Raw genomic sequence first — 72,089 nt, 5'->3', positions numbered from 1 at the left:
TTTCCCTAGGTATTCACACTTCAAAGGGGATGACTTTGGAGATGACCGCAGGCTATAAAATTTGGAGACATAAGGCCCTGTTTACATTACAAAAACTTTGGGTAAGAAAAAGGATCCTGCCAATCCCATTTCTTTCTTTCTTCTTTTTTTTTTTTTTTTTTTTTAGAGAGAGAGAGAATTTTTTTTTAATATTTATTTTTTAGTTCTCGGCGGACACAATATCTTTGTTTGTATGTGGTGTTGAGGATCGAACCTGGGCCACACACATGCCAGGCGGGCGCGCTACCGCTTGAGCTACATCCCCAGCCCCGAGAGAGAATTTTTTAATATTTATTTTTTAGTTCTCGGCGGACACAACATCTTTGTTTGTATGTGGTGCTGAGGATCGAACCCGGGCCGCATACATGCCAGGCGAGCGCACTACTGCTTGAGCCACATCCCCAGCCCCCAATCCCATTTCTGAGGCGTTTCTCTCTCCTTTTCCAAAGGGGCAGGGTCTCTCTCCTGTATGGAATGGAAAAAAAATCAATTTTTCTCCATCCCTCATCTATGGGGTGAAAATTGTCACTCATAGAAAGTTCCATCAGTTCTCAATGTGTCCCTTGTGGGTCTAAGTGTAGGAGACTGACACAGCAATATCACTTTGGCTGGATTAGTAAACAGAGCTGACATATGGAGGGCCTTGTACATGAAAGTAGATGATGCACAATCATCAACAGATATTAAGCAGGGTATTGACTTAATTCTGACTTGTATTTTAGATTTTCTAAGGTCAAGTACAGAACATTACAGTTAGCTAGGTCTAGAGCCCCAGATACTAGTTAGAGAGCTGTTGTAATTGCCTAAGCTACTCTGAGGGGAGTGGCATTGGCAATGGAGGTGGAGGATGAATTCCAGAGCTATTTTGATATCCCACATGTGTTCTTACAGCTCTGTGCTACACCCTTTCACCTATTTTCAGCATGCAATAGGAAGCCTGGTTGGTTTTTCCTTTCCATTTATGCTTTCTTACGGTCCAGCTCCCCATGGGAGTCCCTATCACTGATATCTCTACTCTGCTCACTACATAGGGCAGGGGATGAAATTATCAATGGCTTTTTAGTCTCAGTTAATTTACTTTTCTTGCTTTTGCTTTCCTCTTCCAAATCCTGCAGTTACTCTAAGGCAAGAACTTAATTACCTTAAACATTATGGTATCAGACTGTTTCACTCTTTTTCAATGCTCTATTGCCTGGAATTCTACAAATTGAAAGGGCTAATACTGTATGCAAAAGTTGAATTCAGTGTGTGAAACTGTCTGACAGCCTCCCCCAACCACTTAGCACTCTTCCTCATTGCCATTTGTGGGTAGGCAGAATTCTACAATGGCTCTCAATATCCCACCCACACTGGTGTACAAGTACTTTGTTCCAGTTACTTAGTCAAACTCTAATCTAGGCACTGCTGGGAAGGGATCATGCAGAACTAATTAAGGCCTCACATCAGGTGACTTGTAAAACTAAATAATAATAGAAATAAAGATTGTTGCGGTGGTCCATACCTGTAATCCCAGCTACTCAAGAGGCTGAAGAAAGAGGATTACAAATTTGAGGCTAGCTGTATCAATTTAGCAAGATCTTGTCTCAAAACGAAATATCTTTAAAAATGAACTGGGGATGTAGTTTAATGGCAAAGTGCCCCTGGGTTCAAGTATCAGTGCTAAAAAATAAGAAAAGTAAAGAAAGTAGAAAGAAAGAAGCTAGGTGTTGTGGCTTACTCCCGTAATCCCAGGAACTCAGAAAGCTGAAGCAGGAGATCACAAGCTCCAGACAAGTCTTAGCAACTTAGTATAGACCCTGTCTCAAAATAAAAAATAAAAAGGAGTGGGAATATAGCTCAGTTGTACAGCACCCCTGGGTTCAATCCCTAGCACTGAAAAAAAAAAATACTGAAATAATCCTGAGTGAATCTGACCTCATCAGCTGAGCTCTTAAAAGGGACTAGGCTTGTAAGTCACAAAATTATAAACACTGTATTATTCCACTCATATAGGGGTATCTAAAGTAGTCAAATTCAAGAAACAAAGTAGAAGGTGGTTACCGGGGTGGGGGAGATGGGGAGTCATTTTCTCTCTCTCTCTCTCTCTCTCTCACTCTCTCTCTCTCTCTCTCTCTCTCCCTCCCTCCCTCCCTCCCTCCCTCCCTCTTTGCAGTACTGGGAATTGAGTTCAGGGCCTTACACTTACTTGCTAGGCAAGTGTGTGACCACTGGCTATATTGGCTATATCCCCAGTCCACTTAAAATTTTTGTTTTGAGACAGGGTCTCTAGTCTAGGTACTTGTCCAGGCTGATTTTGAACTTCTTATTCTCCTGCCTCAGCTTCCCAAGTATCTTGGATTACAGGGATGCCCCATTGCAACTGGCTGGAATTATTTTTCAATGGGTATAGTTTCTGTATTGCAAGATGAAGATCTCTTGCACAACAAGTGAGATTACTTAACACTACTGAACTGTTCACTTAAAATGGCGAAGATGATGGATTTTATGTTATGTTTGTTTAATACATTTTTTGGGGGGTACTGGGGATTGAACCTAGGGATGCTTAACTACTGAGTTACATCCCCAGCCATCCCCCTTTTTTATTTTGAGACAAGGTCTCACTAAATTACTTAGGGTCTTGCTAAATTGCTGAGGCTGGTCTTTTTTTTTGGGGGGGGGGTACTGGGAATTGAACTCAAGGGCACTCGACCACTGAGCCACATCCTCAGCCCTATTTTGTATTTTATTTAGAGACAGGGTCTCACTGAGTTGCTTAGTGCCTCGCCATTGCTGAGGCTGGCTTTGAACTCACCATCCTCCTGTCTCAGCCTCCCAAGCTGCTGGGATTTATAGGTGTATGCCAGTGCTTCCAGTTTGAGGCTGGTCTTGAACTTGTAATTCTCCTGTCTCAAACTCTCGAGCTGCTGGGATTACAGACGTGCACCACTGCACCTGACTATATACTATATTTAGAAGTAGATACATAAAACCTTATAAAATTAATTTCTGGAAATATACAAGAAATTATATAGTTTTACAAACCAAAACACACATTCAAATCTATGTACTCGGATAATTCATTCATTTTAAGTACAGTGGTACACATATCATTTGAAATATGCAGAAAAGTCACGTAAGTATTAACTTCATAACACACCAACATGACTATAAATTTTCTTTAATCCAATATGTATACATATTACAAAATTCTATAGCAGTGGGTTTTTTTTTCCTTTTTTTCTTTTTTGTAATGCTGGGGTGGAATCCAGGGCCTCAAGCATGGTATTAGGCAATATCTACCACTGAGCTATATCTCCATTCCATCTACAAGAATTTTTTATTATATCTAGACTTAGAGTTTGGAACACTTTTCAGATACAAACAACTACATATTTTCCCATGTTCTAACTGATTAATATAAAGGATCTTTAGAGCAGGGGATGTAGCTCAGTGGTAGAGCACTTGCTTAGCATGTACCAGGTTGAGTTTGATACCTAGAAGCACATACAAAAAAGGATATTTATAAAAAACTTCTCTGTGGAATTAAAATGACTATTAAAGAAGCTAAATTGTGTGCCATACTTTATTTTAGAAATTTAAAGTGATTTATGGAAGTGGCGATTGTTTCTTTAGAGTATCAACATAATGGTCTATTGCTGGTAGTATGATTTCATTTTCAAATTAAGAATGTATATTTGATGAAAAAGCACTAAAATTTAAATGAAAAAATACATTTTGAATTATTTGTAAAGCAGTATCTCTTATGTACAGTGTGAAATATACAATAATTGCAACTGACATTTCTGAGGGCAATATTTTAAAGAAAACATTTAGACTTGTACCATAAACAGAGACATTGCACATAAACTAAAATTTTAGTAATTTCATCCTGTTTCAATAGTACTGGCTCAGAAATTATATGTTTTTTCTTTTTTCTTTTTGGTACCTGGGATTGAACCCAGGGATGGGGACTTAACCACTGAGCCACATCCCCAGCCCTTTTTATATTTTATTTTGAGACACGTTCTCACCAAGTTGCTTAGGGCCTCACTTAGTTGCTGAGGCTGCTTTGAACTCATGATCCTCCGGCTTTAGCCTCCTGGGCCACTGGCATTACAGATGTGCTCCACCATGCCTGGTTCAATTATACTTTATATCTTATTTCCTATATGGTATATACTGTTCTTCAAGAACAATGATTGCCCTTGTAGCTTCCCTTTAAGACTTTTTAGTTCTATGATAATTTCCTGTTATATGTGTACAATTGCATAAATATATATGCAGTATATATACCCAAATCCCAAGTTTGAGTCTAGCCTCAGCAATTTAGTGAGACCATGTCTCAAAATAAAAAATAAAAAGAGCTGGGAATGTGGATCAATGGTAGAGTGCTTGCCTATTGTCTATGTACAAGGCCCTGAGTTAGATCCCAAGCATCACAAAAAAAAAAAAATTGAGAGGAAAGTGAGAACATAGATATGCAATATATATTTGCAGTACTGGGGATTAAACCTAAGGCCCACAGCACTGAGCTACATCACTAGCCCTTTTACATTTTTATTGTGAGACAGGATTACATTAAATTGTCCAGGCTGGCCTTGAATTGCAATCCTCCTGCCTCAGCCTCCTGAATAGCTAGAATTATAGGCGTAGGCCACCATGCTCGGCTTCTGTGATAAATATTTTGACCTAAATTTCAGGTTATTGTGCAGTTAGAATGAGAACAGGTTTCCTGAGAGCTTTTTAAAGTACTTTCAATAGCTTTTATTATTTGTAAAAATGCATAATAGTGTCCTAGCAAAGCTGACAATAGCTCTAGCCTCTATCATGTTTTATAATGAAACATTTGATATAAAACAATCCTGAACCACTTATTATAGCAAATGGATACAGCTTTCCTGTTTCATTTCACCTTTTGCCTTGAGCTTAGATTTTTAGAGGCACGTATTTAAAAATCAGGTACAGGTTGTGCCCATATGTCAGCTAAATTACCATTCAATAGAATCCAAAAATATAATCAAAAGATATTTAGACCAAACTACAGAATGAAGTTATAGCTCTTTTTTTCTTTTCATTCTTAACCAGAGTGTTTTAGTGTCTTTTTTTTTTTTGTACAGGGGATTGAACCCAGGGTGCTTAACCACTGAGCCATATCCCCAGCCCTTTTTGGGAACAGGGTGTTGCTGAGTTGCTAAGTACCTTGCTAATCTGCTGAGACTGGTTTTGAACTCATAATCCTTCTGCCTTAGCCTCCTGAGTTGCTGGGATAACAGGCGTGTACCACCACGCCTGGCTGTTTTAGTGTCTTATAGTAATATATCTTTCACATAATATGTGACTTATACCAAATAGTTCTCTTCACACAAAAACAAAAAACATTGCAATACCCCTTTCTTTCTGTATGTAAATTTAATTAATTTCTTGGCAAATATTTTTATTTGTATTGATACACTACCAGAACCTAACAACTACATAACTGTACCATTTTTCTTTAGAGTATTTTGTATTATGCATACACAAAAGTGCATCAAAAATTGGCTGTCTGAAATAGAAGGGTATTAATATTTGCTATCCAAAAAGTACAAATTTAAAACAGATGAAAAATCAGAATAATCACAACACTAAATAGCTAGATCTTAAACACATGGTAGCACCAAGAAAACACAGGGAACAAGCTATGTCCACATGACACAGTCCAAAGACCTGGGTGCATCATGGTCTCATAGGTAATATATGTAAGTGCTTCTAGAAACATGGAGAAGCCATTTTAACACTTTTTAACATACAGTGGCTCTCTTACAATACTGCCATCTAATATAGACGCACAGAGACTTTTTATTCATCCTAGATGTATATTTTAATTGTTTACAAATAGATAATTTGCCAAATAATAATAATTATTATTATTAGTTTTTGGTGTGGTACTGGGAATTGAACCCAGAGGTGTTCTACCACTGAGGTACAGCACCAGCCCTTATTTATTTTGAGATAGGGTCTTGCTAAATTGGTGATGCTGGCCTAGAATTGGGAAGCATCCTGCCTCAGCCTCCTTAGTCCCTGGGATTACAGGTGAGTATCAACACAACTGGCTCCGAATTCCATCTTATTAGGTGAAAATTTTGTAATGGTGCAATCAACATTTCACTAAAATCAAATATCTTTTCCCTTTAATTAAAAATACCATAATACCTTTTTCTTTTTGCAGTGCTGGGGATCAAACAAAGGCCCTCAAGGTCTATACCACTGACCTACATCTTTAGCATCTATACCTTCTCTTGGTAGTATTTTACTTCTGACCTTAAAAAAACACAGGGAAAGTGGCTACAGTAATGCACTCCTGTAATCCCAGGGGCCCAGAAAGCTGAGGCAGGAGGATTCCAACTTCAAGGCCAGCCTTAGCAACTTAGCAAGGCCCTACACAACTTAGTGAGACCCTGTCTCAAAATAAAAAATAAAAAAGGGCTGGAGACTTAGTACCACTGGGTTGAATTCCTAGTACACAAAACCAAAACCAAAACTGAAACCAAACAAACAAGGACTGGGCATGGTGGCACAAGCCAGTAATCCTAGGGACTCAGGAAGCTTAAGCAGAAGTATCTCAAAAGTTTGAGGCCAGCCTTGGCAATTTAGTGAGACCCTGTCTCAAAATAAAAAATAAAAAGGGGTGGTAATGTGGATCAGTGGGAGAGCACTTGACTACTATTTATGTGCAAGGCCCTAAGTTAGATCCCTAGCACCACACACATACACACACTCACACACACACACACACACACACACACACACACACGCACACACACACAAAATAGGGACTGGGATTGTGGCTCAGTGGTAGAGCTCTTGTCTAGCATGTGTGAGGCCCTGGGTTCCATCCTCAGCACCACATAAAAAATAAACAAAATAAAGGTATTGTGTCCAACCACTTCTAAATAAATAAATAAATAAGGGGGGGCATGTGGGGATACAGTTATGTTTGAATGATGAAGACATTAAGTTTGACTAAACCCTTTATTTCTGTGTTTAAATGTGGGGTAAGGATAGGATAGGAAAACTTATAAATGACAAAGTAGGAAGAAACATTTCGAGTTACATGTTCCATCTGAGAAGGACACATTTTTAAAGTTGTGTAACTGAAAACATTTCTGAACAAGGCCATTTCAAAACACTACATTACAGTCATGTGCAATGATGAATGCACTCTGCACCTAAAAATAACTAAAAAATTTTGGGGATAGTCGCTATACCCCCCATGACTACTGATTCAGAGAAAAAGTGATTAGTGATTTTAAATTACTTAAGACAGCTAAATTTAAAAGAAACAGACAAGACTCTTTTTAATGTAAATATATATGGTATGCAATAAAATATGGTTTTAATATTTTCCACATTTCCCACTATTTTTCAACTAGAGTCTTTCATTGGAGACAAGGGTGAAATCCAGCACATGTAATAATAACTACATTAAAATATATGAATTAAACTCCAAAACAATGTTTTTTCTTTTTAAACAATGTTTTATTTTTATCCAAATCTATTTAAACTCTGTATAAATTTTAATGTTGCAAGAGAATCCAATCTGTTTATGAATTTAGTTGTACAATCAAGTTCTACCTAATATAATGCTAAGCAAATGAGATTGATAAAAGTTTTCTAAAGTATACACCAAAAATACTATCATAGGAACCTAAGAACATCTAATACTTCAAATCATAGCTCTTGTTGTCTTTATGTTATACCAATTTGTATCAGAGTTTAATAAAAGAAATGGCAACAGTTTCCAAATTGGTAACATACTTTTTAAAAAAGATTTTTAAAATGTAAGGCCATTTAAAAAAATAAACAAACCAAGCCAGGCATGGTGGAACATGCCTGCAATCCCAGTGGCTCTGGAGGATGAGGCAGGAGGATCGCAAGTTCAAGGCCAGCCTCAGCAATTTATCAAGGTCCTAAGCAACTTAGTGAGACTGTGTATCAAAATTAAAAACAAAAAGGTCTGGAAGTGTTGCTCAGTGGTAAATTGCCCTGAGTTAAATCCCCAGTACAAAAAACAATTCAGCTTTTCACAACCAAAATATTAGCACAACCTTAAAATAATTTAGAAAAGGGTGTTCTAAGATATGTTGCAGATCTGTTTTATTACCCCAAATTATGTTAATTCATAATTCTAAATTTTTATAAAGTATAAGATTAAAATAATTTTTAGTATGTGTAAATTCTGTATTTTATTACATAGGTATGTTTCTTCAACACTATCTTTTAAAATGGATTGTTTAAAGAGACAACTTTTATTCTAAATTTTTCATTCATTCAACTTTATTTCTGGTTGAATCCACATGATATGTGCTTTCTTTTTTTTAACGTTTTTTTTATTGATTATTTAAAGCATTACATAGCTCATGATATATCATCTTTCATACATTTGACTCAAATTGATATGTGCTTTCAATGCATAAAATCATAGGGGATCTTCTACAAATACAACTGAAACAGTTTGGGCAGCAAAGATTTTTTTTTTTAAAGAGAGAGTGAGAGAGGCGAGAGAGAGAGAGAGAATTTTTTTTTTAATATTTATTTTTTAGTTCTCGGCGGACACAACATCTTTGTTAGTATGTGGTGCTGAGGATTGAACCTGGGCCGCACTCATGCCAGGCGAGCGCGCTACCGCTTGAGCCACATCCCCAGCCCCAGCAAAGATTTTTGTAACAATGAAAGGTTATAAATTGTATTTCAATCCCTTTTTCTTTATCTGAAAGTGCAAGATGTAGGGTTCTCATAATCCCTCAGCATTGCTACTCCTGTAAATAATCCTTTGTTTTGTTTGTCACAGAAAGTTTTTAAAATAAGTATATTCTGGTAAGCTGACATAAAACAAATGACACATGTACTGCAATGAATAAACTTACATGAATTGTGATATTGGATTGGTCTATCAGAGTAAATTGCAGATCCAGGAAACTGAGACTTTGAATAACAATAAAGCTCCATTTTCAGAGTCTCTGGTTGAATGTTTAATTAGATCAACTAATTGTCCTTTCACATCTGGTTGTTCATAAAAGCAAAACCTACAATTCGAGTGTTCAATTCTAGTGTGAAGTGTTTTACTATAGAAATGAAAACTTGAGCTTAAAAGATAATGGTCATCAGAACTATCCTGAACAAAAAACAACCACCTAGCACATTTGCTAGCTTCCACTCTGTCTTCTACCATGTGATTGGTCCTGAATACCAACCCCGTTTTGAAAGTTTTTCAGCTCTGTAAAGCTTATCAAAACCACATGACAACTATTGCATGGATTCATAAACTCTTGCAACCCTAGCAACAGAGTCAGGATCAAAATTTAAATGATAGTGCATAGTTTTAGACACACAGAGGTCTGTGGTGGTGAATCCATTTAAGTTCCTTTGGATTTGCTTAGTGTGCATTGGAGGTAGCAATGGAAAGAGTAAGGGATGTCATCATGACTCCCTTGGGCTCTGCAATGATACTCCTATGATGCAGTGAACAAGTCATTTATAGACAGGCCCACAAAGATTGCTGAGGCAACAATCATGTCCTGATCTATCTGATTCTCATATTTAGAGAAAACATTTCTTCCCACTTTAGAATAAATTTCAGAAACTTCCATGGGAAAACTGTCTAGACAATTGCCATAAATTCCTTTCAAATGAAACAGATCCTAGTCTAAAGGCACAGAAAACTGAAACTAGTCTTAAGGCCTAAGTCCAATAACTAAAGGCATGTTCACCAAGGCAAAGATGCAAGTCTCCATTCTGAAATTCTGTACTTTTTATGAATTATTTGCTCTTTTTTTTAAAAAAAAATTAGTTGTAGATAGACACAATACCTTTATTTATTTATTTTTATGTGGTGTTGAGGATAGAACGTAGTAAGGCAAGGGGTCCATCACTGAGCCACAACCCCAGCCCCTTAATGAATTATTTTGTTCTTTATACACAGTCTCAGGCTGAAGATTGTGAAAATCTTTTTGAATATCATTCCATGATAGACTTAGATTGGAAGAATAAACCAAGACTTTGCCTCTCGCCTCCACTGGATCTCACAATTTGTTGGTCAAGATACCAAGTGGAGAATGAGAGCATTAAGCTCAGTCAAGATGACAACCTCCCTAAAGCATGAAGACTTTGTGGCAGAGCCTATGGGGGAAAAGCCAGTGAGAAGCCTGCCTGGGATTGGTGAAGTCCCGGGCAAGAAGTTGGAGGAAAGGGGCTTTGATAAAGCGTATGTTGTCCTTGGTCAGTTTCTGGTGCTAAAGAAAGATGAAATCATCTTCCAGGAATGGCTGAAGGACACATGTGGTGCCAATGCCAAGTAGTCCCAGGACTGGTTTGGGTGCCTTTGAGAATGGTGTGATGTTCTCTGGGGAGCCCTCAATCCCCAGTCCTATTATCAAGTCTCCAGAGTTTGTATCCAAGTGGAGGCTCTTTGTCCTCTACAAAGGAAAAGATTGCTGTTGTTGCACTTGAGGGTCTTTGAGAATTCTCTCCCCTCACCATTGAATTTTTGCTCTTGCATGCAACTCCCTTTCTCTTTCCCCTGCCAGTTCCATCCATGGAAACCTTTAACTAGCTTTTCTGATTGGATTCCTGGCCCCTTCCCCACCTTTTCCTCTGGTCTGCTTGATGCCATTTGGCTCCTTTTTTTGGCAATAACAGCCAATAAAGTCAGTGGCCTTCCTAATAAAAGAGGAAAGAAACCAAGTATGAATTCAGAGGGAAGGAGACCTTATTAGTCTTTGACAACTTTTTCTTGTGTGTGTGGTGCTGGGATCAATGGGGATCTAACCGGGGGGCTTGTGCATGTGAGGCAAGCACACTACCAACTGAGCTATATACCCCCAGCCCATTTTGGCAGCTTTGTTTTTCTCACAAGGCATCCTCATTGTGGAGAGCTCAGGAAGGTGTACTCTTGGTTGCCTTTCTGCTTTTGTTTTGCAAAAAGCCACCATTTAAATTGTATCCATTAGCCTTTTCTTGTTTGACCTGTTTTTATTTTTCCTTCACCTTTTTCATCTTCACTGTTGATGATGCAGCTGGACATATCTTTAACATAGTGGCTACCAAATAAGGAATCATTTTTTCCAAATTGATTGGCTAGTGATGGTTATAGTACCAAGAAATCAGTTTTTTTTTCTTTTATTCAGGTTAAAAGATTTCTGGAAGTTTTATTTTTTTTTTCTTGTGAAGGTTTTAGTCTTAAAAAGGTCTTTCTGGAATTCTTACTATCACTACTTATCTGGAGAGTGTGGGAGGCTGCATCTGTGTATTTTTTCAGCTTCACTTAACCTTTAGGACCATTTTCCAGCTGCTTTGATGGAGAAGCATGTCTCTCCACTTCTTCCTCCAGTACTGGTGCTACTACTGCACAATGTGTTTTAAGCCCGTAAATTTGTGGCAATTTGTTAACACAGCAACAGAAAATAGGCCATTATTGGTGTTATTTGAGTGGCAAAGTTTGGGACTGAGTTGAAGAAGTAGTTGATTTATTTACAGATGGTTTTAAATTTAGAATTCCTGTATGTAAAAGGTAGCAAAGAAAACAAACAAATCAGTGTGAAAGAGAAAACACAAAAGCACCTCCTTCAATGCTCAGGTCAAGTGTTCTTCATCTACTCCCTCCAGTCTGAAGTGACTGTTCCCTCCCCAGATATTTAGAAACCAGTGTATTTAATTAGCATATTTAATTGCCTAAATAATAATCTTCTGTATTGTTCTCCAGTGGCTTTTTTTAATGGGGTGGGTACTAGGGATTGAACCCAGGGGTGCTTAAGCAGCGGGTCACATTCCCAGCCTCTTTTTATTTTTTTGAGACAGCATCTTGCTCAGTTGCCTAGGGCCTTGCTAAATTGCTAAGACTGGCTTTGAACTTGCTATCCTCCTGCTTCAGCCTCCCCAGCTGCTGGGATTATAGGCATGCACCAACACCCCAGCCCCAGTGGCTTTTTGTGTCTATCAAAGTAGGCTTCAAATATCTTGAGGGCTAGGAACTTGTTTTGTTCATTTTATGTTTCCCATAGTGCCTTGAACATAGAGATTCTAGCAAATGTTACTAGAGTGGCTGAAGAAGATATGCTTGTCTGATGAATAAGTACTTCAAACGCAACCTTCCAGGAGTTATTTCTGGAAGGCACCTGGTTGGAGTTCTTCAAGTGTTTTCTTACTGAGTCACCGAGAGCTCCACCACCCGCTTTCCATAGCGGAAAAATGTATCATAACATCCTGTGACTCTTCTCTCAGGATAAGAAACCGTAGACCCTGAGTATCTGTAAGCTAAATAGTCTGCCCGACTGAGAGCATGACCTGGCATTTAACAAGAAGAGTTCTGCCTAATTAACTAGTACCGGCTAATCACTAAGGCATAAACATCTGCCAGAGGAATCTGAGAAGTCTGTTTTAAAATTTGAAAAGCTGGGGCACTTGTGTGTGTGTGTGTGTGTGTGTGTGTGTGTTTACTAGTGAAATCAAATTACAAGACAAGGTTGGTGCCCAATTTCCAGGAGAGTTTGTGTAGTGAATTTTGTCTTTTTCACTGCATGATGTGATTTTTGATTATCGGATGGAAAAATTAACAACATTATGATTTTTTTCTGTGTTCATATCCATAACTAACAGTTTTGTCAACTATATCTAAGAAGTTGAGAATTCATTATGTGCCTGAATTGTTATTTTTTGATGTTGTCAAGGGACTAGGTAGTAGAAAGACTATCAAGAAATTCACTGACCTGGTTTCTTAAATTAAGGACTTTTTTGAAATCACAAGGTTCTGAGACATCCAGCTTGTAGCCTCCAGTGGCTTGTAATAATTTCTTGCTGAAGTGACAAGCTACCTTAAATCTTTTCTGGAACAAAAGATGAGGCATAAATTAATAACAATGTGACAAAATTGAACGCTGGACTTGAAACTGCAGGAGGATCATAAGGGCTGATTTGTTAAAGAAGGGCAATTCATGGGGCTAGGGATGTGGCTCAAGCGGTAGCGCGCTCGCCTGGCATGCGTATGGCCCAGGTTCGATCCTCAGCACCACATACCAACAAAGATGTTGTGTCCGCCAAGAACTAAAAAATAAATATTAAAAATTCTCTCTCTCTCTCTCCCCCCCCCCTCACTCAAAAAAAAAAAAAAAAAGAAAGAAAGAAGGGCAATTCATGACAATCTAGATTTAGGCAGAGGACAAATGAATTCATTTAGCATTGTTGAAGTACCTTGAGCTTAATGGAATCACAGACTGACGATTTGCAGGGCTATTTGGTAGAAATGAAGTCACTGAAAGTCACGAATTTTGACAGAAGTGGATCATTTTTAACATTTTTATAGTAGCTTTTGGCGTGCAAACTCTCATTATGTCCCCGAGTTATTAAGCATTTGCCCTGTAACTGTGGGCAAAACTCGCCCGAATACCGAAACGATTTTGAAATTTCGGGCTATAGTACCGAAATCTGAGATGTTCGTGTTCATTTGACCCTGCGAAAGTATCAGTCTTTTTCCGCGAAGTGCTTAAATCAGTGGGCGGAGTTAGAATTACGGCGTTAACAAATCCAAATCCTCTCCCCCATCGTTTCAAACAATTCCGTCTTTGAAATACAATCATTTGAATTTACTTGTTCAGAATTGACCCATCAGCTTTGTAACTATCCTTTTCTGTATGAACAAAGTTGGCTAAACTTTTTTAGACGCCTCTGGCATTTCTGTTAACATTGACATTATTGAGTAGGTAACAAACAGACTTATACTTTACCACTTTGGCAAAAATGTATCCGACGTATATGTGATTTTTTTTTTTACCCTTCTGTTTCACTCTTGAAAAACTTGGGACTCGCCTGCTCCACTGAATGCCCTAACTGGGAGTCGGGTTGACAGGGTTGTCGCATGCGCTCTCGACACAATCATGTTTGTCGCAATGGGCCCTACGCGGAAGGTTACCTAAGACCAGTGACTTTAATGATAGTCATTTGGTTGGTAGCGCTGGTTACCGTGCTACCTCCGCGAGGGTACTTGATTGTAACAGAAAGTAGTTCCGGCCCGTGTTGTTTCGGCCGAGGAGCCGTCGCCGCCATTTCAAGACCGTGAGAGGTAGATGGCCAACTAGAGTTCCCAAGGTTCGAAGCCTGTTAACTGCTGCCGCCTCTTAAACCTTCCAAAACACTGATATAGCTGCTGTCCTCTTCCTACTACCTCCAGAATCATTCTTGCCAGTAGTGGCAGCAGTTGGAGTCAATTACCCCCTTCTTGCTCTCCCTCAAGAAGCTCCAGATGGCGTCTTCCGTGGGCAACGTGGCCGACAGCACAGGTACTAGTGTCCGGTTCTACCGTGGCAGACACCCCTTTGGGGTCTGGCGCCGTCCTGTACCTTTCATCACTCCCTCCCTGCCCTCTAACCATCCCCATTACATCGTGGTCTACTGGCATCTGATCAGGTTTTCCGCTGTCGTCTGTTCCTCAAACATTTTCGCTTGCTTGCTTGCTTGCTTGCTTGCTTGCTTGCTTTATGCTGCTTTCTTTGCTTTTTTTTTTTCTTTAACCCCGTAAATGTTCTAGTCTTCTACTCTCTTCGGGACGCTTTTAACCACACGTGTGCGCTTAGAATGTCTTGGAATGGACTGCATTGGAATCCTTGCCTTTTCAAAATCCTTCGCAACCGTTTTCTCCTTTAATTCCAGCTCATTGCCCTCTCCTTTCCCTCTCCACCTCCCCCTCAAGCCCTTTCCCCTTAACTACATTTGGTCTTATTCTGCCAATCCAGGGCGGGGGTGCCATTTCGATGTAATCATATTCTCACTTTGCATCACGCAAAGACCATCAAAAGCTCGTCGATGTGCTTCAAGTAACCTCAAGAAGAGGGGACATTGAGCAGCACTTCGCTGGGCATCTTTATGGTGTTCTTTCGGTTGAGCAGTCCTGGTTTAGATTGGAAATTTCCAGGGGTTCCCTGTGCCATCGCCCAATTCCACCCGCTGCCCCCAGCTTGCGTTTCCCACCCAGTCGTCCTTCCCCGCCCGCGGGGAACCACACCCTTTCCTTCGCGAGGTTGCCAACCCTGTGGTCCACTTCCTATCCTTGGGAGGGAAATTACCCCGGTGCGTTGCTTTGCGTTGACCACCCTGCCCGCCCAATTTTCGCTTTGTGTTACTTTCTCGATGTATTCCTCCGCCGCCGCCTGGGTCTTCCATCCCCATTCTTTAGCCCAGTATCTCTTTATTCATAGGGTGTATATATTTTTTTTAAGTTTCCATCTTTGCTTGAAGAGTTTGTAAAGCAACTGGAGTGTAGCTGCACAAGTGCAAGGCGGTTGCCCTTTTAGACAATTCAGTCGCGTGCATTTGGTACTAAAAATAAGAAAACAACCAAATTATAGGAGTGTCCTTCGGCTGCCTTTCCATATTGAGATTATTTGGGGCGGGAGGGTTTCGGGAATTGGACTGTGGTTCTAAGGTTTCCCGTGCGGTAGTGGTGGTGGTTGTTATTGTTGTTTTTGGCGATTTCGCAGTTGAGATGTGTCAAGGGTTTTAGTTACTGTGTTTTTTTTTTGGGGGGGGGGCACTGCAATAAGTAATAGGTGAATCTTTTTTTAGTATCCTATCCATAATTGTACGGAGTGGGATCCGTAATTAGCCCGTTCTTCCGTCCCCATTCCCTCACCGTGATTTTCAAAGATTTTAAGATTCTGTACTAGAGTCCTTATTTCCGTTATTTGAGGAAGTGGTCATGCAAGTGTTAAAATAGAAGATAAGCAGCTTTGAAAGTGACAAAGTAATGTGTTAAATTAAGGAGCTAGGAAGTCCTTGAGACTTTTCTAAAATGTAATTTTCTAGTTTCTATTAGATATAACCTCCCCCAAGTTTGAACGCAAGTCTTTTCTGCTCCTTTTTTCGTGGTCAGCTGTGCATTCTATTGGGAAATTTACTTTGCTCGCCGGAGTATCCAGAACACTTTCAACTCTGATGATTGGGGAGCTAGGCTCAAATTTGAGCTTGTCACTCTGACCTTGGTAAAATCAAGTAATGTCTGTGGTTTCCCATTCCAGCCTTGTAGTGAAAGTGCTGCGGTTGAAATCCCAATAATGTATCACTGTTTAGATAAATATTTACCATTGAGACTTAAGCTGGTCTCCTCCCCCCTTCTGAGTTTTAGCTATATTCTTTATCATTATGTATCTGAATTAATTCACACACAGCAAAGTGTTTTTATTTGTAATTCATTCTGTTGAGTTTTATTCAGTGTCTTATACTGTAGCATTTTCCCGTTTTTTTTTTTTTTTTTTTTTTTTTTTTTTTTTTAACCACTGCAGTGCTTGGTTATTATATAGGGTTGTTTGCAATGCCTTCTTTTCTCAGTGCCGCAGCTTTTGGAGAATGTTAGTGCTAAGACCACTGTGGGTGGAGTTTAGCTAATTTAGTCTCCTTGTGAGTTTGGGATGGTAGAGGAGCAGTATATTCTTGCTGTGTGTGTGTGTGTGTGTGTGTTTTGAGATAGTCTTGCTAAGTTGCTGAGGCTGTTTTTGACCTTGCCAATCTCCTCTTGCATCACCACACCCAGCTTTTTCTCAGGTCTTTTTCTGGTCTTTTTTTCCCCTTTATTTTATTTATTTATATATTTTTAATGTGGTGCTGAGGGTTGAACCCAGTGCCTCACACGTACTAGGCAAACACTCTACCACTGAGCCATAACCCCAGCCCTCAGGTCTTTATTTAAAATGTTTGATGGCCCCTTTAAATATTTTGGCTCTTGACAAATGAATTCATCTTGTTTATCATCTGTTTTAAAAATAATGCCTTGCCTTTTTGTTTTTTTCCCTTTAGCTTTGTCTCTAGTAGTGCCCTCCTTAAAAAAATTAAATTGTGAAAAATACATCAATATAATAAGTTTAAAACACATTTTGTGTCCCCATCCACATTAAGAGATGCTTGAGATAGATTGTTAATATTACCCCATCCCATAGAAATCCAACCTGAAACATGGGACAAAGTATTAAGTTTCTCGGTGGTAGGTTATTATGACATTATTAAATCTTTGTGACTTTTGCAGATTGTAAATTTAATATTTTGTTTCAGTATGTTAACTAAGATATAAGGAATAATGTTTAGTGAATCTTCAGATGCTACATAGAATTTAGAATTTAGAAGTATAAAATATTTCAAGTGTAATCTCATTTGGAAGTAAGTATTCCCATGTGGTTTGGAAAAGAAAGAATTAATGGATGAATTCTAAAGATACCAATTCTGCACCTGATGTTAACTAGGGGTTATAAATAACATGCAGAACACTCTAGTGCTTTACATAGTTTCAAGCATTTTCATCTTTAAGTTTAATATACCATATTTTTACATTTTTTTGTTTGCATTTCTAACTTTTTGTTTTCCCCCCTCCTTCCCTCAAATGTTTTGATGATTCTCCAGAACCAACGAAACGTATGCTTTCCTTCCAAGGGTTAGCTGAGTTGGCACATCGAGAATATCAGGCAGGAGATTTTGAGGCAGCTGAAAGACACTGCATGCAGCTCTGGAGACAAGAGCCAGACAATACTGGTGTGCTTTTATTACTTTCATCTATACACTTCCAGTGTCGAAGGCTGGACAGGTAGGAGATATGGGGGGTACCTACCTCTGGGTGCTGAGCTTAAAAAATGATACTTAAGTATTTGAACTTTAATTTTTTCCTGTACTGGGTTTCAGTTACGCCAGCAACACACATCTGCTCTTTTGCCCACTTTTGAAATGCTTGGCTGCCAGTTTTTCTCCCTTCTTTTGTGTGGTGGTAGTTATATTATCAATATGACTAGGGACTTTTTCTATATTTTTCCACCTGGATCTGCTGCTTTATTAACTATCTTCAGGTAACAAATTATTCTTAGTGTACATCTGAGCATCCAGTCTTAAGTTTACAAGATCTGTCAGCTTGAGGAACTGAAATGCACAGAAGTGATAATGTGTATGCTGTGCATATGTAGTTCATGTTGGAAATGCCATCATTGTTAAGAAGTGTTGCTTTTAGCTAATCAGTTGAATTAATCAAAAGGGAAGAATTTTCTCTTGTCCTTTTAATAAATTGTCATTCTGGTGTATTTAAACATTTAAAGAGGTGCATCATTAAATCTTACAAATAGGAAATGAGACTCACACACATTCTCAATATTAATGATCATGATTTACAGTGTGGCAGTTTGGTAGTAAGACTCTAAGAAGAATTTAATAAGGGGCTGGGGTTGTGGCTCAGTGGTAGAGTGCTCACCTAGCATGGGTGAGGCACTGGATTCGATCCTCAGCACCACATAAAAATAAATGAATAAAAATAAAGGCATTATGTCCACTGAAAACTAAAAAAAAAAATTAAAAAAAAAAGAATTGAATAAGAAAAGGCTTTCTAATTTGAAATCTGGAATGTCTTTATTTTTGTAAAACCGATTTCTAACATTTTTTTGCTCTGCGCCAGTTAAAAGATAATGTAATGTTACATAATTAGCAATAGCACAGGATCTTCCGAAACTGTTACAGTTGCATATGGGCCGTGCCTTCTTTTCTGTAATATGTATACCCATGCATCAACACTTTCACCTTTTCCAGATCTGCTCACTTTAGCACCCTGGCAATTAAACAGAACCCCCTTCTGGCAGAAGCCTATTCGAATTTGGGGAATGTGTACAAGGAAAGAGGGCAATTGCAGGAAGCAATTGAACATTATCGACATGCATTGCGTCTCAAGCCTGATTTCATCGATGGTTATATTAACCTAGCAGCTGCATTGGTAGCAGCAGGTGATATGGAAGGAGCAGTACAAGCTTATGTCTCTGCTCTTCAGTACAATCCTGTAAGTAAAGTTTTAATAATTACTTTCCCTTCACAGAAAGTCCCCCAGAAACACCATAATTGATACTGAAATTGTTTTGCCTGTAATAAAGTCAAGGGTTTAGAAATGTTTATGTACTTAAAATGGTGAAAATGCTTAGACCTGGTCTGTGTTAAGAAATTTGTCTTATATACCAAATTATGTTAAAGAGCATAAAAATTATCCTTACAAGAAACTCTGTCAGTTTTTTATAACATCCCTAAAGTACAAGACATATGACATTGTTTCTTTAAGCTGTTTTGATTAACTTGGGATACATTTTAATAGGTGTTTGTAACAGTTACTTGATTTTTCAAGGAATGGTAGGTAAAAGGTTTTAATATGTAAAATAAATTAAAACAAGGTGCTAAACAAGGCTACAAAATTTGTTGCTCAATAGCCTATTCTCTTTCAACAGAAGAGAATTGAGGTGATAGTATCCACACCAGGGTTGGTGTTTTTTTTTTTTTTGTGTGTGTGTGTGTGTGTGTGTGTGTGTGTGTGCTGGGGATTGGATTGATCCCAGAGGTGCTTTACCATCCCTAGCCTTTTTTATGTTTTTATTTTGAGACAGGGTTTGTCTCAGTTGCTTAGAGTCTCACTAATTTGCTGAGATTGGCCTCAAATTTTAAATCTTCCTGCCTCGGTCTCTGGGATTACAGGTGTGCACCACCATGCCTGCATCACACTAGGCTTTTAATTCTTCTTCTTCCTTTTTTTTTTTTTTTTTTTTTGGTCTAAGTTATAGATGTGTTCTGGAGAACAGGTAAGATATCCAGGTCCAGAGGGCAGATATAAGTTCATAAGCTTCAGACATAAGTTATTTGGTCTTGGAGAGAGAAAAAAAATATAAGCTTTGCCCATATGACTTTTGATGTAGTTAGGGAAAGTAGATGTAAACTTACGAGGTAAGTGATAAAGAGAATGGTTGTAGGAATCCAGAAAAATGTTTAAGGATATGTTCCCAATCTACATCATTAACATTCAGTTTAATAACAACTCTGGAAATAGTTAACAATTATTACTACTAATATTTACCAATTATTGGACCTCCTTTTTTTCCCCTGGGTTGGAGGGTACTGGGGATTGAACTCAGAGGCACTTACATTGAGTCACAACCCCAACCTGTTTTTTTTTTTTTTTTTTTTTTTTTTTTTTTTTAATTTTGAGGTTGGTGTTACTAAATTGCTTAGGGCTTTGTTGCTGGGGCTGCCATTGAACTTGGTGATCCTCCTGCCTCAGCTTCCTGAGCTACTGGGATTACAGGTGTGCACCACCACACCTTGCTTATTGGACTTCTCTGTGCTTAGACACTGCTAACTGCTTCAGATGACTTTTTTTTTTTAATCCTCACAATGAGACTTCAAAGTAAATGGTATTCTAATTTTACCAATTACAAAAAGAAATAGACTCAAGGGTTATGTGACTTTCTTGTGATCATGTAGCTAGTAATGGTGAAATGGATGTTAAAACCTGATCCTGAATGTCTTCAAAGCAAAAGTTAAAGTGAAAAGAAATAAAAGATAAGAAGGGGATGCTGTGCTCAGTGGGCACTCACCCCTCAAGGCAGCCTTTGAACACAGTTTGAAAACCATTGATCATATACTGCTGTCCCTTAATCCCCATTTTATAGGTTAGGAGACTGAAGCTTACTTTAGTAATTTGCTCAAAGATCTGAGAATCTTTTCATTGTGACATCTATGAACAATTATTTTTTTCAGTTAATTTTGAAAGCTTAAGGTTTTTTTTTTTTTTTAAAAGAAAATTAATTGCTTTTTGAATGGATCCAGTGAAAATTTCTAGTCATTCCTCATGGATGTAGCTAATGACAGTAAGTTCCTTGTGTATCATTTCAGAGATACTCATTGTATGTATGTATAAATTTGAGTGACTTTTAATTTTTATTGCTGTACTATCTAACTTGTAACCAACAGAAAGTTTTGGGCAACTGTACATGAGTTGCCATGGGGCCTGGACCCCATTCTTCCCAGTGGCTCAGGGCTCACCTCTGTACCTAGTTGTCACAGTCTAGTAAGTTATTTTTCTTTATTAATCTGGGTTCTACCCTTCACTTGTGCTGTCTTGTACAACTGAGGTCTTGACCGATTTTCATTCTGATTTCCTTGGCTCCAGTTTTTAGTTGCCTTTGCATGTAGTAGAGCAGCCAGCCACTGCTACTGACAGTATACCAAATCATAGGAGTGTATTGAAAAGGAAAACTAAAGTGGGAGACAGAACCATGTTAATCTGTTAACAGTAAACTTATAATCATGCCCTACCAAAGAAGTGAGATAGTGCTAAAATAAATTATGGGATTATATGGGATTGTGCAAACTCCCTTGATTACATTAAATATATTATGGTGATCATGTTTTAATTTACTTCAGGATACCTGGTCTAAACTAGATTTAAACTTACTATCAAAGGCTTGATGTCAATATAGTGGTGATAGAATCTTGAGTTCCTTATGTGTGGTGCTTAAATGCATCATTAATACATTGTGACCATGAATCATAGATGCAGTTGGCATTCTAAGAAAAATAAAATCTGATTGTTTAATTTTTGTAGCAGTGAAAAAATGTTAAGGTACTTTTAACCTCTTTTCAGCAGTGTTTATCCTTTAAGTTGGTAAATATGTCAGTTTATAAGTTATCCCCCATGTCTTGATAATAGAAATTACTTGTAAAACATAAAGCTGTTTCATATTTTTATATTCTGAATTGTCTTCAGTAATGTGGCATGGTGTAACAATTTTGCTAAAATTTTAGCCCATTATATTTAAAGGTACTATTGTATTTGGTGTTCTTTCACATGATGGCTCACTGGAGTTTCTCATACCTGGCAATCCCATTTATAAATTAAGCATAGGATTGTTTTCTTGTATAATGATTGTAACCCTGAGTTGCTTTAAGCAGCTCTATTTCTGAATCTATAGGTTGTTGAAGCATTACTTCTGGCATCCTAACCATCATGTGTTACTGTCATGTATTGTTGTGAATCTCACTTATAAACTGTGGAAAACCATATATTTCTATTCTTCTCTGTTCAACTTTTTGTTAAGTTTGTCTTGAAAATATCACATTTAAATATTTGAGTGCCTTTTGCGTATATAGTGCTTGGTTAGGAATTGGAGAGATGTGTTGTGGGCAGAAAGTTGTGGGTTATTATATGAGACAGATCTGACCCATAAAGGAAAAAAAGATGTAAGCTCCTCGGATGATTATTGTTGGAGAGTATTAATCAGAAGATTTCCTCGAGTGGGTGCTTATAACCTAAGCATTCTGTAGGAAGGTAAATAGCAAGTAGACTTCCTTGGCTGAAGTGGTGAGTCAAGTAGTAACAAGAAGTGAGTGTAGTAGAGCAGAGTCAATTGGAAGATTTCAAAAGAATAGAGAGGCTGAGGAGTTTGAATTTAATTTGAGAGGCAATTGAGAACTACTGCAGGTTTTTATCGACCTGATTTTACTTCATGTGTATGTATATATAGAGATGTTATGTGGGGTAAGACTGGGGGCTTTAGGAGTCAGGAAACAGTTGCAATCTTAGGAGCAATAGTTATAAAGGAAAATCTTATTTCTAATTCCTTACCTTTTCTTTATTTATTTTTGGTGGTATTGGGGATTGAACTCGGCTCTACTATCAAGCTACTTTCCCAGCCCTAGTCTTTATTTTGAGACACAGGGTCTCCTTAAGTTGCCAAGGTCTTGAGCTTGCAATCCTCCTGCCTCTACCTACCCAGTAGCTGGAGTTAAGCCATGTGACACTGTGCCCAGCTAATTCCTTACCTTTATTCACACTATTTTCTCTTGTTTGCAATGCCCTCTTCCTTTGTTAAACCTCTACTCATATCTTTCAAGGATAAGTTTAAACTTCTCCTTTGAGCTCATCTACTTCTCTTTTACTACTGTGTGGACATTTAGTATGTGTGTGCCTTGTCCTTCTCTGTAGATTGTAAGCCCCTCGATGGTAAAGGAGTCAATTAATTTCTTTTTCCTTCAGTTTCAGGCATCCTATTGAATAAAGTTTTTCATGAAAGATATTAATCTGGGATGGGTACAATGGGCCAGGCTTTAGAAATGTTGATTCTCTTAGCAGATACTGTTTGTGATTTGACAGATGAAGCAGAATTTGTTGCCGTAGGTTTTGAAATTTTGGGGAGAATGGTAGTATTCTTGCATTTTCTTTTTTTCCTCTCATACTGGGGTTTGAACCCAGGGGCGCTTTCCCTCTAAGCTACATCCCTATCCCTTTTATCTTGAGACAGAATCTTACTATGTTGCTTAGGTCCTTGCAAAGTTGCTGAGGCTGGCCACAAACTTGCAGTTCTCCTGTTTCAGCCTTCCAGTTCACTGGGACTTCAGGTGTGTGTATCTGCACCTGACTATTCTTGGCATTTTCTAAACATTAGGGAGATATATATGCATGTGTTTGGATCCTCAGAATTAGATTTCACTATTATGTTTAATATGCTATACTCTACCTTTTTCTAAAACTGTCTTGTTGATTATCTGAAACATCTATTTTTAATGATGGGATTGTGTTAATTTCATTTAATATGCTGTAATGGATCTTGATGATATAACTAAATAACAGATATATTGTTAGGATGTGATTAGCATCCATCCAACAGTTTATAGAAACTAGAGGGAAAATTATGTAACAGTTGGCTAAAATGTGTAGCCATTGTTGGAGGGTTATTCTGAGACTTCTGGTTATTATGGCTCAGAAAAGGCATAGGAGTTAGTAATATTCCAAAGATTTATAGCCACAATTAAGTAGTAGGAGTTTGAGCAGATTGGATGTTACAGGCATGCCAAAATGGGTAACTTTAAAGTGTAGAGGTAAAAACATACAAAGGTAGATAGCACCATTATAGAATCCATTGCGTCTGAGACTATAAATAGGGCTTAAAAGTGCTTAGATTAATTAGAAGGATGATAAATCTGTAATTAGATTAATGGGACCTGTAGAGTTTTGAGGATTAGTGTTGTTCTGTGCTTAATGTTATGAGAGAAAACCATATAACTTTCAAAATATCAGTCATTGCTTAAGGGACAATACTGAGTCAGATAACTATTAGGGTGCTCAACCCAGTATGGCCAACCATGAATTTTCTGTGGTGGCAGCCAGTATACTTTATCGGCAAACATTTTGGTTTGCCTTGTGAACGGTAATATATAATCATAAAACCTGCTTATCAGTAAAATTAATCAGTGGATTCTGGAAACCCTAGTATAGTTGCAGAGAGAATAATATATATGGTGTTTCTTTGGCACAGTTGATGAAACAGCACATTGTAGGAATTAAGGCACTTTGACCCATGGAACCATTTGGAATGAGAAGTACCCTTTGTATTGCTATTATCTCTGCTTGTCGACTAATAGATTTGACCGACAAAGGCAAACAAGGACAAATAAAAATATAAGCTCACTGTTCTGATGAGTGTCTCATACTGAGGAATGGACTGGTGAGTCAGATGACTAGCAACACAATTGAGCTGCTAATAAAAAATCAGAGTCAACTGCTTTTCATTATTCACCCACTCAGCCCTGATGGCACTTAATAGTAATGAGTAATCTAGTGGCAGGTGTCAGGATTGAGGCTGTGGTTGGATGGTAATCCTTCTGCCTAAGAGCGAAATGTAGTCAAGGTTTCTAAATATGCCTGAGAGCCAAAGGGTAGGTTTGTTGATGGGTAATCACTTGCTAAGTGCAGTACTATTTTTCTGCTATGGAAAATTTTTGGTCCTTGATGCAGGAGTGATTCATCATAACCTTGAATAAAACAGCTGAATAAATATTCAATCATTTTTGTAACAACTGACGTTTGAAGAGGAAAGAGGCTCTTGTAAGGTCCTGAAGTCTTTTATTTGAAACTGATGGGGTCAGATGCATTTCAAAATCCAGAATTTTTAGGATTTTAGAATAAAACACCATATGTGAAACTCCCAGATTGGTTTAGAATAGCATATTAGAGTAAAAAACATATTTCTGCAGCAAAAGATGAGTGTTCATACTAAGTGAGAAATGTATAAATAGTGTCATGTAGACCTGGGTGTGGTGGTGCATGCCTGTAATCTAGTGATTTGGGGGGGCTAAGGCAGGAGGATCACAAATTCTTCTTACAACTAAACAAGACCTTGTCTCAAAATAAAAAAGGATTGGAGATGTAACTGAGTGTTAGAGCGCCCCTGGATTCAATCTCCATCACTACACACACAAACACACAGTAAGTTTGGGGGACTTTTGGGATTTGGAATTGAGGGTAAGAGATGGTGGTCTTGCACATAGGTTTGTTAAGCAGTATATTTTGGTCAGTAATAAAATGGCAGAGAACTAAATGTGCAGAAGTGATTTCAAGATGTTTTGATCAACAAATCAGTATAATTAATGACATTATCTCTGGGTTTCTAGGATTTGTACTGTGTTCGCAGTGACCTGGGGAACCTGCTTAAAGCCCTGGGTCGCTTGGAAGAAGCCAAGGTAGGTGTTTGATAGAACACATTTAAACATCAGTGTTATGAAAACTTGTACTTTTTTGCCAAGTCTTCAACTCTTCATTGAGCTATCTTCACAAAACAGTCCTGTGAAACTGAGGAAAACTGTCGACATGACTCGCCTCAGACTAGAGCAGGGCCAGGCTTTGGCATATCTGTTCTAAATCTGGGGGTAAAGCAAGAACCTGAACATTGTGGAGCCTTTCTGCTGAGCTAGATCATCTTTAAACAATGGGCTCCGTCATGATCTTATGTGGGAATAAATAACATTCCTTCAAATCTGAGGCTTGCCTGCTGGTGACAAGCAGAGCGCCTGTGATTTGGCTCAAGACTCCTATATGATGCAGGTGCCATTGAAAATGCTGCTCTTCTAAGTCCTTTGTGGCTTGTAAGTGGAGAAGAATTTCATCCAAATGTTACCCTGTAATACTGGCATTTAAAATTCTTATTTAACCTTCCTCCCTTCATCTTCCTCACCCTTTTTTACAGTGGAAGAAAGGCTATTAAAATGATTGCAAATTAATAATTGGACTATCCTGCCCCTTCTTGTCCCCACTCCCTCCCCAAGTTCCTTTTTCCTCTTTTCCAATCCTAGTTGTCTACCTTCTTTTCTTCCTCACTTCCTTCTTTTATTCCTCCCCACCCACCTCCTTAAAAAAAAAAAAAAGACAAAGCTGGTTTGTTTGGGAAATGGACTGATCGAAAGAAAACTTGCCAAAGTGGAAAGGTGGCTTTTAGCATTGTTTCCAAATAATGAATTTGAATACCAGGTTGGGTTAATTAAAGCTTTTGGTATAATTTACAATTAAATTTATAAATGCAATTGTCTTGTTACAAGCCACCTTACGCAACCGCGCTGCAGGGGTGAGGAGTGGGGAGAAACCAGAATGCTTCTGAAACTCCCACCTGTTGCTCTGAGCCCCACGCGCATGCTAATGCGTGGAGTGTATGCGCAGCGTAGCTGTCTGTTTGACTGCTCAAACAGGGAGGGAGAAGGCTTTTCAGCACCATCTAATGTTAAAAGGCACTAGTTTATGTGCATACCTCATAAATTCTGCTGCTGACACTTTGGAATAACCTTATGTAGGTTTCCAGTTAATGAACTTAATTGATTTCAATCTTAGCTGATAAATCTAATTGGTAATTTATAGAACAAATATTCAATATACTCCTATTAATTGTCACTCCACCAAGCGGACAGCTAACATGAATTGCACTTCACTGCAGCTTTAGAGATCGGTTTAGGCTGAGACATTGCGCCTGCCTTAGGTTGCTGACTTCTTTATTTCAGAGCTCTGGAGACACCTAGTTTGAAAAATGTTATTCTGGTTTTTGTGAGAACTTAGTAAAAAGAAAATACTCTTGAGTGAAATGCAATGTATTTCTTTTGTAATCAGTGCATTTGAAAATTCAAGCCAGCATATTCCTAGTTTCCTAGTAGATGGAAACAAAATTAAGTTCTTTGTAGAAAATGAAGAGCCTTTCTTCCAGCAAAAATCCCTGCTGTATGCAATAGCCCTGATTAACCCTCTCCCTTCTGCATGTTTCCCATGTTACAGACTTGAGACTGTCCTCATTCCCATATGTAATAGACATCCAAAGAATTTCAATTGCTTTGTTGAACTTTTACTAATGATCTTGTTTTTATTTTCTCTCTTGTTTTTGGTTTTTCACCATTGATATTGTATTTAGAAGGTTTCAGGTGGGTGAAACCTCCTATTCCATGCGTAAGGTGCCTCGCTGAAGGGAGCTCGAGGCCTGGATCTAGGGCAGACACACAACCTCCTCCTCCTCTTCCAGCAAGGAACGCACCGAAAAGTCACATGATGAGAAATATGGTAACGGGTTTGTAACTGCCACAGCAAAACAATTTGCCTCCATGCCTGAATCTTCTGTCTTGTGGCTTCAAAAACAGCTTAAAATAATTTTATTTACAAGCAAGTTATGTAAGAGAATGTTTTATACTATAGCCACAATTCTGTCAAAGATAAGTAAAAGTTAATTAAGATATTAAAATTATTAGAGATAATTTACTAGTTAAAGCTTCTAACTCTTCTTGTTGTTCATTTTTTTTCCTTTTTTCTTCTTTGTTTGGATTGCAGCATTCTGCTCTTCTGATGATGCGCTGTGACCCTGCAGTAGCGCAAAGGCTGCGCAGCGTTAATGCGCATTGCGTGCGAATGAGCCCCTGTGAACGGTTGACTAGATGAGTAATCTGATTGACTGGCTCCCTCAGTCCTATTCTGTAGCCTTTTTGGATAAAATTGGGTTTTAACATACCTTGAGTCCAACTAATCTCATTAAACAAATATTCTCTATGGGCCTGTCTAGTAGATTAATGGATCTGGTTGGCCGTTTGCTGCGTCTAGGGGTGTTCTACGTAGCGCAGCAGTTCGCAGCGATTGCGCAGTGCGATGCTGTTAGGTGGCGCAAGCGATGTTTGCGCTTGCATTACAGGGACCTCAACCTAGGTGCAATCCTGTCATGTGAGGTTTCAGCTTCAGTCCTCCATGGAATATAGGGGCATTATGAATTTGTAACTGAAAGTCTGGCTAAGATATCTGACTTGGCAGAAAAACATGTTTTCTCTAACTCAGGAGCATAGTTTTAATGTTAGGAACATTATCCAGAGCAGTATTTCCCAAAATGTGTTTCATAGTACTCTAATAAAATGTTCAATGAGAGAAGAGTTCCATGGTCAACTAAGTTCAGGGAATCTTTTAATAGTATTAAAGGCTAACGGAAGTCCTTGTAGAGTTGTAAAGAAACCTGTTTTCTATTTTCCTAATTTACTTGACCATGAAATCCTTTTTATCCAGTGATATTTTTTAACACCTCATAGAACACACTTTGGGAAATGTGAATACTTGGTCTTAAGTGGTTCCCTCTAGATATCACTTGAAAATGTAATCAGAGCTCTTAGGTGTTCAGGTAAGAAAAGTTCAGTATTAGAATTATAGCAACTGACCTCCCAATGAGTTCCAGTGTAAGGGTTGGTCATTGGTTGACAGAACTGAACATGGTGGTTTGCACTTGGGTTCTGGTGGCGCAGGCGCAGGAGCAGCCAGCTGTGGCAGCGCATTAGTTTTGGCGCAAGCGAGCCTATGCTGCAGGGTCACTTTTGACTGGTCAGAGAAGGAATAATGATATCACCTTCTTCCCTCCCCCAATCTTTTTTTTTTTCCCCTTTACAAATTTTCCCCTTTCCCTTTACCTCCTTCCCCTCCCATCTTCTTTCATTAACCCCTCCTAAGGCATGTTATTTGAAAGCAATTGAGACGCAACCGAACTTTGCAGTAGCTTGGAGTAATCTTGGCTGTGTTTTCAATGCTCAAGGGGAAATTTGGCTTGCAATCCATCACTTTGAAAAGGTTAGTTATTAAATTAATAATTGGTATTCATGATGTACTTATGTGTGCAGAATGTCCTTACTAGAACTAAATAATTTAGGCCTTTACTTAACCAGCCCAGAATACCTTTGTTTCTCTGACAGTATTGCAGTATTTGCTGGATCATATATGGTATGGCAGTTTTCCAGTTTTGCATTGAGATTGTACTTAAGTAACTGAAAGTTCTTTTTTAAAAGGATAGCTTTACTTTGAAAAACCAAAAGCTTCTTGATGAAAAGCTTATTCCAGATCTGGGGCAAGAAATGTACAAAATTTGTCTGAAATGCCTTGTTGTCATACCAGAAAGCTTTGATGTATTTGTGTCAGAATGACTCAGTAGAGGCTCCCACTGTCTAAATGGGACTTGAGTATCAGTGGGAATAAAAACTGAAATATATTAAAATGTATAAAATATGTTTAAATCCATGATTTCATAATCATACTAAAAAGACTAGTCACCTTTTGAAAAAGGTGAACTCTCTTTAACTCTATTAAGGAACAACTCTTTAAGAAAAAAACAAAAAAAAAATTTTTTTTATCCATTCTTCTATTGAAGGGCATCTAGGTTGGTTCCACAGTTTAGCTATTGTGAATTGTGCTGCTCTAAACATTGATGTGGCTGTGTCCCTGTAGTATGCTATTTTTGAGTCCTTTGGGTATAGACTGATGAGAGGGATAGCTGGGTCAAATGGTGGTTCCATTCCCAATTTTCCAATTTTCCAGAAATATCCATACTGCTTTTCATATTGGCTGTACCAATTTGCGTTGTAGGAGTGTACCTTTTTCCCCACGTCCTCGCCAACACTTATTGTTGTTTGTATTCATAATAGCTGGAGTGAGATGAAATATTAGAGTAGTTTTGATTTGCATTTCTCTAATTGCTAGTGATGATGAACATTTTTTCACATATTTGTTGATTGATTGTATTATCATCTTCTGAGAAGTGTCTGTTTAGGTCCTTGGCCCATTTATTGATTGGGGAATGGATAAAAAAAAAAGTGGCATATATACACAATGGAATTTTACTCAGCAATAAAAGAAAATAAAATCATGGCATTTGCAGGTGAATGGATGGAGTTAGAGAAGATAATGCTAAGTGAAGTTAGTGAATCCCAAAAAACCAAATGCCAAATGTTTTCTCTCATATAAGGAGGCTGATTCATAGTGGGGTAGGGAGGGGGAGCATGGGAGGAATAGAGGAACTCTAGATAGGGCAGAGGGGTGGAAGGGGAAGGAAGGGGGCACGGGGTTGGATGGTGGAATGTGATGGTCATTATAATCCAAAGTACATGTATGAAGATACCAACTGGTATGAATATACTTTGTATACAACCAGAGATATGAAAAATTGTGCTCTATATGTGTAATAAGAATTGTAATGTATTCTGTCATATATAAATTTTAAAAAAATAATTAAAAAAAAAAGAAACAAAAAAACTTTGGTGTTTGAGATCTAACCCAGGGCCTTGTGTATGCTAGGCAAGTACTCTACTACTGAACTATATCTGTAGCCCAGGAGCAACTCATTTTAAAAAACTGGTTTAGAAGAACAACTTTTTTTTTTTTAACTCAACATCTTTATTTTATTAATTTATGTTTATGTGGTGCTGAAGATTGAACACGGGGCCTCACACATGCAAGGCAAGCACACTACCACTGAGTCACAGCCCCAGCCCAACACTTTGTGGTTTTAATTCACATTTTACTGATGATTAGAGAGATAAGTTTTTTTTTTTTTTTATGTGTCTTTTGGCCATTTTATCTCTCTCGCCCTCTTTTTTTTTTTTTTTTTTTTTTTTAAGAAATGTCTGTTCACATCCTTTGCCCCTTTTAAAAATTGGGTTGTTTGCTTTCTTGCTCTTGACCTCCTTTTATATTTTGAAAATTAACTCCTGGGCTGGGATTGTGGCTCAGCGGTGTAGAGTGCTCACCTCCCATGTGTGAGACCCTGGGTTCGATCCTCAGCACCACATAAAAATAAATAAGTGAAATAAAAGTACTGTGTCCAACTACAATTAAAAAATAAATATTAAAAAAAGAAAAAGAAAATTAACTCCTTATCAGGCTTGCAAATATTTTCACCCAATCCATGGGTTTTCTCTTTACTCTATTAAATGTTTTGCTGTGTGGAAGCTTTTTACTCTGATAGAATTCCATTTGTCTATTTTTGCTTTTTGTTGCCTATTTTATGCTCTGTGAAGTAAACCAGCCACAGAAAGACAGGTGCTATATGATCCCACTTACATGTGGAATCAAAAAAGTCAGTCTCTTAGCAATAAACTAAAAAGGTATTTACCAGAGGCTAGTGGGGAAGGGGCATGAAGAAAGGGAAGATGTTGATCAAAGGGTACTGCATGGTGATCACAGTTAATAATAATGTATATTTCAAAATTACTAAATGAATCTAGGAGTTGTGAGGCATATCTGTGTCCCAGGATGATGGTTTGAGCCCAGGAGTTTAAGGCTAACCTAAGCAACATAATGAGAACCTGTGCCCAAAAAGAATAAAGAAGAAAAAAAGATCTAAAGAAGTAGATTTTTAAACCTTTTCACCTTAACAAAATAATGACTTGGTGAGGTGACACATACATTAATTAGCTTGATTGATTCTACAGTGTATATACATAGATAAAAATATAATATTATACTACATAATATGCATAATTATTACTTGTTAGTTAAAAATTAGTTTTAAACTTTTGACTTCCCTCTCCTGTGTGAACTGGACTTCAGGATAACAATAGTTGATGGGAAAAAGTTTCTCTGCATCAAAGTATTCTAGCTATGAAGAAGGATTGGTAGAATATCATCATTTAGGCGTTTATCAATGACAACAAGAGATAACAGTCAAGTATTGTGATTGAAGTAAATAATTCCAGCTTGGAAGGCTGAGGCAGGAGGATTATAAATTCAAAACCAGCTTCAGCAACTTAGACCCTGTCTCAAAATAAAAAAAAAATAAAAGGGGCTGAGAAATGTAGCTCAGTGATTAAGCACCCCTGTGTTCAATCTAAATACCAAAAATAAATAAATAATTACATCAGTGAAGTAGGCTTGCAAAAAGAAAAAAGAGGGCTGGGGATGTGGCTTACTGGAGAGTATTGCCTAGCATGCTCGAGGCCCTGGGTTCCATCCCCAGTACTACCAAAAAGAAAAAAATCAAGAACCCAAATCTGATTTGAGCTTCCAATTCTAACTACCAATTTACAGGAAATACATGGGACAGGGAAACGCTAAAAAACACCAGAGGCATGCACATAGCAACATCCAAACTGAGCTGTATAGGACAATGATTTCTTCAACCATGTATAGGAATAAAAATGAGATTTAAATTAAACTTTTTAATTTCAAGGATTAAAAGAAACTTAGAAAGGCATGTTGTCATTGTTTGGGTCTTACTTGGATCCCTAGTCAAAATTAATCAGAAATTGGACCATTGAATAGATATTTGATGTTAAGGAATTATTTTTAGGTATGGTAATGGTTTTGTGGTTATGTTGGGAGGGAAAAGCATTTTTGTATACTCCCTGGGATACATATTGGAATATTTTCAAATGGAAAGAGATGTCTGGGATTTCCTTCAAAATGATATGGAGCTGTGTGTGGTGACACACACCTATAATCCCAGGACTCGGGAGGCTGAGGCAGGAGGATTGTGAGTTCAAAGCCAGCCTTATCAAAAGTGAGGCACTAAGCAACTCTGTGTAACCTGTCTCCAAATAAAATACAAAATAAGGCTGAGGATGTGGCTCAGTGGTCGAGTGCCCCTGAGTTCCATCCCTGCTACCTTAAAAAAATGATATGGAGAATGGGAGATTAGTTTGGAATATAGATTACATAAGACTGAAGATGATTTATGAATTATGGAAGATGGGTAACGGAGACCTGGGTCTACCACGCGGCCTGTGCAGTGGTTTCATTAATGAGGTTCTAGGCATTAAGTTAGTTAGAAGAGATCAAAATAAAACACACAAACCAGTACCTTATTTTACATTGCTAGGTCCGAGTCGGCTCGCCTCCCTGGTTCCCGCCTCTAGCCGCCCAGCAGGGCAGCGAGGATTACTCTGGGCTAGCAGGAGAGAGAGAGAGCGAACACGCTGGGGAGTAGCCTTTTATTTGGGGGACAAGAGATTCAGGGGAGAATTCCATCCAATGAAGGTTGAGGGGGGGCTGCACTCCAAGGTCAGGGTCAGTGATTGGGTCTCCAGGGTCAGTGGTCAGGCACACCCCCACACGGATGGGCTCTCTCATCAGGAAAGGGTCGGGATAGCTCCGACACAGCCAGAGCGCCTCAGGCCCTTAACGGGAGTCACCCAATCACGTGTCAGAATGGCTCTCCACACCTGGGTTTTTGTTTTTATATTCTGCTATTGTGTACATTTGAAAATTTCTGTAGTGGAAAGTAAGTGTTTAGGATAGGCATATATCACTATAGGCAATCTATGCCTTGTAGTAAAAACTACCATCTAAGGGAAGAGGAAGTGTCTTTCAGATTTACCATTAATCATTACCTCTTCACTGTTTTGGTTAAAGTTTGCATTTACCACACAACAGGAATGTCTTATTTTGGGGGGTGGGTTGGGGCTTGGGTACAAAACCCAGGGCCTCATACATACTAGGCAAAGCACTCTAACCCTGAGCTATATTCCCAAACCCCAAAATACCTTTATTTATTTATTTTTAAAGAAACCGATTTGCTGATTTGTGGATAATAAGTACTTATATTTCTGTTTTTGAGACAAGGTTTCAATACCTTGCTGAGGTTGGTCTTAACTCTACAACCTCCTTCCTTAAGCCTCCTTTGTAGCTGGGATCGTAGGCATGAGCCATCATGCCCAGTCCAACTCTGAGTACCTTTCTTTTTTTTTTTTTTTTTTTTGTACTGGGGATTGAACACAGGGACTCTTTACCACTGAGCTACATCCCCAGCCCTTTTTAATTTTTTTTTTTTTATTTTGAGATAGGATCTTACTAGGTTGCTTAGAGCCTCACTAATTTGCTGAGTCTGACCTCAATCTTGTGATCCTCCTGCCTCCCAAGTTGCTGGCATTACAGGCATGCACCACTGTGTCTAGCTAAATAGTTTTATTGATCAGTGGTTATCTACCTTGGTTGCTTGTATAAAGAACTCATACTAGATAGGGATGTCCTGGCTGCTTTTTCAGAGGGTCTGATTTAATAGCCTATGATGATGTCCAGGATGAATTCTTAATATTTGACAGATTGAATTTCACTCTTCTGTATTTTAGGACAGTTTAAAAACAGTTCTAGTTATATTTTAGGACAGTTTCATAACTATTGGGAGATACCATTTAATTGTTAGTGTCAACTTGAAATTATATATTTTTGTGAGAATTTAGCTGTAATTACATATCTTAGTATGCAGTCAAATTTATAAAACTTAGATACACATTTCCTTTTTATTAAGAGCTTGCTGCTTATTTCTGCCATTATTTTTTAAGAAGAGTTAGATTGGCTAATTGTGAGTAAAATAGGGCTAAATCATTAGAAACATTCAGCTCAGTAAAACTGGATGGACTCAGTTTTTAGTTTTTTTCCCATAAGGACCCATTTTGTTTATATGAACATGTTTTGTTTTACTGTAGTGTAGATTGAATCCAGGGCCTCATGCATGCTAGGCAAGTGCCCAACCTTTGAGCTACATCCCTAGCCCCTCTTGCTTTTTGAGATAGTTTCGTTGAGTTGTGATCAAAGTTGTGATCCTCCTGCCTCAGCCTCTCAAGTAACTAGGATTATAGGTTTGGGCCACCTTGAAGTCTTTTGTTTGCTGATGATTGAAGGCAGGGTCTCTCCAATGTTAGGCAAGTTACTGAGCTATACCCCCAGTTGTTTTGATAAGATTGAGGTTTATAAATAATGAGAGGGAACTACATAAGTATTTAGTGTTTAAAAATAATATTTTAATTCTAGAAAATATAATTGGAGGTTTAAAGTAACCTCAGAATTAAAAAAAAAAATTAACTTGCTCTAAGTAACTGTTTTGTAATTTTTAGGCTGTTACACTTGACCCAAATTTTCTGGATGCTTATATCAATTTAGGAAATGTTTTGAAAGAGGCACGCATTTTTGACAGGTGAGTGAATGTTCTATTTGATAAATTTTCTTGAGTCTTTGTTGAATGAGGATTTGGACTGAAGATATGGCAATAACTTGTTGAAACATATTTCCTTATCTCGTATGTTGTTTTTCCCTGCTGTGTTACTGTTTCTTTACAGATATTTTCGCCTGGATTTTCCTTGTTGGATTTCCTGAAAGCCTTTATCCTCACTGGGAGCTCAGTTGAAATTTCCTTTATTGTAGAACTGTTGAAATGATTAATTATCTCTTAGGGTAAATTATTCCTTTGCTATAATTCAGAAAGCTAAATAAATCTGAACTTCACTTCTTTGTCAAAGGAAAGCCTATTTCTTATGTGGGAATAGACAGTTTCTCAGTATGAAAACACATTTTATAAAGGTGCATTTTTCGTTTGAGGTTAAGTATACTATAGTGTGAATTAATTGTAATTAGTTACAATTAATTGGCCTGTTTTGGTATAGTTAAAAATTAGTTGCATTTTGTGTGTGTGTGTGTGTGTGTGTTTTATTTTTTATTTACAGAGCTGTGGCAGCTTACCTTCGTGCCCTAAGCTTGAGTCCAAATCATGCAGTGGTACATGGCAACCTGGCTTGTGTATACTATGAGCAAGGCCTGATAGATTTGGCAATTGACACCTACAGGCGAGCTATTGAACTACAACCACATTTCCCTGATGCTTACTGCAACCTAGCCAATGCTCTCAAAGAGAAGGGCAGTGTAAGGATTTTTTACTCAGTTTTATCTCTTTGTTATTTGGTAGTATTATGAGTTTTTTTAATGTTACTAAGTATTGAGATGCTTATATTGGTTTACTGTGGAGTTTTGGTTGGGAAAAATACTAGAAAATATCTATTTTCTGGAGTATTATTAGCCATGCTTAACTAAGTAATTATTAAAATTGTTAGAACAGTATCAGTGGTGGCCCTATGATTATTTGGTATAGGTTTTGAATAGTTTTGTTTTGTTTTCTAGGTTGCTGAAGCAGAAGATTGCTATAACACAGCTCTTCGTCTATGTCCCACCCATGCAGACTCTCTGAATAACCTAGCCAATATCAAACGAGAACAGGGAAACATTGAAGAGGCAGTTCGCTTGTATCGTAAAGCATTAGAAGTATGTCGAGGGTGGGGTGGCTAATATTTTGTTTATGTGATAGTAGAGGGAAGGTGGTTAAGTGTGCTATGTCTTCCACCTCTTTTATAAAAATATTGGTTGAATCATTTAAAAGAGGATTATTCATTGAACCAGTAATTAAGTAGCTAGGAACATGGGGTCTTGTGTGACATTCAAGAAAATCCCTACATTCAGAGTTCATCATTTTATGGTTAGATAGTATCTATTCAAAGAATTAAACAGCTACAATTCAAGAGGAATTAGCAGTATGTGATTTCAGTGTCTTGATAGCTATGTGGTGATAAGTAGATGTGGTTCGGAGCTTAGAAGAGAGATTTTGGTGGTGATGGAGTGGTCAGTATAAACTATGAGGAGGAAAGTTCTACCTCATGTTTGAAACAAGGAGAGGTATAAAGGAGAAGAGGAGGTAGAATCTGTGCAACTAAGCTTTGACTAATGAATAAACTTGGAAAAGATGGAGAAAAGCTTAGAGGTATAAAGGTATTTGAGCAAGGTTCTTAGGATTGTGAAAAGTTATTACTTTTGTTTTGGGAGGATTTTTTTTAAAAGTTTTGATCTTGACCCTATAGGTCTTCCCAGAGTTTGCTGCTGCCCATTCAAATTTAGCAAGTGTACTACAACAGCAGGGCAAGCTGCAGGAAGCTCTGATGCATTATAAGGAAGCTATTCGGTAAGAAACTCACAGCCTTATTGTTTTTAGGTATCTCTTAATTTTTAATGGCTTGTCATTTGGCTGGCACTTAAATGGCTCTTTTTTGGAGAGGGATACTAGGGATTGAACCCAGGAGTGCTTAGACACTGAGCTACATCTTATTTTTTATTATTATTAGTTGTTCAAAAAATTACAAAGCTCTTGACATATTATATTTCATACATTTGATTCAAGCGGATTGAGCTACATCTTCAGCAGTTTCTATCTTTCATTTTGAGACAGGGGCTTGCTAATTGGTGAAGCTAGCCTTAAACTTGCAATCCTCCTGCCCCTGCCTCCCAAGTTGGTGGAATTACAGGCATGCACCACTGTTCCCAGCTTAACTGACTTTTTTTATTTTTTTGGTACCAGGGATTGAACCTCAGGGCCACTCAACCACTGAGCCATATCTCTGCTCCCCCCCTTTTATTTAGAGATAGAGTCTCATTGAGTTGCTTAGTGCCTCATTAAATTGCTAAGGCTGGCTTTGAACTTGCAATCCCCCTGCCTCAGCCTCCTGAGCCACCGGGTTTATAGGTGTGCACCACTGCACCCTGCTTAAATGGCTTTTTAAAAAAAAAATAGTTTTAGGGGGCTGGGGATGTGGCTCAAGCGGTAGCGCGCTCGCCTGGCATGCGTGCGGCCCGGGTTCGATCCTCAGCACCACATACCAACAAAGATGTTGTGTCCGCCGAGAACTAAAAAATAAATATTAAAAATTCTCTCTCTCTCTCTCTCTCTCTCTCTCTCTCTCCCTCCCTCCCTCCTCTCTCACTGTCTTTAAAAAAAAAAATAGTTGTTGATGGACCTTTATTTATATGCAGTGCTGAGAATTGAACCCAGTGCCTCACACATGTGAGGCAAGCACTCTACCACAACCCCAGCCTCTTAAATGGCTTTTAATAACAGAAAAAAGTAACATGATAGGGGTTTAAAGATTTTTGTACTATATAAATAAAACCTTTGTAAAACCTTTGTCCTTTCCTTCAGAATAAGTCCTACCTTTGCTGATGCCTACTCTAATATGGGAAACACTCTAAAGGAGATGCAGGATGTTCAGGGAGCCTTGCAGTGTTATACTCGTGCCATCCAGATTAACCCTGCATTTGCAGATGCCCACAGCAATCTGGCTTCCATTCACAAGGTATTCCTGTTTAATTGTGCATTGTAGCACCAAGAGTTTATTTTAGGAAACTTTTTATCATCCACTTTTTTTCTTTCCAGGATTCAGGGAACATTCCAGAAGCAATAGCTTCTTACCGTACAGCTCTGAAACTTAAGCCTGATTTTCCTGATGCTTATTGTAACTTGGCTCATTGCCTACAGGTAAAGAATAAAGGCCAGTAATTGACTTCTAGTGGTATAATCGCCTTTAATTGTTAGGTGCTATAATAATCCAAGCCTGAGTAGAGACAGTGTTTTATTTATTTATTTTTAATATATATATATATTTTTACTTGTAGGTGAACATAATACCTTTTTTTATTTTATTTTTCAATTTTTATTTGGTGCTGAGGATCGAATTCAGTGCCTCAAACATGCTAGGCAAGCACTCTACCACCAAGCTATAACCCCAGCCCAAGACAGTGTTTTAAATAGCTTATCTGGCATTACTTTAGGGCAAAAAAAAAAATATTAAATTCCAATATAGGATTCCCTGTATAATAACTTCTTTTTGCTTCCTGTAGATTGTCTGTGATTGGACAGACTATGATGAGCGAATGAAGAAGTTGGTCAGTATTGTGGCTGACCAGTTAGAGAAGAATAGGTTACCTTCTGTGCATCCTCATCATAGTATGTTGTATCCTCTTTCTCATGGCTTCAGGAAGGCTATTGCTGAGAGGCATGGGAACCTCTGCTTGGATAAGGTATAGTTCTTTTGTTTTAATCTTTTTATTGTAAACTAAAAAAGATACAGGAAACTGTGCCAATTACAACAGATTGTAAGGCAAGTTGAGAAATGAAATTTTGTGAGCTGCCTCAAAAGTCCTTTAAATTGTGTCCTCTCTGGAGCATGACCTCCTCTACTCCATAGGGTGGAATCCTTAACTTAGATACTAACAAATGGGTGATGGTGTTAATTTCTTGAAGTTGAAAACCATAATGTTTAATAAGGTATGTGGTATTTTGTACTCACCTTTGAGAATTAGAACACTATTTAATCAAAGGTTGGATTTGCTGAGGAGAAGTGAGTCCTAGGTATAATTTAAAAAATGCTTCCCTATAGAATTTTTAACAATGCTGCAGGATTTATCATGCTTTGTCCACAGTACTGAATTCCTATAAATTTTATATTTACTCAGGCTATTCCATAGGTCTCAGAAACAGGTCAGGTATAAAAGCATATTACATAAGCCACTAAGATTGCATTGAGCTCTATAAAATAAATGAAGTGTTCAGAGCAAAACTCAACCAGTGTGAGATGTAGGTTTGGTGTGTTTTTAGTTTTCCTAGATGAAAATTTACATAGATAATCTACTAAAAAACATTGGATTCTGTTGGTAGATTAATGTCCTTCATAAACCACCATATGAACATCCAAAAGACCTGAAGCTCAGTGATGGTCGACTGCGTGTAGGATATGTGAGTTCTGACTTTGGGAATCATCCTACTTCTCACCTTATGCAGTCTATTCCAGGCATGCACAATCCTGATAAATTTGAGGTAAGGCTAGTGTTTCTCTAGAATCACTGTTTAAAAAAGAAACCACAGTGGTGCCTTTACTGTTACCTTAGGTGTTAAACCAGTGTCTTTTGGAAAGATCTGAATAAAGGCTATTAAATACACTCTCTGCTGCCTTTCAGGTATTCTGTTATGCCCTGAGTCCAGATGATGGCACAAACTTTCGAGTAAAGGTGATGGCAGAAGCCAATCATTTCATTGATCTTTCTCAGGTAAGTGAAACTCTTATACTTCGAACTTTTTGAAGAAAGTTCTGGGGATTTAACCCAGGGCCTCAGGCATACCAATATATCTTGAAACTTGTAGAGAACATGATTTGCTGAGTATGTACCTACTCAGGAAATTAAATTATTTTAATAATTAAATTTTTTCTTTGTAGATCATTAGCCAATTTAGTAACTGATACAGATAATGTGCAACATAGTGTCTAAAGATATATATGTATATGTGTATATATAGAAAAAATATGTATACATGTGTATTGACACGTGTTTTTTTTTGTGTGTGTGTGTGTGTATGTATATATATATTGAAGTTCTAGCAGAAAGGTTGTGAGACTGTAATTGCTTAATAATTAGTATGCATCAACATCTTTTCTAGCATCCTATTGCTTCAAAAGAATGCCTGGCCTGGCCTGGTGGTACATGCCTATAAACCCAATGACTTGGGAGGCTGAGACAGGAGGATTGTAAATGCAAGGCCAGCCCGGGCAGCTTAGTGAGACCCTGTCTCAATATTTAAAAAAAAGAAAAAAAGAGAAGGCTAGAGACAGTAGTAGCTCAGTTGTAGAGCACCTTGGGTTCTGAAGGGGAGTGAAATAATAGTTCTGGGCCATGTTTGATGGATGTTAGAATTCTTTGTGACCAAGAAGTGCACCAACCTGCTTCTGAAACCTGCAAGGACTCACTCATTATTGACCAAAGTCTATACTCTTCAGCATAGCCTTTACAACCTTTCTTAGCCAATTTGTTTTCCAGTACTTTTACCCACCATTCACCTTCCATTTAAAAGTGAGCTATTTATAATTTTTTAACCCTACAAGGGCTTTACTCCAGTTACTTATTTACTCTGTTCTATCAAGATCATATTCTGTCAAACTTCCACAGGCTCTTATTTATCTTTCTTTTTTTTTTTTAATTTTTATTTTTTAGTTGTAGGGGCTGGGTATATAGCTCAGTTGGCAAAGTGCTTGCCTCACATGCACAAGGCCCTGAGTTCAATCCCCAGCACTACACACACACACACACACACCAAAAAAAGTTGTAGATAGACCCAATACCTACCTATCTTTCTTTCTTCCTTCCTTCCTTCCTTCCTTCCTTCCTTTCCTTTCTTTCCTTTCTTTCCTTTCTTTCCTTTCTTTCATCTTTATGTGGTGCTGAGGATCAAACCCAGTGCCTCATGCATGCTAGGCAAGCACTCTACCACTGAGCTACAACCCCAGCCTCCTATTCATCTTTGAAGGCCCAATTCAAATATCAACTCCCTTGTGAAACCCTGTCACTCATACATTCAATCTAGAAGGAAACTACTTCCTCTGTGTTCTGTTTCCTTAATGCCTTGAGTCCATTTTAATGGGATTTACCTATATTTTTGCCCTGCATTAATTCAGCAAATTTGCGTAATGATCATTTTGTATCTACGAAGCTGAATTTTAATGCCATAAAATTAATTGAGTTAATTTGAGATAATAGTGAATTTTTATTTTCTATTCCACAGATTCCATGCAATGGAAAAGCAGCTGATCGCATCCATCAGGATGGAATTCATATTCTTGTAAATATGAATGGTTATACCAAGGGTGCTCGAAATGAGCTCTTTGCTCTCAGGCCAGCTCCTATTCAGGTAAAAGAATTAATAATGGTTACTCACAGTGTGTATTGAACTAAAAATACAGTGATGATGCTCACTGGCTGATGTTTAAAACAACACAGCAGACATATTTGATTTGAAAATAGTATAGTTCTTGAAATGAACAGGGACAAAGGATTTTGAGTGTTGAACACAATTCCTACTGGTACATGTGTATGGAGATGTACAATTTAAGATTTTGTATAAACAGTTTCTCTGTCTTGCAAATTTGAAAAACATTTCGGCACTTAAAACAGCTAGTCTAAAATACTACTTAATTGTTCTTGGTTAAAGAAGTCACCCTTCCTTGTTTATTTACTTATTTAATTTTGGAAGATTTTTAAAAACCACTTTATTGAAGTATGATTGACTCAAACAGTTGTACATATTTAATGTGTACAACTTGATGGATCTAAACATAAGTGTACTGATGAATGTTCTTAATCTGTTTTGGGTCTGTTTTTATTTTTTAAGGCAATGTGGCTGGGATATCCTGGGACTAGTGGTGCACTTTTCATGGATTATATCATCACTGATCAGGAAACTTCACCAGCTGAAGTTGCTGAGCAGTATTCTGAGAAACTGGCTTACATGCCCCATACTTTCTTTATTGGTGATCATGCTAATATGTTCCCTCATCTGAAGGTAGGTAGAAACTGGTTCTTTGGGGAATTACAAAGAACTGTTGTCATTTATTTCCTTGTTACTGTCCATACACATCCTAAAAGACATGTCTGAAACTGTCTTTTCCATTAGAAAAAAGCAGTCATCGATTTTAAGTCCAATGGCCACATTTATGACAATCGGATAGTTCTGAATGGCATCGATCTCAAAGCATTTCTTGATAGTCTACCAGATGTGAAAATTGTCAAGGTCAGAACCTACTCAATCTTTGTCATTGAAGTAAAGTTAAACTACATTTGGGATCTTTTCTTTAATAATGCATTTTTTTTTAGATGAAATGTCCTGATGGAGGAGACAACGCAGATAGCAGTAACACAGCTCTTAATATGCCTGTCATTCCCATGAACACCATTGCAGAAGCAGTTATTGAAATGATTAACAGGGGACAAATTCAGATAACAATTAATGGATTCAGTATTAGCAATGGACTGGCAACTACACAGGTGAGAAGAAAATAACAGATCATAATATATACCACTAAGCATGCATTTATTTCCCTTAAATCTCATAATAACTCTAGGAGTTAAGAATCATTATCCCTGTTTTATAGATAAAGAAATGAGTTTGGTGGAGACTAACAGCTTATGTAGGATTGTCTGATTTTAAAAGTCCCCTGAATTCAGCTGAGAAGTTACTGAGGGTCCACTTTGTTAATATCTTGTTTTTCCCTACCTGTAGCTTTACTCTCTTACCATACAGTGGAGTATCTGTAGGTACCATACAGTGTCTTATTTCTATAAACTCATCCTTTCCCTGGTTGAATCCTGTTTAGAAAGTTTCTTCAGGAGCCTGTTTCTATATTAATCTCTAGCCTCTCCATTCCCTGCTCCATTGTCTTCTATGCTTTGTTAGTATCTGGGGTATATCATTACATTTTGTATAACACAGTATAATTCCCTTTGCTTATATCTCCCAGTGAATGGAATTATTTTAGGTCCCATGTCTTAACTACAGTAATGTAATTTATACTCAAATATATTTTGCGTACTTGAATATGTGAATATGTTGTTCTGTCAAGAGAATATAAATCAAGTATCACAGATCTCTTATGAGCTATCAGTTTTGTTGAATTGTCCATATTCAACTTACCTAACAATGTAAGATAATAGTAAAGTGTGTTGGACCTAGTATAAGATGATAATTGTATGTAAAAGCTCAAATGGTGGTGATCAATGTGAGGAGAATCTTGGAAGACTAATTGCAGTTTAGCCTTGAAAAGTGGATACGATTAAAAAGGCATTTCATTCAGGAAGAAAGGCCATTAATAAGGTTTTGAGAACTTTTGACTAGAGCAAGAAGTTTCATAATATAGTTCCCCCATTGAGATAATGCAGGAATATGACTTTAAATGGTTACACCATTTTGCATCTTATAGTCTTTTTTCTTTTTAATTTGGTGCTGGAGATTAGAACCCAGGGCCTTGTGCATGCGAGGCAGGTACTCTACCAACTGAGCTAGATCCCCAGCCCTTATGGAGTCTTTTTTTTTTTTTTTTAATATTTTTTTAGTTGCTGATGGACTTTTATTTTCACTTATTTGTAAGTGGTGCTGAGAATTGAACCCAGTGCCTCACACATGCTAGGCAAACGTACTACCGCTGAGCCACAACCCCAGCCCCCCCTTTACGGAGTCTTTATTGATTAAAAACTAGGTCCCAGGCATGGTAGCTCATTCTTGTAATCCCAGCAACTTGGGAGGCTGAGGCAGAAGGATTACAAGTTCCAGGCAAGCCTCAGAAACTTAGAGAGATCCTGTTTCAAAATTTAAAAAATAAAAAATGTGACTTAGTTATTATGTGCCCCTAGGTTTAATCCCCAGTACCAAAAACCAAACAACTATTGGACTGGGTTGGGTATGTAGCTCAGTGGTAGAGCCTTTGCCTAGCTTATGTGAGGCCCTGGGTTCAATGACTAGCACTGCAAAAAGAAAAGAAAATGTCCGACTATGTTAACTTTAAACATAATCATCATCATTCTTTTCTTTGTTTTAGATCAACAATAAGGCTGCAACTGGAGAGGAGGTGCCCCGTACCATTATTGTAACCACGCGTTCTCAGTATGGGTTACCAGAAGATGCCATCGTGTACTGTAACTTTAATCAATTATATAAGATTGACCCTTCTACTTTGCAGATGTGGGCAAATGTGAGTACACATAGATTCATTATTAATGTCCAGGGATTGGTAACAATTTTGTACATAGACTATATTGCTGAAGCTTCTTTCTTCTTCATTCACAAGCTGTTGTACTCATTTCTTTTTCTTTCTTTTTTTTTCTTCCATACTTGGGAATTGAACCCAGGGGCACTTTACCACTGAGCCTTTTTTATTTTGACATAGGGTCTCCTTGAGTTGCTTAGGGCCTTGCTCAGTTGCTGAGGCTGGTCTCAAATTTGAATCCTCCTGCCTCCACTTCCCAAATTGCTGGGATTATAGGCATGCACCACTGCGCACAGCTGTTGTGCTCATTTCTAAGCTACAAAAAAGTTATGGATTTTTGATTCATTTTTTATTTCTCCTTCTAATGTTCTTTCCCCCCCCCCCCCCCCTGTACTGGGGATCAAAACCAGGGCCTTCATACTAGGCATGTACTTTGTACTATATCTCTAGCCCTCTTCAATATCTAAATTTCACATTATGATATTAAAAAAAACATATTAAAAGTTTTCTGTCTAGATCATAGGTCAGAAAAGAACCAGGTGGTAGCTGGGCTTGGTGGCACATACCTGTAATCCTAGCTAGTTGAGATGCTGAGGGAGGATTACAAGTTCCAAGCCAGCCTGAGCAACTTAGACCCCGTCTCAAAATATAAAAAAGATCTGGGGATTTAGGTCAGTGGTAGAGTGCTTGCCTACCATGTGGTAGGCCCTGGATTCAATCCCTAGCAACACCAAATAAATAAATAAATAAATAAAATTAAATAAAAATAGAAATATCAGATGCCAAATAGCTTCAATTTTTTGGTCCATACTCTGTTACATCTGTTCAACTCTGCTGTTGTAGCATGAAATCACCCTAGACATTATGTAAATGAATGTAGCTATGTTCCAATAAAATTTTATTTATAAAAACTGGCAGCATGCTAAATTAGACGCTCATGCTGTAGTTTGCCAACCCCTGGTCTAAACTGATAGCAAAAGCTGTTATGTATATCTGCCCATGTTTAACATTCATGCAATATTTAAAACTAGGAGGAGTCAATTTATTCCATTACTTCTCAGTCACCTTGTCAGATCAGTTTTCATAAGCAGGGTATTGGTATCCATAACTGGCTCTTAGTTTATGGAACTAAAATGACATATTTTGTCTTTAGGTAATATGGAAACAATTTTGTGGTGGATTTTTTTTTCCTCTTTTTTTTTTTTTTTTTTTTAAAGAGAGAGTGAGAGAGGAGAGAGAGAAAGAGAGAAAATTTTTTTTTTTAATATTTATTTTTTAGTTCTCGGCGGACACAACATCTTTGTTGGTATGTGGTGCTGAGGATCGAACCTGGGCCGCACGCATGCCAGGCGAGCGCGCTACCGCTTGAGCCACATCCCCAGCCCTTTTTTTTCCCTCTTAATAACTACTTGTTTTGATCAAAGGTCAGAGGAAGGTAGAGAAGAACATGAAGCATACGTGTGCATGTCTACTATTCTTTAATCCTCACTACTCTTTTGGGTACTAGGGGTTGAACTCGGGGGCACTCGACCACTGAGCTATATCCCCTGCCTATTTTGTATTTTATTTAGAGACAGGGTCTCACTGAGTTGCTTAGTGCCTTGCTTTTGCTGAGGCTGGCTTTGAACTCAACAATCCTCCTGCCTTCGCCTCCTGAGCTACTGGGATTACAGGCATGTACCTGGCAATCCTTACTTCTTGATACTCAAAAAAATTTTTCTATCCATTTGTGGCAAATTTATTTGGCAGCAAAACTATCTGAACTATCTGCTTAGCACCTCACTTTTGCTATGAAAATATTCATAGTTTTTATTTATTTCATTTATTATGAATATTCCTGCATCTCAATGCAGAGATACTAATGTGTTCACAAGGAATTGCTGTTGAAGGGGTTAGATAATATATGTGCATTGTACTATGTTTAAAAAATCTGAACTGTTGTGAATTTGGAAATCTATTTCTACCCACTTCTTGTTTTTATAAAGTTTAATGACAAACAGCCATATCTACGTCTGTGGCTGCTTTTGAGCCACAAAATAATTGAGCAGTTATCATAGAAATCTGTTAGTCTCTGATCTAGAGTAGACAAAGTTAAGCAAATGTGATTTTACTTTTGTTGTGACATGGTAGAGTATTTAAAATTTGGGATGCTGGCTGTGGTGACAAGTGCCTATGGTTTCCGTTATTTGAAAGGCTGAGGCAGGAGGATCACTTAAGCCTAGACAACATAGTGAGACCCTATTTCTTTAAAAACAAAAACAAAAAACCATAAAATTAAAAAATGGAAGATTCCTCTCTATTCAACAAAAAACACTATTTAAATCGGTTCCCACAGGATACATCTCAGATTGCGCCAGTTAGTGATGTGTTTGTGTCATCTTTTGCATTTTCCTCTCTGGGGATAGCTAAGCAAAAGAGGCATATAATTCAATTTACATGAAGGAAAGACTTTTAGGTACACAGTAGGTTTCTTTCTGAGTGCAGTAGAATTATTAGAGATAGAGACATGAGAAGTTTTTTTTTGTTGTTGTTGTTTATCTTTTTTAGGTACTGGGGATTGAACTGGGCATGGGGGTGGACTCAACCACTGAGCCACATCCCCAGCCCTATTTGTATTTTATTTAGAGCTAGGGTCTCACTGAGTTGCTTAGCACCTCACTTTTGCTGAGGATGGCTTTGAACTTGCAATCCTCCTGTCTCAGCCTCCTGAGCCACTGGGATTATAGGCATGTGCCACTGCACCCAGCCTTATGAGATTGAGAAGAGCAAATGTGCTAATCATAATTATTCTTACTAGGCATGGTGGCAGTGATAATCCCAGAAACTTGGGAAGTTGAGGCAAGAAGATTATAAGGTTTGAGGCAGCCTGAGCAACTTAGCAAGACCCTGACTTAAAAGGGCTGGGGGATATAGCTCAGTGGCAAAATGCTTGCTTAGCATGTGTGAGATCCCAGGTTTGATTCCTAGTACCAAAAACAAACAAACAGTAACAAAACACAGAAGTAATTATTCTTATTTTCCCTTTTCAGATTCTGAAACGTGTTCCCAATAGTGTGCTGTGGCTCTTGCGTTTTCCAGCAGTAGGAGAGCCCAATATTCAACAATATGCACAAAACATGGGCCTTCCCCAGAACCGTATCATTTTTTCTCCTGTTGCTCCTAAAGAGGAACATGTCAGGAGAGGTCAGCTGGCTGATGTCTGCCTGGACACTCCACTCTGTAATGGGCACACCACAGGAATGGATGTCCTTTGGGCAGGGACACCCATGGTGACTATGCCAGGTAAGTTGCTAATAAACTATTGGGCTCTTTCTCATTCCTTAAAAAAACATGTAAAATTACACAGACCAGCACTAACATTTAAGGCAAAATGATAGAAAATGAGACTTGTTCAGATTTGAACAGTTAGCTCCATTCTCCTCATCTACATTGTGTGAATGCTTAGGTAAATAACATTGATAACTGCATGCTGTTTACATTCTCAGATGTGTAATTATTTTCTTTTGTATTATAGGAGAGACCCTTGCTTCCAGAGTTGCAGCTTCCCAGCTCACTTGCTTAGGTTGTCTTGAGCTTATTGCTAAAAATAGACAAGAATATGAAGACATAGCTGTGAAATTGGGAACTGATCTAGAATAGTAAGTAAACTTTTCCATGAACAAATTATGTTAGCGAGAATATAGCTATTAAAATGAAACCATAAATTAAGGGTTATATTAAATAGGTAAATTAGTTGTATGATCTCTGAATGGGAGAAAACTTTATCTAAACTCTTATAAGTGAAGTAATCATTAGGTTTTAATATATAAAAGAATAAATGGCTAATAAAAATTTCAAGAAAATTAAAAGGCAGACAAGAGGGAAAGAATCTTTGTTTCATATGTCAAAGTATTAATAGCCTGAAGAACATTTAAATTTTAAATCCCTCATAGGAAAGTAAACAAGGAAATGACCAGACAACTCACTGAAGTGGAAGTACAAATGATTAACAAGAAAAAGTTTCAGCTTCTGTAGTAGAAATGACAATTAAAATAATATTGAGGTATATCCATTATTTGCCTATAAAATAAAAAGATTTTTAATATGATATCGATGAGGGAGCATTGAGGCCCTTTCATACATTGGTGAGTAAATTGGTACAACCCTTCCTCAAAGTTTTAAGAATCTTAAAAAAATATCAGACCTTTGACCCTAATACTGCCACTTCTTTATTGTAGTACGATAAGGGAAAAAAACAAAAATAACTTAATTGCCTGAAAATGGGTGGGAATTATAGGGGAGATGCTTAGGTAATTGAAGCTTTATCCATATAATAAACTACCTGTCTTTTCAATGAGGTTTTTTCCTTGGGTACTAAGGGCAATTTTTTCTTTGTGTTTTTCTGAGAAGTAACATGTTAAATAGATGCTAATGGAAATGCTCAGACTGCCCTTTTGTTTATGAGGTTTGGGAACTTTGAGCAAGTTTATCTCTACTACCTGCAAAATGGAGCCTAATGGTAGTACCCACCTTGCAGAGATGCTGTGAGGTTTAAAAAAGGTACTCCATGTAGAGAACTTGGTGCATGGTAAACATTCAACAAGTATTAGCTTTTCATTATTTTCCAATTTTTTTTTTTTAAATTGAAAGCTTGGGCATTTTACAACATTTAAAATTGATGTCCATCAGTCTAGGGTTAAATACAGTGAACAATGTTGTTTGTTTTTAAAATTTTTACTAGACTCTTTGGAGCTTAGTTTGATTCATACAGTACTTTCCTCCAGCATTTTGTTATGAAGATTTTCAGTTTTATAATGAACACGTCTATATTCATTACTTAGGTTCTACTATTACCATTTTTACTATGCTTGATTTATTTCCTATCTATTTCTTCCTGTTTCCATAAACTAATCCATATTTTTTAAAATAATTTTTAATTATAGTTGGACACAATACCTTTATTTATTTATTTTTATGTGGTGCTGAGGATTGAACCCAGGGCCGCCTCGCATGTACTAGGCGAGCCACTGAGCCACAACCCCAGCCCCTAAACTAGTCCATCTTATTTGGTACATTTTGAAGTAAACAGCAGATATCAGTATGCTTCTCCGTAAGTAACTCAGTATTGGTATCATAAATTAGAATTGAATACTTTTCTTTTTGAGTCAGAACTTACAGTGAAACACAGCTTTACTATTCAGTGAGTTTTGAGAGATAACCTTTGATAACCCAAATCTTGTCAAGATATAGAATATTACCATCACTTCACAAAGTTCTTGCTACTTCTTAGTTGGCCCTCCTCATAAACTCCCAGAGACAAATGCTGTTCTTTTTTTCCCTCCACTATAACCTGGTTTAGCCCTTTTAGAACTTTATACAAATGAAACCATATAGTGTGCACTCTAAAAGGCACTTTATTCAGTGAGTTCATTCCTTTTTATTGATGAATAGTATTTCATTGTATAGATGTATCACAGCTTAACCATTCTCCTACTTAGCCAGAGATTTTTAAAAATATATAGCACAGCGGGTCTTTTTCTTTGGAAGGTAGACTAATATGGACATGGATTGAGGCCAACAGATACATAGCCATTTTTACTAGTTCTGTTCTATAAGACATTAAAACAACTTTTTAAATTATTGCTTTTAAAAGTACACAGAAGTGTTCTGACTCCTGGTTCTGAAGAAATAATTCTTTTTTTAATTCCCCTTCTGAATATATTAGACAAGTCTTCTCCCCCCCACCATTTCTAGAAAAATTGATTGTCCCCCCCCCATTTCTGACAGAACCATAATCTTGGTGATACTAGGAACATTTTCATTGTATATCTAAATATAATGCCTCATTCATGTGCAAGCAGTAATTATGGCCATAGACATATTGCATTTCTTTTCCCCTTGAGTGTTTTCTCATTCATTACAATCTTTCTAAATTGAATATTTCATGTAATACATTTATGCGTGAACTATTTAAAAAAAATACTTCAGTGAACATCTTTATGTATCATGTGTGACTGCATATCTGGTTATTTTCTAATTTTTTTTTTTAAGTTGTAGTTGGACACAATACTTTTATTTTATTTATTTATTTTTATGTGGTGCTGAGGATTGAACCCAGCACCTCGCACGTGCTTGGCGAGCACTCTACTGCTGAGCCACAACCCCAGCCCCATATCTGGTTATTTCTTTTGAATAAATGGAAAAGCATTAGCGAGAGGTCAGAAGTTATTAATATTTAAGGTTAGTACACAGTTGCTAAATTGCTTACCAAAAAAGGAAAGCGGTTTCCATACGGGCAGGTAGTTAGTGTATAGGAATAGTTCTGTACCATTGCCAATTCTTGTTTTTATTTTAAAGGTAGAAATGAATTGGAGAAAACATGGGGCTGGGGTTGTGGCTCAGGGGTAAAACGCTCACCTAGCACGTGCAAGGCCCTGGGTTCGATCCTCAGCACCACATAAAGATCAATAAAATAATTTTTTTATTATGTCCAACTACAACTAGAAAATAAATATTTTTAAAAAATGAAGAAAGCTTGCTATCCCTTGGATATACATGTTTAGGAAAGAACTAAATTTTTTTTCAGAGCATATAGGGTGAACTTGATTGTAAGTGTTAGCATTGTGTTGGTTGTGACCCTTCCCTTTTGCAGCATTGAAGTAACGGGCCGATGGTGGGGGGGCGGGGAATATGAATCTTGGTCATGTATTTTGCCATAAAGGTGACTGAGTATATATAGAATCTAGTTCTGAGTTTCTGCTGTGATTTGTAAACTTGGTTCTCCTTTTTTTTTTTATTACCTAGCCTAAAGAAAATTCGTGGCAAAGTCTGGAAGCAGAGAATATCTAGCCCTCTGTTCAACACCAAACAATACACAATGGAACTAGAGCGGCTCTATCTGCAGATGTGGGAGCATTATGCAGCTGGCAACAAACCTGACCACATGATTAAGCCTGTCGAAGTCACTGAGTCAGCCTAAATAAAGACTATGCACAGGAGAATTACCCCATACCTGAGCCTCAACCTTCTGGGGGAAAGGGAACTAGATAACACACTTTTTACTTATCTGTACAGTACCATGTTGCAGATGGGTGATATATAATGGTAATAGAATAGCACAGCCAGATTTTCTTCCTGCATGATAGGGAGAGACACAGAGATGGAAAACTGCTGTTCCACAAGGAATCTCCGTAGTTTTGCAGCAACCAGGTGGTGCATAGGTCTGGAAGGTCTGATCTCCCTTGGTCTTCCATGGGATGGTTAGTATGGAAGGGAGATATAGATTGTCCAGCCATTTTGTGATTCCATGGATTGATTGAGTCTTCTGAATTAATTTTTTTCTTTATATTTTGGGTATTGGAGCTTTTAAAAATGTTTGGTTTCAGGTATTTTTATTCATGTGAAGTGTTTTTGATTTTCTTGAGATAAGGTTTTAAGCTAAAATGTGGCTCCCTGTTTTAGTTTCTGAACTCTTGACAGATTGACAGGGACTTTGCTGGTGTAGTCTTTTTATAGGTTTTATAAACCACTTGAGCCTATATCAGTCGTTTTAGTGTTTGACCTGATGTTTGGAGCTACCAGTGCTTTGTTGCTTTAGATTACTGATTTTTTTTTTTTTTTGGTCCATTTTCCATTTCCTTCTCTCCTCCTCCACCTCCTTTAAAAATTCTCCTGTAATTTAGCTAATCAAGTATGATTGAAAACATCCCAGAGTGTTTCTCTTAAACACACCATCTGGTGCCAAATGAAAAATTTAGGAGTGATTATCAGTTATGAAGGGCACAGTTATGGTACTGTCATTGATGATAATATAGATTTTTTTTTTTGCCTAATTTTGACCTATTTTACCAGTGTTTTTCCCTTGACTGCCCCTTCTATGCTGCTTCCAAAAGTGATAGTGTGTGATAAGATTTTTACCTTCTTTTCTAAAGTTTGTTTTTTTTTTTTAAGTGAGTCCTGTTCTTCCTATTTCTTTCAGCAGAAATGAAATCCCAGGTAAGTATAAGTATTCAAATATTTGATTAGTAAGTTGCAGTTATCTCCAATACATTAAGTAATGTTCATTGAAAAATTTGTTATAGGTAAAATCTCTGAAGGACCATCTATGTATATGAGTAATTATTTTTCAGACTTTGTGAGGGTATTATATAATTGTCTATTGGACTTGGTCTTGAAGTTTGTGTGGATTCAGCCTCAATAGTAGCAAACTGCATTGCTGCTTGGTTTGGAGTACAAGTTAGACTTTAGCACTCTTGGAGCTTGAATTCTTGGTATTAAAGACCATAGGAATAAAACTATTGAATTTCAACAGGATCGAGGGCTTGAGGCTTAAACAAGCCAACATATGAATATGTGTTTTGTCTTGCTGTACTGCACTTATGCTATCCAATCAGTAACAGATATTTTTGTCTGCTAGTAGTATTCTAGATTATAATGTCTTTCCAAAGCTCCAAGGCAGTGCATCTATTCTGTAGTTGCAGCTGTTGCCTGAATGTATCCTAGCTGACAAATTACTGAATAAGGAGAACTTGAATTTCTGAAAGATTTGTACTGCTAACCAGAATCTGAGTGAGGAGTCTCAAGTGTAATTCTGAACCAGAATTACGTTAATGAACTATGTGTACCTTTTAACATTGTAAATCAAGAACATCAGTTGAGGGATTTTTTATTTATTTTTTCTGATTGAAATACCAGTTAAAGGTTGCCAGCATGGTTTCAGATAAACTGATGTTTGAAGTTCACTGAACTACTCAATGTGGAATAGGACAATATACTTCCAGTGCCCTCAAGGCTGTGACTTTACAGCCATTTTACATAGCACATCATTCCTCCTATAGGAATGAACTTCTTCCTGGCACGAAGAGTAGCCGCTCTGGTTGAAGCTTTGCTTATTGTAACAGGCTTTTATTTCCAGGTAACATGTCTGTGGAAGACTTAATTCTGAATAGAGATATAGATATTACTGGAAACTAATTGTTTTTTTTCTATTATACTCTGCTTTATCAAAAAGTAAAACATTTAAATTGTGCTACAGAAATTCAGATGTTGTCTTGTGATCTTTAAACAATAAATGAATGATTTTTCCCCCCTAATATGGCTGATGTATTTTGTGTCCTAGTGTATTGCTGGACAGAGCAATGGGATCATGCAACAACAAAATCTGTATTTGAATAGCTCTAAACAACATGTAAAAGGGGTGGATTTTCCTGCTGAGCTGTAATATCATTTTGTCTTCTCACATAAGTCTGGTAGAGGGGTGGGGATGGTATGTGACCTATTTAGACAACAAAGCCTGTGACCCCCCACCCCCAAACACCTATTCATGCTTTTTATTCTTTGCTTATGACTACTGTACTACACCCTCTCCCATAGTTTTTTTTTTTTTTTTTTTACATGGACTTTTTATTTTGGTTCTTGGGAACAAAATTATTTTCCTTTCTTCTCTGTGTAGTGGCTGAACTCAGCCAGAAGAGAAGAGGATTTCAGTGTATTAGGGATCTGAATAGGCTGTTTGGTTGCCATTTTATGAAAGATATGATGGAAAAAAATTGTTTCAAATAAAATTTTGAATAATTTCCAACTCCTTCATTGTGCCTTCAAAAACCTAATGTGGGACTGGGGATGTGGCTCAATAATACAGCACTTGTCTAGCATGTCCAAGGCCCTGGGTTCAGTCCTTAAGCACTGAAAACAAACAAAAATCCAAAACAACAGCAATAACACCCTAATGTGGACTAGTTTTTGTTTCCTAAAAGATGGTATAGGAACAAAGGTATCTAGTAGCTAGTCACAAAAGTTTTAACTCCTACCCTCTTCTATTTAAGAATGTGCATTGGGAGGTTGGGGTTGTGGCTCAGCAGTAGAGTGCTTGCCTAGCACACGTGAGGCCCGGGTTCGATCCACAGCAGCACATTAAAATAAAGTATTGTGGGGCTGAGGTTGTGGCTCAGTGGTAGAGCGCTCGCCTAGCATGTGTGAGGCCCTGGGTTCAATATTCAGCACCACATAATGATAAATAAAGGTAGTGTGTCCATCTACAACTAAAAAATATTTTAAAAAATTAAGTATTGTGTCCAACTACAACTAAAAAATAAATATTAAAAAAAATGTGCATTGGTTATTTCCCCCTCTACTTCGGCTCCTCCTGCCTTCAGTCTAAAGGATTTTCTTGCACACTTTGAATAAATTTGTGTAACTTTTGAAACTGCCTGTTTTACAATTTGATTCCAGTCCAAACAACTCTTTTAGCTATATCTAACATTTAAGGTTTTCCCCCCCAAACCTCCCTTTTCAAAAATGGGGAAACAATTTGCTTGTTTATGGTAGAGATAGTTGTAATGAACAGCTCCATTTACCAGAGTTTGAATCCCAGCTCTGCCATTCTCTAGCCAAATGATCTCTAAAATGAGAGTGCTTTTAACAGTGCCTCCTCTGCCCCTCTTTCCAACAGTCTCATTATGTTGCTCAGGCTATCTTTGAACTGGGTTCAAGCTGTCCTTTCAAGTAGCTGGGCTACAGTGTGTACCTTTGTGTTCACTGCCTGCTCCCCTACTGTCACTCCTCACCACCTCCCCCTGTGATGCTCAATGCCTACATTCATTCCCTACCAGGGATTGAACCCAGAGGCACTGTATCACACTGGTCTTTCTAAGTTGGTGAGGCTGAACTTGAACTTGGTATTCCGTTCCCCTCAGCCTGTAGAGTTGCTGGATTACAAGCAAGTGCCAGTGTCCCCGATTCATTATAGGGCCTAAATCCACATAAAACACTTAGAACAATGCCTAGAACAAAAACCATCAAATGTAGGGATGTTTTGAGTTCTATTAGCCAAATGCCTAAATTGTGAAATTCATGGTTGTCTGCTAGAAAGTATTTGCTACTTACATTTTTCTCGGTATGTTTGGAGTGAACACCAAAAAGCTTCAAGTAACCAATCTTTCTTTTAGCTCCAGGGTTTGGAAGGTTCTGGAAGCAAACGTCATAATTGAATGTTGCAGGGCACTGTTGGAGCACTGCCTTAATCTTTTCTAGGGGGAGTAGGTGGCCTTCCCCGCATTGGTGGGCAGGCAAACTTACTTAGAGGTACTGACAGTTCAAACAGGGGAAAAGCTTTACTTAGTGAAGTACTCCCAAGGATAAAACTTTGTTAGGATTGGGGTCTGTTTATCCTTAAGGCTCAAAAAATTAAGTTTAGAGACCTTTAACCAGAGAGAGACCTTTAACCATAGAATGAGGCTTGGGTATCTGAACTCTTGAAAAACGGCACTTTTGCAACAAATAAATTTTGTGTGGAAGTGATAGACCTGATTCCGGAAGTAATGCAGCTGAGCGCGAAGTTTAAGTTCATAGCTAAATTCAAATTTGCCTTGTGGCTACGCTGTGATAGGTGTGTGCAAGGAGGGCGGGAACACGTCAGTTCCTACTTCCCTGTGGCTTTGGGCTCTATAAAAAGGTTTATCCCTGGCAGTACTTTGCAGTTGTTCCGGATCTCGCGCACCTCTAACGGTTTGGAAGTGAGCTGCGATCGGCCACGCCAGAGGCCGTAAAACCAGGTGAGTAGTGGGTTGAGATGGGTACTGAAGAAGATAATCCTAATTGAGCAGATTTAGTTATCAGAACCGTTACTTACCTTGGACTGTACCAGTGAACTGTAGGACTGATTTAGGCAAAATATTTTGCCCGCTATACAAAAAGCTTTTTCCCTCTAAGTTAAAAAAAAAAAAAAAAAAGCTTTCGAGTCAGCCGCAATGGCGCATGCCTGTAATCCAAGCGATTTAGGAGGCTGAGGCAGGAGGATCGCAAATTTGAGGCCTACTTCAGTAATTTTTTCAGACGCCATCTCAAAACTTGGGGTGTAGCTTAGTATAGAGGGTCCCTCGTTTCAATACACAGTACCACAACAACAACAAAAACAAGCTTTCGGGATATTTTAATTTTTGTGATTCTGGTACCATAAAAATGGAGTGGGGTACTTTGAAGGTAGTTAGCGTGATCTTGGCTCAAACTGAAATGAGTGTAGGGAATGGATGCGGGGGTAGCTGGATCAGGGCCTGAGAAGACCTGCTGGTGGAATAAAGTAGAAGTAGAGAAAAATGGAGGTGTGGGGTGGTGGTGACCTGATGAGTGGAAGGCCTGTTGGAAGGTTGTGGAAGGGGGTTGAGGGGAATGAAAGGTGTGGGGGCAGGGGTAGTTGAGATCAGAGGGATTAAAGGCAGAGGGGGTAGGAAGCGGTGGGGGAAGGGTAGGTGTTGTGTGGATTGGGGGTGGGGGAGTAGAAACCTGATTGGTGGAAGACCAGCCACGCGGAGGAGTAGTTGGAGGGAAGGTGGATGAGTCAAGGCCTGATTGGTAGAAAACTGGCTGAAGCCGGAGTGGTGGGGGTAGGGTGGAGGTTTGATTGGAAAAGCCACCTAGAGTCCGGTGAGGTTGTAAGCACTAGTAGAGGTGTGGGGTGATACAGGGTTTGGGGCGTGTTTGGTGGAAAACTCATTGGGGGCCAGATTTGTGGGATGCTGGAGTTCAGGGGCGGGGGAATGGGAGTGGTAGAGGTTGGATTGAAGGAGGTGGGGGCTGGGAAGGCAATGGTAACCTGAGGTTGGGGAGTAAGGTGGAGTAGTGGGAGAGGGTAGAGGGGCCAGTGCCTGATAGGTGCGAGACTCATTTTGGGGCATTAAATCGAGTAGTGGAGGATCAGCTCGGTGTGTGGGGGGATTGGCATCCTTTTGGGGCTGAGAGCATTAGGTGGGAGACTGAAGAGAGGTTTTGGTGAATGCTCAGGCCTTACAGTAAGAAAATTATCTGGAGACTAATAAATAATTGTCTTTGATCAATTTCCTAACAGTGGCATTTGAAGTGGTTTAGCTTTAGGGATTACTGTTGGCTTTGGTCTTTCTGATTAATCTGCATAGAACTTTGGTGAGGCAAGATGGGGTGGGTTGATATGCCGTGTCTCTCCAGGGTTGTTTTGTTTTGTTTTGTTTTTGATTTTTGAGATGGGGTCTTGCTGTGTTACCCAACCTGGCCTTGAATTCCTGGGCTTGAATAGTTGGGACTATCTGTGGCTCTAGTGTTTTTTTTTTTTTTTATTTTTTTATTTACATATATACAAAAGGGAAAATCCTCAACAAAACGAATTTAAAATACTTATTTCATAGAGTAAAGTTTCAGCTTTAAATTATAGTGCAAAAGCTTTCCAAATACAGAATGTAGGAATGTGTCTGGTTCTGAGTTCCAGATTTCTTAAAGCATATCTTTATCTTGACTTACAGACATGGCCAGGTCGGGAAAAAAAGCCTGGCCAAACTGGCCAGTGGCACACCCAGGATGATGATTGGTGAGATTTGAAAAATTGTTTTTTCTTAATCTTACTTTTTTTTCTGAAACAACTTTCTCAAATAGTATGTTTATTTCATTTAGAGTCTGCAGAGTGTATAATTTGGCTCATCTTAAAATTATAAAGAAGGATCTTAGAATCTAGGAGTCTAGCCTCCTACAAGATGCACAAATCTTCTGTGTAATGTATATATCTGTGGCTAGGAGCTCACAACTCCATGAAGCCACACATTGCATTATTAAATATATGTAATTTCTAGAAAGTTCTGATGGATTTCAGGCCTACCGTTATATAACTTCCACCCCATTTTCGGTAGTGCTTCCCTCTAGAGGGAGCCTTTCTTTCTCCATGCTTACTGGAGGTATTTTAGGATAGCTCTTTATGAAACATGCTAATAGTTTTTATTTTATTTTTGTGAATTTTTAAATATCTACATTTTTATAATTGGTGCATTTTAATTGAACATATTGATGGAATTTATTGTTACATATTTGTACATGCACATTAGCTGACTTTTTTTCTCCTTCCTCTTCAGAAAGTATATAATATTAGAAGAAGGTACAAAACATAGAACAAAGTCTGGAAATAGACAATGTATATATGAAAATTTTAGTTCATGATAAAAATGCCATTTAAATCAGTGGAGGGAAGATGATGGATTAGTTAACAGATAATTTTTTAAAAAATATTTTTTCTTTAGTTGTAGATAGACACAGTACATTTTCTTTATTTATTTTTAAGTGGTGCCGAAGATCAAACCCAGTGCCTCACAACTGCCAGTCAAGTTCTCTACCACTGAGCTTCAACCCCAGCCCAGTCAACAGATGATTTGAGGGTGATTGGCTATTTGGAACAAAATAAGAGTTCTTCATTGCTTCTTATGCCAAAATAAATTTCACATGGATCAAATATTTTAAAATAGAGGGACTGAGGCTGTAGCTCAGTGGCAGAGCACTTGCCTAGCATGTGTGAGGCACTAGTTTTGGTCCTTAGCACCTTTAAAAATGAAACAAAAGCATGCTGTCCATCTACAACTATTAAAAGATTTTAAAATAGAATAAAAATTCTATCAGGAAAACATAAATTTTATTTCTAGTAATTTTGTAGTGGACTAGTCTTCTGAGCTTAATATCAAATCAAAGGCATAATAATGGCAAATAAAAATTGGAAAAATATTTGCATTACATGAAAGGGCTATTTTCCTTAATCTACAAAGAACTTTTGCAAACCAGTATTTTTAAAAAGATAAACAAACAAGTAGAAAATAGGCAAAGGATCATTAGAAGTTAGCTCTCAGGGGGGAAAAAATCAAATTGCACATAAACATTAACATTTATTCAATTTTTAATTATATTACTTAAAAAAATAAGATGCCTTTTTTATAATTTAGAATGGCAAAGATGAAAAGGGGTTTGGTAATATATAGTGTTAGCAAATTTGTAGAAAAGTAGGCAATCTCACACAATCTTTGTTGGAGTATAAATTGGTGCAACCTTTTTGGAGGACAATCTAGAAGTATCAGTTTTTTTAAATGTTTATTTTTTAGTTGTAGTTGGACACAATACCTTAATTTTATTTATTTTTAGGTGGTGCTGAGGATATAACCCGGGGCCTCGCATGTGCTAGGCGAGCACTCCACCGCTGAGCCACAACCCCAGCCCCTAGAAGTATCAAATTTTTGAATGCCCGAGTTCTTTGGCTCAATTCCACTACAAGGACTTTGTCCTTCACTTCAAAAGCAATTATATTTAATTTATTTGATATACGCTCATATTTAGGTGTATAATTGTGATCCTGTGCATGCTCGCTTTGTAATTCAATCTTATTTTCTCTTACCTGTGTTTTTTGAATACTTCTCTCTTGTCCTTTCTCCTTACAATCCAAGGCTAATATTTGTGTTCTTTTATTCTTTTCTCCATATAATTGCATAGGTATAGGCTGTTTTAGTCTTTTTTTCAGTTCTGTGGAAGAAGGATATATATTTTAGTTACCAGTACATAGACAAATATGTATAAGGACATTCACTGAAGCATTTGTTTATAATAGCAAACATTTCAAAAGAGCTTAAATGTCCTAGCAGAGTAAATTATAGTTCATCCCCATTACATAGATAATGGTGAGACTGTTAAAGTACTTAAAGTGAAAAATGCAAGCTGAGAAATAATCCATATAGCATAATATTTGCAAAAAAAAAAAAAGTGTGTGCACATGACTCGTGCTGATAGGTGCTTTTGATAAGAACTTTGGATGAAGATGAGAGATACATTGTTTATCTGTGGGGAACACTCTGCTGGGGAAACAGGGACAAGGAGTTCCTCTTCATTCCTGTTTTAAAAACATTCCTGTTTTTTCATGAGTCATTAAAATAGGATTAGCAAAAGAATGCAGCAAACATTAGAAAATATACATCTTTTAAAACAATTTTTTTAGTTGTAGATGAATACAATATCTTTCTTTATTTTTATGTGGTGCTGAGGATTGAACCCAGTGCCTCATGTGTGAAGCAGGTGCTTTACCACTGAGCTATAGCCCCAGCCCTGAAAATATACATCTTAAGTAATAAAAAGGTACTGTTTTTTTCTAAGAGGTATATCTTTTTCCTTTATTATCAAATTAAAAATACTTAATCTTATTATAGTAATTCTGCTGACATATAAACTAACAACTTTTTGGAAATGAGTAATCAGTGTATTAAGAACTAGAAAATTAGACATTTTTGATTGAGCAATTGGATTTTGGGGAAACCAACTTAGGAAAATTCATATTATAAAAGTAATTAAATTCATAAAGATGTTTTTTATAGCACTTAATTAAGAAATTAAACTAATATTTGTGTGCATGTTAAAATCAAAAGGTAAAACTATTTTCCTCTGTAACCTTCAGTCCCTTGCCCCAAATAGGGTGTATGTTACAACAGATAGTTGGCACTGGTGGTCCTGAGAGGTAATTAGAAAAAAAATTCTCTAAAAATGCACTTGTGAATTTGGTTAACAGTAGTTATGCCCCTAGCATTGATAAGAATTGACTCTTGGGCTGGGGATGTGGCTCAAGCGGTAGCGCGCTCGCCTGGCATGCGTGTGGCCCGGGTTCGATCCTCAGCACCACATACAAACAAAGATGTTGTGCCCGCCGATAACTAAAAAATAAATATTAAAAAAATTATCTCTCTCTCTCCCCTTCTCCCTCTCTCACTCTCTCTTTAAAAAAAAAAAAAAAGAATTGACTCTTGAGTTTCTGAAGCTACAAACACAAAGACCATATCAACTCTGCAATGACTTTGTAACTCTAATCTTCACCGACATGGGCATATAGTTGCAATTAAAGTTTTACACAGAGAAAATTATTAGTGTGATCTAGCAGGCAAAAATACTTCCAAAATTTGAGGTTTGTCCAGATGTGATGGTGCACACCTATAATCCCAGCAGCTCGGGAGGATGAAGCAGGAGAATCTCAAGTTCAAAGCCAGCCTCAGCAAAAGCAAGGTGCTAAACAACTCAGCAAGACCTTGTCTCTAAATAAAATACAAAACTCGGGCTGGGAATGTGGCTTAGTGGTTCAGTGCCCCTGAGTATAATCCCCAGTACCAAAACAAAACTAAACTTGAGGTTCTATGAGGAAGAGTATAATAAAAGAGGCTCTTGGAATCACTCTTTGAGATTCATTCATTTTATTTTTTGAATCCTGACTTCATATTGAGGAGTGCAAGACAAATATATTTTCAAGTCCTTGTGTAGTTTACTTTCTGGGGTGGGGGATTACAAGCATGTAAACAGCCTATAACCCCAGCTACTTAAGAGGCTGAGGCAGGAGGACCACAAATTCAAGGCTAGCCTGGGCAACTTGGCAATACCTGTCTCAAAGTAAAATTTTAAAAAAGGCCTGGAGTTGTAGCTCAGTGGTAGAGTGCTTGCTTAGCATGTGCAAAGTCCTGATTTCAGGCCCTAACATGGAAAAAAAGAAGGAAGGAAATGGAAAGATATATGTTAACAGGCAATTATAGTCATGTGTGATTAGTGCTGTAATAGGCAGAAGTGATGATCCCATAGAAGAGGGCAGATATTATCTTGTTTACTTTTCAAATTAGCCCTGGGAAAGAAATGATTCTTTTATAGCTGAGGCCCAAGAATTTGATATTATAGAAGTCTGAATTCTAACTGGGAAATGATGGTGGCTTACAGTAGGATGTTAATAGTAGAGTTGGAGAGGCTTGAAGAAATATCACATTGTGGTTCATCTTATTATTACTATTTTTTTTTGGTGGTGCTGGGAATCAAGCCTGAGGCCTTGCATATGCTGTCTATACAAGTGTTTTACCACTGAGCTACATCCCCAGCCAAGTAGTTCAATTCTGAAACATCTTTTTTCACCATTCCTGAAATTGGCATTCATCATATATTTGATGGCAGTTTATAGTTTGGTGGTGTTTTTTTTTTCCTAAGAGGTATATATGGTAACATGTCTTAGATGAAATATAGAGGTAGAACAATAAGTCTTATTGATGGATGGAATGTGGGAAGTGAGGGAAAGAGAAATCAAGGGTAATTCCTAATTTTTCAGCTTACTTTACTGGGTGAATGGTGGTACCATTGGATGAGATGGGTAAGACAGATGGGAACAGAGTTGAGGATGGAAATAAGGAATTCTGTGCTGCCAGGTATGGTGGTACATGCCTATAATTACAGTGACTCAGGAGGCTGAAGCAGGAAGATCTCAAGTTCAGGGCCAGCAACAGCAACTTAGCCAGGCCTTAAGCAATTTAGTGATACCTCTCAAAAGAGGGGGTGGCTGGGGTTGTATTTTCGTGGTAGAGTGCTTGTCTAGCATGTGAGGCACTGGGTTTGATCCTCAGCACCACATAAAAATAAATAAAGGTATTATGTCCATCTACAACCAAAAATATTTTTAAATAAATAAAAAGTCTGGGGATGTAGCTCAGTGGTAAAATCATCCCTGCATTAAATCCTCAGTACCCCCCCAAAAGAATCTGTATTAGCTATGTTATGTTATAAATATGTAGTAAGTATCTAAGATGTAAGTGTCAAGCAGACAGTTGGAGTTCCATGGAAAGCTCAAGACTATTCATACAAAATTTGGGGACTTTGGGGTAGGGATAGTAGAATGAATGTACAAGAGAGGGGACAATGATATAGGGTGCTGAAATTGCAGGAATAAAATCCTTAAGGCTAGAGGGGCAAGATGCAAATTACAAGGGAGGAATTGGCTTTAGATAGTGGCAGGGGCACTGTGTCCACTTGCTGTTAATGATAGGGAAATCAGAATTGGATATAGTTGCAGATGGGTTGGTAGAGTTGTTGGTGGGAAGATAGAGTTCCTGTTTGAGTGCTTCTATTTTCCCAGTGTCTTTTGAGATAAAGTCATTTATTAGAAAAGCAAGGGGGAGTTGGCAGTTCAAAGGTAGAAGTTCTGCAATACTTAATGCAAAGAGATGGAGACTGGTTTTCATCCTACAGTCAAAGCCTAATGAATACTCCCCAATGCCCACTAACTATTCTTTTTTTAAGCCTAAGAATCTTTATTTTATTTAAAAATTTTTTTTTTGTAGTTGTACACAATAACTATTTTTATTTATTTTTATGTGGTGCTGAGGATCAAACCCAGAGCCTTGCACATGTGAGGCGAGAGCTTTACCGCTGAGCCACAACCCCAGTGCCTATTTTATTAATGCTATCATAAGATAACCTTGATGAAACTAGCTGCAGTGGTATGTGCCTGTATTCCCAAATACTCTAGAGGCTGAGGCAGAAGAGTGGCTTTAACCCAGGAGTTTGAGGTCAGTCTGGGCAACATAGCAGTACCCTGTCTCAAAACAAACAAACAAAAAGATAACCTGGGGTTGTAGCTCAGTTGGTAGAGTGCTTGCCTAGCATTTGCCTAGCATGAGTGAGGCACTGGGTTCGAACCTAAGCACCACATAAAAATAAAATAAAGGTATTGTGTCCATGTACTATAAAGAATATTTTAAAAAATAACCTTGATGTTATGCAGAAACTCTGTGTTTTAAAAATTACCTCATCATACTGAGTTTAGAATAATTGGATCAAAAAAGTAAATGGTCACCTATTGTTTGTTTGAAACAGGGTCTTGTTGTGTTGCCCAGACCAGTCTCAAATTCATAGGCTCAGGTAATCCTCCCACCTTAGCCTTCCAAGTGGCTAGGACTATAGGTGTGCACCCCTACAGCCAACTATAATATTTTCAATTGACTATTTTAAGGAAAAGAATGTTCTCACATTCAACTGGTGTTTCTGAAAGTGTGGTCCTCCAGCCTCCTGCATTAGAATTGCCTGAGGTTGTGTTTAAAAAATGCAATTTCTGGTTCTAGTCATTTTGGAGTAAGGCTCATAAAAATTATCTATTTACTTTCTTATTTTTTGCTACTAGACTCTGATTCTTGGAAGTCTTTACTCCCTTTGTAGCCCCTGTACCAAGGAGGTAATAGATGCTCAGTATATGTTGAATGAATGAACCATAGGTATACTCATATTTAATTATATTTATTGAGTTGCAAAAATTGCCATGGGGAGGGCTGGGAGTGAAGCTTGGTGGTAGAGCTCTCGCCTTGCATGTGGGAGGCACTGGTTTTAATCCTCAACACCACATAAAAATAAAATAAAGGTATTGTGTCCATGTACAACTAAAAATATATATTTTTTAAAAAATTGTCACAGGGAAAAAATTACCAAGAGAGCAAAGACTATAGTCATACAAAAGCATTCACGATCTTTATGGTTTATGGTCTCAGTTTGAAAGGGGAGAAGATCTTTAGATTCTTTGTAAAGTTTTTTAGGATTTTCATTCGGTATGTCTTCAACCTTGGAAGGTTATTTCTTAGTTTTTTCTTGCTAGAGTTTTGGTTAAGCCATGTGACTCTTCCTTCAGTGCATATATTTCCTAATAATAGCAACACGATTTCTTGAAACACATTCTAAGGACTTGTGCTTCTGCTAGCAAATTTTACTTGAAAAAAGTTACCAAACAATCTGTGTTCTTTTTGACCATATATTTCTTTTTGACCATATATATTGCACTATTTACTGATAATCAAGGTCATGTATTGACACATATTTGCAAAATCAGCAAGAATTTTCTTTCCTGATTAAAAAAATTTTTTTCCTAAGCCTACTGCTGAATAAGCCTAGTGTACAGTGGTTGACAAATGACTAAGGAAATTTAGTTAAACAGGTAAGTGAATCAATCATCTTGTATCTTGAAAGACAAAGTATACAGTCAGCCCAGTGTCAAGCTCTGGGTGAAATTAAAAGTCCCAAAGAGAAGTGGTTGAGTCTAACTTTTTGTATATAAAACCTGAACTTCGGTGTAGCTATTATGTCCACCTCCTTTAGCATTTTTATATCCCCTGTGATAACTAATGTTAAGATCATTGATGATGTAGTCAGGCTCCAGCAGTAAAGTGATACTTATTGCAGTGTGCCTCCACCAGGCTGGATTTTGGATCTGCAGTGAATGGCTAATAGTGGGATATCCAGCCAACCACTATCTGGAGAGCTAAACAGTTCTGAGCAAGAATGTGGTTTGACTTCACCTCATAGCTGTCTGGTAAGAAGTAAGTGAAGCAGCCTGGCAGGGCAGTGGAGAAGAATGAGTGTTGGAGTTGCTGGCAAATCATGAGGTAGAGAAACAAGAGGTCCTGACATTGTTGTTCACAGCTTTGAAACTATTCTTTACTTTGAACCCAGCTACTATCTATAACCATAATCCTTTAATAAAAGTTTAGTTTTTATTATTTTTAATTGATAATAATTGTGTATATTTATGGTATATAATGTGATGTTTTGATCCATTGGAGAAATATTAAAACTAATGAACATAACCACCAACTTTATCAGTTCCCCACAAAATGGACTTGAATACTCATCCATTTACCTAGCTAGCAGTTGAGTAAGTAGGCCTTCTCCAAGTAGTAATACCCTAAAAGAAGACTTCCTGGCCCCTTTTCCTTTTTTTTCTAATAGATTCAGTTGTGAAGAGACTGTAACCATATATATATATAGAGAGAGAGAGAGAGGGAGAGGGAGAGGGGGAGGGGGAGGGGGAGAGAGAGAGAGTTTTTTTAATATTTATTTTTTAGTTTTTTGGTGGACACAACATCTTTGTATGTGGTGCTGAGGATCAAACCGGGCCGCACGCATGCCAGGCGAGCGCGCTACCGCTTGAGCCACATCCCCAGCCCCCCCTTTTCCTTTTGATATTAGGAATTGAACCCAAGAGCACTTTACCACTGAGTTACATCCCCAGCCCTTTTTTATTTTGAGGAAGGAACTCTCTGAGTTGCCTAGATGATCTTCCTGTCTTGGTATCCTGAATCAGTGGGATTAAAAGCACGCACCACTAAACCTGGCTGTTTTGATTTTTCACTGCAATATCTTCATCGAGTCCTTTCCCCTGTGATCTCTATCAGATTCACTTTCATATCTAATTAGAAATAACCATTGACAGAAAACAGCCTTCTCCATGCTTACTGATGATGCTTGGCTAACATTCTTCCCTAACTTTCATTCAGCAGAAAAGACCAAGAAACTTGTTGCCTTTTTTCAATTTCTTTTTGCCTCTGCTGTTGTGATCCTAATTTTATAAGGGCTTCAAAATGTTTTACACTTTAGAAACTGGTTGTTCAGTCAAGATTTTTGACATTTGGTTGCTTATGATGTTGGTGGCCTTCTTTTAAAAGGCATCCTGTTATTTTTACAGTTGTGTTCTTTCTCTGGACTTGAGCAGCAGTGAAGAACATGAGTCCCGTAAGTAGAGTCCACTCAAAGCAGTGATATTCATGTTGAAGTGTCTTTGTAGAGATGACTAAAATGTGATTTGATATGTTTGGTATAAGCTGATCCTGGATTTGTCTCCTCTAGGGCTCTCTGGGTTGGAGAAGTTATTTTCCCTCCTCTCAGTAGCAGTGGAAGTTCTCTGAGCTTCTTTTCCAATTTACTTCCTTTACTTTTTTTCTTCTTCTTAGTCTCCTGTATCCTGTCTTTCATAGATATTTTTTTTGTAAGTGGTGCTGAGGATTGAATTCGGGGCCTTATGCATGTTAGGCAAGTGTTCTACCCTATGGGGACATGGATTTTACCAGCACTAATTTGTGGACTTGCATGTTAGGGAGTTAAAGATATGTGAAATCAGATTTTACCATGCTTCAGATGCTTCCTAATACCTTCTCCTTTTCTCTATTTAGTTAAGGTCAAAACAAAAGCACAGAAGATGCGGGTCAGGTAAGGAAGAGACTTGTTAAAACTTGATTACTTTTTTTTTCTCTCTCAAAGGAAAAATGTCTGATGTTCTGGGGTAAGAAGATTTAAGAGTAAACATCACATTTCCAATGTAAACACAATATGGTGCCTCCATAGGAACATAATGGTTGTTTGACTTCACCACCAGGTTCAAAATTCCTCCTCCCATCTTCTCCCACTGTGCCCATGATCTATTTGGTCAGTTTATTTTTCCAAATGTCTCAGTGAACTGTGATTTAGCTTCCTATCTCAACTAGTCAAAAAAGTAGTCATCTCATCCTGATCTTTTCTCTGATCCAGTGTGCAAGCCATTTCCAAAAGAATCTTGTGAGGCATTGTTTTCATCATATTGTTAGTCAATTTGAAGAGCTCATCGTATAAAAATCAAACTTTAGCTTAGTACTCAAATCCCTCTGGGATATACTGACCTATCTTTCAGCTTGATCTACTTATGTTCCTGTTGATCAAGCCTCTGTTCTGACCAGAGAGGGATGAAGGAGTGTTGCCCAGGGGCCAAATGATAGGGGATATTGAAAAAGTCCTGCAGTAAATCTTAAATAACCATCATCACCACCAGGATGCAAAATATTTTTATGACTATTATTTGCATCGTAAATGGTCATCATGGCTCCTAAGAAGTATTCTGTGTACAATATTGTATGCAATAAAGATTTTATCTGATGATTTCAAAAACCCTGATTTTTCAAGAGAAAAAAAATAGTTTCTTCCAGCCTCTACCAGGTATATATTGAAAACTATTTAAAGAAAGTCGGTTTTTAGGGGCCTGCCTGGAGTGTCCACAGGTCTTGGTCCAGTCCCAGGTGGCTTCAATATATGGAATATCATAGGAAGAGTGAAACTGGGGAAGAATATGATGAGTTTAGTTTTGGACATGTTGAAATTCAGGGGCCTATATTCAGGATTGATATTAAAAACATTTAAATAACCTAGAGAGCATGGGCAGGGATTAGTAAGGATGGATGCCTGACTGGTCAGAACAGATGCCATCAAACCTGTGTATCCTGAATAAATGTCATCCCTACCCACAGGATCTCCAGGTAAGTAGTGAATCAGGGGTAGAATTCAGAAGAGAAGTTAGGCTGGAAATAATAGATTGGGCTTGCATATATTTAATAGGATTTGTAACCCAGTTTTAGTTGCTGATTGGATTGGCATGAGAGGGTAGATAAACCCTGGGGGTGAGTTGGGGAAAAGAGATGAATAGTAGTGGTTGGAAAGGATGGAACAGAAACAAAAGGTAACTGCACAGAAAATCAAAGAGAAGGAATTTTTAGGCTGGAGTAATAGTTAATAGGATAGCAAACACCCATCAACTTGGCAGCTTAAAAGTAGTGAACATAGCCAAGCATGGTAGTGCATGCCTATAACCCAGCTACTAGGGAGGCCGAGGCAGGAGGATCACAAGTTCAAGGGCAGATTGAATAACTTAGACCCTGTCTCAAAATAAAATAAAAAGACAAGGGGGTAGCGGGTAGCTCAGTGGTAGAGCACCCCTAAATTCAATCCCTAGCACCATAAAAACTTTTAGTGAACATAGTGGAATAAGATTAACATTCGTTTCTGTAACAGGTACAGACAAATCCTGTAACATGTATTTTTAAGTTTGTTCCTCATCATCAAAGTAAATCATACCTTTCATAAACTACTTGGAAAATATAAGAGGTAGCAAATTTCAGCTTGCTGGAGCCTCTAACCCCAAAATATCAGGACTAGCCAAGGATCCCAGGGGTTACTTACTATCTTCACCCTGCGTAGCACAGGGGCACTGCCGGGCATAACTACTGTCAGAGCAATCTGTCCAGAGAAGAGAGAGTGCTGACTTCAGACTTCAGAATGGTGCTAAGGAGAAACCTCCCTGTTCTAAGGCTGCCTCTCTCCATCTCTGGCTCTCTGCTCTTCTCAGACGAGTGCATCTCAAAGTTGATAGAGAAGAATGACAATTAAATAGACATTTCCCTGATCAGCTTTTCCCCTGTACTAAAACAATTTGGAGGCATACATTTTGACAGAGCCTGGTTCACTCTCAGTATATGCAGATATCTCCTTTTGAAGGGAAAATCAGGATGAATGGAAAGGTTAGTAGTTTCAACTAAGGGGAACAGAGTTGCTGTGGGAAACAGATCAAACATTTACAAGGATCATAGTCATTGTAGAAAAGATAGAAAATGCCATGATGAAAAAGGATGTTGTATTCATATTTTTCTTTTCTCCAACTCCCACCCCTGTCTTGTCACTCAGCTGTGTGGTGATTGAATCAGAGTCTGATGATGACTATGTCAATAAGAAAAAGAAAGCTAAGATACGCAAAATAAGCAGTAAAGGCAAGTATACTCCCCGAGAAGTAGCTGAGCTCTGAAGCCTCATTGCATGCAGCAGTTTCAGGATCAAAGTCAGCATGCTTTTTTGGTTTGGAATAAGTAGCAAGTGCTACCATTTCTTTCTGTGTATATACTTGACGTGGATATGATTGTGCTCCCCACATGCCCTGCTGCCTTAGACCTTGGGTTTTCCCCTCAGTAGAGTTCTTACCTGCCTAGAACTATACTAAGGAAACAGGGGAGAACGTCAAGAGCTGAGCTGAGAGGCTCCAGTGTTCTAGGGGCCACTCTTCTTTCCCTCCTTCATGTAGGAATGAGGAAGAGTAAGGAGAAAGGAGTAAGAGGCATGGGTGCCACCATTTTTCCAACTTGATGGAGACTTGTAGGGATGATGGTTTAAAAATGCCAGCTACCATCTACTATCTTCATAGTTATGTAAAGTGAAGAGTACCAAAAGTTTAGCCAGGACATAATCACAAAATAAAGGGCATGTTTGACCATGATATAATGAATTCCACTATTATGTATGATTATAGTGCTCCAGTGAAAAATAAGGGGCAGGGACTGGGGTTGTGGCTCAGAGGCAGAGCACTTGCCTATAGCATGTGTGTGAGGCACTGGGTTTGAGTCTCAGCACCACATATAAGTAAATAAAATAAAGGCCCATTGACAACTAAATAAAAATAATAAACACCACTAATATACTAATTTTTCTTATTTATACTGTGGACCAGTGAAAACACACAACTGCAGACGTATCCAGAAACTATCGAGTAACTACATTATCCTACTTAGAAAATATGGTTTGGAAATTACCACTGAACTTTGATTATTATTTTATCTGTCGCTGCTCTCAGTAAAATTGAAAAAAAAAAAGGACCAGCAGCTCAGGAGGCTGAGGCAGGAGGATTACAAGTTCAAAGCCAGCCTCAGCAACTTAGCGAGGCCCTAAGCAACTTAATGAGGGCCTGTCTCTAAATAGAAAAAAAGGGCTGGGGATATGGCTTAGTGGTTAAGTGCCTCTGGGTTCAATCCCTGGCACCAAAAAAAAAAAAAAAAGGTGTGTTGGGGGGGCACAATCTCAAATAGTTGTTAACTGCGATTCATGGTTCTCAGCTTGTTTAATTTTGTTCTGAATAATCTGCCAATATTTCATGTACAAGGAACAGGTGGAAGGAGTGTATTTATATACTTGTTTATTGTATTTCAGATGAGATGCTGGAAAAGTTTTCTGTCATTGAGGAGCAGCCCACCACCCAGGAGCCTCCTATAATTATTATTGATGATGATGATGATGATGATGATGATGATGATGATGATGATGATGGCGGCAACAATAACAAATTGAAGGGTCCTAAGCTAACTGAAGAAGATTTCTGTGCTCAGGGCCAAATTTCTCTTGATAAAGAAAAGGTAGTTGAGTTTGCTATCTCCCAGTACAACTTGCCTGATAATGTTGTTGAGATGCAGGATTTTGGTAAAAATATTGGCCAACCACCAAATGATCCTGAGGCTAACCTAGAAATTATAGATACAAAGTTGCCAAGTGAAGAACCCATACCTGTGGTGGAACAGCCAAAGAAAAGGAAGGACAAAACCAAAAATATACGTGTAACACCTGGTAAGCCCATCATGTCAAGTGTGTGTGTCCCACAAATGTGCCAAGCCTGCCAAGTGTGTCCACAGCACCTTTACTACTCCATGTGCCTGTGTTGTCAGGCCTGCCTGTCCTGCCTGCCAACCCCAAGCCATTACAACTTCCAAGTGGCAAAGGGAAGCAGTCATCCCAGTGGAAAGGATCTTCCTGGAAATAGAGTAGGAACACCCATATCTGTCTATTCACTTTTTGCCTACTTGGAGTGCTTCTTGCATCTTTTGTCCTGAGGGTATCCCATTATTTCATAGGACCCAGCCTGATTCTCAGTTTCTTTGTGAAGCCATAAACTTAGAGTAGCTCCTCCTTCTGGGTCCCCAAAGTTCCAGAGTGTCTCTTCTAACACTGTATTGTAACATGGCCATGAATCTGTCTCCCTAGTAACCTCTTCAAGAGAAGACTCTTACCTCATCTTTTAGTTTTTTTTCAGGATCTAGCCTCATGGTTGGCATGTAAAAGATACCATATTTTAAAATAAATGAAAGAGTAAAACCATTAGTTCCTAATTATTGGCAGTGTGAGTCCTAGGTGAAGTCTGGCTTGCAGATTGGGTGAAGGTACTGCTGAGGATGTGAGCCATTCCTTGAGCAAGTGTGTGAGCTATGTTGTACCATTGCTCGGAGTGTTCGAGCCTCAATTGCCCACACACCTTGGCTTCTAATGACACATATACATACCTTTATGATAGTCCTCAGTAAGTATCTATGACAGACTGCTACCCAGCTCACTCTAGTAGTGGCTCTGGGATTGCCATAAAGTCACTCAGATAGCAGTCATATGCAGCCCTCACCCACAATTTTATTGATAGATGTTCTGTGCTTGGCTGTGTAAGTCCCTCTGGGGTTTAACTGTCAGTTAGTTTGTTTGTTTTTTTTTTTTTTTGTTTTTGTAGATGGACACAATACCTTTAATTAATTAATTAATTAATTATTTTATTTATTATTGTGGTGCTGAGGATCAAACCCAATGCCTTACACATGCCAGACAAGTGCACTACCACTGAGCCACAACCCCAGCCCCTGTCAGTTTCTTGATGGTATAAATTTCCAGAGTACAAATTGACTATTATATTATCCTTCCAGCTGTTAGTGGAAGAAAAAAGCGTGGTCCTTCAAAGAAGAAATCCAGTGCAGTAAAAGTTGAAAAATGTGAGACTGGGTATGTACTTCTCACACCCATTTGAACAGGAATTGAGTGCCTATTTATTGCATGTTTAACAGCCCACTGGGCACTGGAGGGGAATTCTTTAAGGGAGTGGAGTCTGGTTGGGAAGGGTGGCAAGGTATCTGTCCCTAAATGGGAGAGCACATGCAGAATGAGTAAGCTCCCCTCCTTGCTTACCCTAGCACCTAAGCTACCAAGATCCCTGCAGTTACCTGGGCAGAGTGGAGCCCTTCTTTCCCCATAGCACCTCTGGTATCTGAAATTTCCTTTGTCTTTAAACTCGGGTCAAAGAATATTGTGTAACCAAACAA

At 38.1% G+C, this 72,089-nt stretch overlaps 2 protein-coding genes across 3 annotated transcripts; both read left to right on the top strand.

Moving 5' to 3' along the window:
* Positions 1-10,129: 10,129 nt before the first annotated feature.
* On the top strand, positions 10,130-12,288 carry LOC308639440 (barrier-to-autointegration factor-like; the record flags this gene model as incomplete). The annotated part of the gene is given in 4 exon segments (XM_081277689.1): positions 10,130-10,349; positions 10,353-10,376; positions 10,380-10,439; positions 12,274-12,288. Coding segments are annotated over 4 exon segments (315 nt in total). The 5' UTR covers positions 10,130-10,133.
* A 1,804-nt stretch (positions 12,289-14,092) lies between these two features.
* OGT (O-linked N-acetylglucosamine (GlcNAc) transferase) lies at positions 14,093-52,720 on the top strand. Of its 2 annotated transcripts, none has more exons than XM_081277291.1 (22): positions 14,093-14,324; positions 17,461-17,611; positions 18,595-18,838; positions 25,270-25,338; positions 28,607-28,723; positions 34,756-34,835; positions 35,362-35,557; positions 35,813-35,953; positions 36,544-36,644; positions 37,656-37,809; positions 37,890-37,991; positions 38,354-38,533; positions 39,171-39,329; positions 39,470-39,559; positions 41,067-41,192; positions 41,673-41,843; positions 41,955-42,071; positions 42,155-42,325; positions 43,873-44,025; positions 47,070-47,322; positions 47,555-47,678; positions 50,824-52,720. In XM_081277291.1, exons 1-22 carry the CDS (start codon positions 14,288-14,290, stop codon positions 50,996-50,998), a joined length of 3,111 nt encoding a protein of 1,036 aa, XP_081133417.1. In that variant the 5' UTR covers positions 14,093-14,287; the 3' UTR covers positions 50,999-52,720. The 2 variants fall into 2 exon arrangements, with proteins under 2 accessions (XP_081133417.1, XP_081133416.1); XM_081277290.1 differs by having other exon boundaries at positions 17,431-17,611.
* The last annotated feature ends 19,369 nt before the right edge of the window (positions 52,721-72,089 follow it).

The sequence above is a fragment of the Spermophilus citellus genome (genome assembly GCF_964194105.1).
Source record: "Spermophilus citellus genome assembly, chromosome: X".
Classification (NCBI taxonomy): Eukaryota; Metazoa; Chordata; class Mammalia; order Rodentia; family Sciuridae; genus Spermophilus; species Spermophilus citellus.
This window is presented reverse-complemented; position numbering and strand designations above follow the sequence as displayed.

Excerpts from the sequence above, each read along its gene's own strand:
- OGT (XM_081277290.1), top strand. The coding sequence starts at position 14,288 with ATGGCGTCTTCCGTGGGCAACGTGGCCGACAGCACAG. Across the intron at positions 42,072-42,154 it reads CAGATGTGAAAATTGTCAAG|ATGAAATGTCCTGATGGAGG; the intron begins GTCAGAACCTAC and ends ATTTTTTTTTAG. Across the intron at positions 47,323-47,554 it reads ACCCATGGTGACTATGCCAG|GAGAGACCCTTGCTTCCAGA; the intron begins GTAAGTTGCTAA and ends TTTGTATTATAG.